This window comes from Pteropus vampyrus, unplaced genomic scaffold, assembly GCF_000151845.1.
Source record: "Pteropus vampyrus isolate Shadow unplaced genomic scaffold, Pvam_2.0 Scaffold97, whole genome shotgun sequence".
NCBI lineage: Eukaryota > Metazoa > Chordata > Mammalia > Chiroptera > Pteropodidae > Pteropus > Pteropus vampyrus.
The window spans coordinates 6064046-6136134 of NW_011888878.1; the positions used below are offsets into that span (position 1 = coordinate 6064046).

The following is a 72089-nucleotide window of genomic DNA, read 5'->3' on the forward strand; positions in this document are numbered from 1 at the left end:
TATAGTGAGGTGCTTATTCTTTTCAATCTCAGTTTTAGCTATTTAATGTTTTTAATTGAAATTTTGGTTTTGTTCTTCCAAATTCATATCTGTGCAGGTTTTAGAACTCCAAAGAGATTTACAAATATCCTGAGGACATTACTAGAAAGCCATTATTTCTGAGTAGAATATAAAGTGTAATTTCCTTTTCAAATTCTATATAGTTTCAGCTCTCCATTCTAAAAGTAGTTTTAGGGTACAGTTCTCATTTCTGCATAATCTGGAAATACAAACTATAACGTTCAAATACACACAAAATACAAGAATTCAATTACACTCACATTAACCCTCTTTTTAGTCTTCTCTCAGGATACTGTTCTCTGTCCATTCATTTTGTGAAAAATTGCACATTGCTGCTCAGCTCTGATAATTTGTATAGATTTTTCTTTTTTACTTTGAACTTGGGACAAAATATCCAGTGCTTCATCATATTTCATACTACTCTCCAGGCTCTTTCCACATATATCCTATTTAAGCTGTTTACATTTAGATTTTCCTTTATGGGCTTCCTTTCAGGAACTTTGGTTAAGAGAATTCTACAATAATAAATGACAAGCAATAAAACGTATTTTTTAAAATCCACTTAATAAAACTTTTTCTCAAAGGAAATTAAGAATTAAATGTCATCTAGAAGACTGGGACAGATTATGAAGTGATATTCATTGTGCAATAAATCAACAATGTCTCCAAGTGTAAGTCTGTAAAATCTGTTAACCAACTACAAATCAAGGACAAGAAAATATCTTTTAAAGGTACCAGTGTTAAGGAATTGTAGTCACTCTTTGATTTAGTTAAAAGATGTTCCCATCAGTAGTTTTCAGGAATACTGAATGTCTGATTTTAAATACCACTGTATGACAACTATGTACCAGTGATTTACATGATTTCTTCCTTACAATAAACACATAAGGTTATTCACCCATTTTATAGGCAAGAAAATAAGGTTCCAAAAGATCACACACAATGAGAAAGAGCTGGTATTCAGGTCCAAATATGACTCCACAGCAAAATGAATATTTAACCCAAACACTAAGTGTGCTAAATGCCAAAATTTTTATCAGGCAATAAAGCTAAAAAAGCAATTAGTCATTAATAGTAATATACAATTTAAAATCACACAGCTTGCCTTGAAAGTATATTTTGTACCCCACGTTATGAAGTGTTGAGATTAACTTGCATCATACGTAAACATTAAAGAGAATACAGCACAAAAAGTGATAACAATGGTAAAGTTATGTGGAGTAGTTGGGATATACATTTGGTATTTTGTTTTGAAGTTTTCACTCAAAAAATACGAATGTGCCATTCAGGGTAAATTGTTCTCATATTCTTTAAAGAAATATAGAAACTTTAAAGAAAAAGTAGGATTTAAAAAAGAACCAATGCACACGTTCCCACATGGATGAATCTTGAGAGCATTATGCTAAGTGAAATAAATCAGTCATAAAAAGACAAATACTATGTGATTCTACTTATTTGAGGTATCTGGAGTAGTTAAACTCACAGATAGTAAAATGGAGGTTGCCATGGGTAGAGGGAAAGGGGGAAAAGGGGATTTAATACAGTGGTCTCCAACCTTTTTGGCACCAGGAACCGGTGCTTCTGTGAGAATCTAATGACTGATGATCTGAGGTGGAGCTGAGGTGGTGATGCTAGCGCTGGGAAGCGTCTGCAAATATGAAGCTAAGCTTTGCTCGCTCACCGGCCACTCACTTCCTATGTGGCCTGGTTCCTAACAGGTACCAATCCATGACCCGGGGGTTGGGGAACCCTGGTTTAACAAAGTTTCAATTTTTTAAGGTGAAAAGTTGTGGACATTGGTTGCACAACAATGTGAATACACCTAACACCTAAAAATGGTTAAGATAGCAAATTGTTATATTTTTATCACAATTAAAAATAAAAATGTTTAAAGGAACCAATTAATTACTTTTAATGTGATAATGATACTGTTGTTATGCTTTAAAACAAAACATTTAGAGATACATACTAATAGGTTGATATTTGCAGGCTGGTATTAAATAAATGTTCATTCTACAATTCTATGTTTGAAAATTTCCTCTAAGAAATAAAACAGAAAAAATTACTCTTCAAAAAGGAGGAAACCATTAAGAAAATAAAATTTCCTAATCAAGAGAATCTATCATGAAAGTATTTTATTGTAGTTTAAACATGTAAAATGTAGTAATATTTTAGCTATAACTAATAAAGTGACATCACTTATTTCACTTAAGAGAAAGCTTCCAAAAACTAGATATGGTTTATCAGGCTTGCATTAGAAAAACTATATGGAGAAAATTACATGAACAGTCTAAAGTTTGCTATAAAAACAACATATTTTTATTAAAGTAATTAAAAGTCAAAGAACAACAACAAAAGGGAAATTCCACAACTTTTGTTTGTAACTATATAATCTTTATGTAGAAAAACTATAAAGTGACAGTCTGGAAAGCAGTTCCACAATAAACTTAATCCTTACATCAAGGATGTAACTAAATTATGGACTCAGTTCACCCAAAAGAAATTGTCTTGCTGGAGAATATTTCAACTGAGCTGGTTTCAACTATATTATTCTCATTTCTGAAAAGTGTCTTTCCTGATATTTCAAATCACCAGAGATAAAATGTACAAGAGCCTGTTGAAGTAAAAAGATAAATCACAAATACTCCAAGCACAATTACATGTGAAAATGGATGAGTACATTTTATCTGTAGATCTACAAAACTATATAAATAACCAATTATACATATAACCCATTTACACCAAAGCTCCATGAGGTGGTACTGAATAAACACTGAGGGATTGAATTTTCAATAACGGAACATGGCTCACTCTGAACAGCAGCACATTCCCACCTTTTAGTCTATCATCACAGCACTTCCCCTAGGATTTATATTTGTGTATTACCTAAGTCCTGGGAAGCTGATTAACAAAAATAAAGAAAAAACCCAAAAGGGTAATGAATTAAACACTCCCAAAACTCTATTCTACAAGATGCATGTGAAATATGAAGAAACCAAGTTCTCTGTGAGTTTTTACAGTCACTAGGTGCCTTCATTAGTATCTGCACTGAATTTTCCATAATCAGCTTTTCCATTAAAATATGAGTAAAACAACAAAGAAAAAAAGCTTTTACTTCTTAAATGTACAGTCTTAGAAAAGTGGTACATTTTTTAAACAACTTTCTCTGCTAAAGAAATCACACTGTTGTGGTCATCTGAATAGGTTAAGTCACCTTAGCAATACAGATTAATTTGCTCTCATTTATAATAATCAAAACAATTAACTATTATCATGGCCATATAAGTTTTCAGAACTTACACCACCGTGGAGGCAAATGTGTACAGAATATTTCTAATAAACCTAAATTAACCATGATTGGAATTTCTTAAAAATATTCTCAAGTGCTCAAGAATATTAAAGTTGGGGGGGGGGGAATACAGAAGTCATAAGCAAGTATCTCCTCCAAGACTCTTTAATTAGGATTGAAAGTCTCAGAGTAGGCCCACAAAAATGGTCTGCAATAAAGAAAAATTAGTTCAGTATATAATAATTTCTGCAAACTTTAGCAGAAAAGAACATTCTGAGCCAAATAAGAGCATTCTTTTAGGTCAGGGCTTTTTGTTTAGTTCTTTAACCTCTAACTTCTCGACACGTTATAGTTCAGAAATACCCATACGTTTACTAACAGTAAATAAGAAAATAGTGTCAAAAAAAATTAACAAACATGATTCTTTCAATCACAGGTCTCTCTGTAAGAAACAGACCACCACTTATTTACTTTCTCTCACCTGTAGAAGAGGGAGATTAGATGGTATTAACCTGGTAAGGAATCTCTGTTTATAAATGTTAGGTTAGAGGGTAGGGTTCGCACCACGCCCTTTATAAAAAGAGTTGATAACAGAGAATTTCCTCTTATATGTAGCTATGGCAGAGGATAGTAATCGTCTATCACAGAGCTGTAAAAGGGCATTTCCTGTAACTACAAGGTCCTGCCTTTGAGCTTTGTAGTCAACCTGTAGAAATTCTGCTATCCAATTAAGTGTTCTTTAGATAGGAAACGGATGAATAATATGCTATTATTAAACTATGGTAAAATATCTACCCCCTGACTATTCACCAATTTCTGATCCTGTTAAACCTTTATAGAATCCATGGAGAATTAAACAGGCTTACTCTAGATATTTTCTCATTACGTAAAACTGGAAATAACCTATCTAACCATATCATTTGCAATTCCAGAAAGAAAAAAAAAATCCAATACAATCTAATACACACATTGACAAACTTCACAGAACATATTCATCAAACCTAAGCAATCCCCACCCATCCACCCAAAATAAAGCCAGTCTTACTTACTCCACTGTAAGATAAACAATGTTTGCTGTATCTAAATCCAGAATTAAAGATGTGCTAAATTCCATTGCAGTGGAAAATATACTACAAATAAGCACCCAGAACTGATGTTAACAATTTCTATTCACTCCTGCTTCTCTGGGATATTTTTTTAAAAGAGAAATAAGTATTCCTTGCAACTTGACTGGCAAAATCATTACCTGACTAATTACTTCTAAGGCTAGATAAGAAAGAATGATGGAATACCCAAATCACCAGCAACTCAATGTTATTATTTTTGCAAAGAAAAGTAATTATATAAAATTCCATTCTCCCAGGCAATGAATTAGGGAGAAAAATATGTAACTTCAAAAATGGCTCTATTTGTAGGTTTTTCAAAAACAGCACCAAATGTTCCATGTTTAATTATTTTGAGCAACTTTTAGAAATTAACATTTTCTAACAATATGGACAAACACAAGAGTGAACAAAAAAGGATAACTTTTAAGCAATATTACAGGTTGATAAGAACCACTAAAGAAAATAATCTAATTGGCTCATAGCTAAAGCTATTGTAGGTATAGCCAGTTTAAAAGTAGCATGCCTCAAAGCTCAGCTAATATACCTAACTTCTCAAAATCAAGGTACAGATGATTTTATTTTGTGACTAGGAAAGATCAAGTAAAACAATTTGAAAAGATATTTTCATATAGCAAAGATTATCTTCAAAAAGCACACTAACTCAAAACCTATTACTAGAATAGTTTTCTACTCTATTAAGGCGGGGGGGCGGGGAGGGGGACATCAAACCACAGTATAGTGTCTAAATGAAAAAATGAAAGCTAGATTCGCAAATAGTAGTAGTGTCAATTCAAATCCACATAACCCTTTATTACATCATATGTATAGCAATATTATGATCAACATTATACAAAGTTTCTTATTTCTTCCTCATACTGCAGCAATTTTTATTCCTATTATGTAACAGATCTCAACTCTGCAAATAGTTTAAATCAAATTTCTGCACCTTGAATTTACAAACCATTGGATGTTAGGTTTCCTGAAAACTATTTTATCTTTAAATTTTAAAGTTAAAGCTAAAACTAAATTCTTTTTAAAACAAAACAAAAAACTAAGGTGCTTTAAACAGAACCTTGCAGAAATATACTAATAGCAGTGTTTGAAAGACAGCCTACAGTGGACGATAAAAGGACAACTATCAAACAAAAAATTCTATGGTCAACTCTTGTTAGAAAACTTCTTTTATAAATAAACTTCTTTCATGATAGAAGATGAAATCAAAAGATGGAGATTTAATTTTTCCCTAATAATAAATAGTTGATTAGGACATAGGTTGAGCGTATTGAAATCATATTGTTCCTTTCAAAAAAGAAAAAATATTTTAGCCAGGCATTCCATTAACAAAACACTGTGCCACATTCACCTAGTCTTTTGATCTCCGGGTATTAGTATTACCCAAGAGAACCTCGTCGAAGAAACTCGTTGGCAATCCGACCAAACAGGAGTCTAAGGTCCCTTAATTTTTATAGTCATATTAGTAAATATAAAACTTTAGCTACTTGAACAATGGAGCTTGTAAAGTGCATTAGGTATAGAAACACAACAGAAGTGCTAAACTCAGTAGGATTTTAAGGGACTTGTCACCAACAGGGCAAAAAAACAACATTATAGTTTTCTGTTCAGATTTTATTTGAAATCTAATTCAAATTGTCAAAGCTACAAAAAGGGGGAAGACATCTGTATTATTTTTGCTAAGTCACAACATCCTAAAACAAAATACTACTACTGCCAGCAGATCCATTATACACATTTCTGATGAAATTCATTAGCACAATAAAAATTTCATCTTGAGAAACAGCCACAACGAAAAGTAATTTATACAATATAAAACAATGACAGGTCTACAGATGCAGTTACTCATGAGTTTACACATGCATTCACAACAAATAAACAAAAACCCCAGGAATGCTCTTTCATTTGACTTTTTGTTTTGTTTTTTTTTGTGTTTTTTAAAAAAAACAGACCGTTCAGGCACAAAACAAAATTGCATTTCCAATAAGTGACAGCATCTTAAAAATTTATGTCAGTGTTTGTTTTTCTTTGACTTTTTATGAGACCTGTGTGGAGATCGGGACTGGGATCTGGATTTCTTCCCTGATTTTTTAGGGGATCTAGACCGTGATCGCCTAGACCTTTTAGGTGTCCTTGAACCAGATGGTGATCTGAGGAAACAAACAAAAACAGTTTATCAAAGTACTCATGTGACCAAAAACTGACTATCCTTAAATTATCTAAAATGAGTTTTAATGGAGCACAACGAAAGTCACTGAAATAAAAAAGGTTGTTAACTTCCAAAATTTATACTTTGCCTACGATATGTGTACACACACACACACACACACACACACACACACACACGAATTTTGAACTTCCTATTCATTGAATTAGTGATCAATGATGGTGCATTTGCTTAAAAAGACAGATTCTTGAGCGTTACCACACTATTCCATTGAAAAAAAACCTTAAGAGGTAAGGACTGTGAATTTGTATTTTTAACAAGTTCCCCAAATTGTTGACAGACTCCAAAAGTTGAACCTCTAAATATACAAGATGAAGTTCAAAATGGCACCTAATATCATTTACAAAATTTTGAAAACATGGCAGCTTTGTAGCCTATCTTCTTGTGGGGAAAAGCATCAACTACTGCATATCATTCAAGGGAATCGTTTAAGACAGCATAATTGTCTAAGTGCTATTCATGAAGATTATTAAAACAAATAAATGCATGCACACACACATATGCACACACACACATGCAAGTGCCATTTAGAAAAGGAGAAAGTTATCTATTTTATAAAGATTTTACTAAAAAGTTACAATAATAAAGTTTTAGGATATAAAGCAGTTTTAGCTCTCAGGAAAATTCTTCTATGAGACCAGATAAATAAAACATTGTCTGAACCACTTTTCTGGAACTACAAGGAAAAAAGTAAACCACACACAAAATTACACACTGAAGCAATGTTATTTATTTCCACAAGTCTCTACCTAAGATCTTGCTATTAAGATTGCTGGGGGGTGGTGGAAGGGATGTATTTTTCTTTCAGCCTTGACAAAAATCAAAGAATATTCTATCGAAACTAAAGAACAGAATGAAAAGTAAAGCAGCTACACCTATTCCATAGGAAACACTGGATATAATGTTTAAAATTCTTGGCTCGTCTTTACTTATTGGAAGCTGCCTTATGTTTCAGTCATAAGGAGACTGGCATAGGGAGGTGGGAAGGCATAATCTAAAATGAAAGTATGTCTCTCTGGTTTTCTAAAATCTTTTAAAAAATGGCTACCAACCAAATTATTTTCAAAAGCTGGTGGAATGACAAAGAAATTGGTATTTGAAATATTGCAAAAAATGGCTTGCATTTACCTTTTGGCCTTTTTGCTAACATCTCTAGGAGAATCTTTGTGAGATGACCTGGACCGTGAGCTCTCTTTATGAGATCTTTCTGAACGCTCTGATCGCTCCGATTTTGGTGATGGGGATTTCACTCGTCTACCACTGCTACTGCGAGATGGGCTAGGGGATGTACTGTGTCGCCTTTTCCTATGGAACAAAGCCCCAAAAACATTCCATAAGTGAATAAAGGATCCTTCTACTAAATTAGCTATTATAAGTCCTACCAGTTTAGACTTTATCTTCGCTAATCTTATTAATATTATTTTTCCAACATTCAAAGCCCTTTATACCAAGAACAATTAAATCTTAAACACAAGTGGATCAAGACAAAAACTGAATTCAACTAAGTTGGATTTTCTTTTGCTATAAGAGAGATCGCTGGGACAATGGACAAAATTTCATTAAAGTCTCTGATTAGGTAAATTTTTTAAATGTCAATTTCCCAATCTTGAAATTTTTATTGTTAAATGTAAGAAAAAGGGACATCATGTTGGCAAGTTACTCTTAAATGGTTGGGGGATAGGGGAAATGAGAAAAAGAAAATAAGGCAAAAGTCGAAATATTTTAACATCTGAGGAACATGGGTCAAGGATATCTGGATATTCTTTATACTATACTTGCAACTTTTCTGTAAATCTGAAATTACATCAAAATAATAATAATAAAGCAAAAAACCAACAGATTTATTATTTAACCAACTAGTATAACTATGTTATTTGTAACTATCTGTAGAGTAACTAAACCAGAACTTTTTTATTTGCATTCACTTGGTTTTTATTAGGAAAACCTGTTCTACTGATTGAAGTGATTTTGTCTACTAAATCAGAGATTTGGGACTATAAAAGTAGGAAATAACTAAGAGAAAAATGATTTTTATCAGAATAAAGACAAAGTGAGAACCAAGTCCTTACAGTCTATGTACACAATCTCCTTTCGAGATAGGACTAGAAGACTCAAGTTTACCGGTACGAGTTCAGCAAAGAAGAAATGCTTCTGCTGTTGGAGGCAACAAGAAAGGTCTAACGAGCTGTTGAGTTATTTAAGCCTTAGGTCTGATATCTAATATGGTAACTGAATTCTTGCACTGAACTAAGGCTAAGTAAGGTACCATATGAACCATATTAAAGGGATAATGTTCCAGTTAACTAAGCCAAATGCCAACTCACTGTCCCAGCTAATTGCCTCCTGTAGACAGGAGCTGAATGTTTACCATGAAAAGAATACTTTTCTACTTTGTTGGAATTGGTGATGAAAATATAAAACACTACATCATTCTAAGTCCTGAAACCAGAACACGTATTAAATAAAAAATGTTATACCTTTCTTTTCTTGTTGGAGTACACTCATCTTTTTCCTTCTTGTCTTTGGAACGAGATTCCAATTTTTCTTTATCCTTCTTATCTCTTTCTCGTTCTCTTTCTAATTCTTTCTCTTTCTCCTGTTGTTTTTTTTTAAAGAAAGAATATTTAGTCATTAAAAATACCAATCTGGGTTAATCTCATTTATGTAAAATTATTTTCTCTTCTAGTTAACTGTTTTTGTAAATCACTACTAAAGGTATAATGCCATTTTTTAAAAAATACCAGCTCTTTCAGGAAAACTAGTCATTTCGTCTACTTAATCCTGAATAGTAATACCAGCGACAGCAGCTATACATTCACTGAGTGCTTACCACAGACCAAGTAATTACTAAACAACTTTTCATATCAGGTAATCCTTTAAAACACCCATAGGAATAGTACTATTATCTTCATTCTAGAGATAAAAAATAAAACTCAGAAAGGGTCATAGGTCAGGATTTAATAAGTTCAAGCCCTAGAGCCAAGGCTCATAACAACTACCTAGATTGCTGTTGCTCCACCACAAAAACTGGGAAACGCTAACAATATACTGACTATGCCATCTCAGACTACAATAAAAGTCAGTAGTGATTCTAATTGTACAGCAAAGTGACAATCAAAAGAGAGCTATTACCAAAGCAAGAGGCTAAAAAGGAGAAATAGTTATTCACAATAATCATCAATCAGAAAATCTTATTAGTGAGAAACAAGTACCAATTGTATTGGAAATTTTAAATCCCAATGTACGAAAGTACAAACTGACTATGTGACTATACAATTATATAAACCAGAAAAATAACTTATTTGCTTATCTCCAGCTGCTACAATTGCTACTTCTCACTTGAAATTAGGATTTCTGTTGATTATATAATTAAAGGAGTAGTTATAGACAATGAACTCACAAAGCCAACTTAGCTCTTCATTAACAAGAATTTAATTTCTCTATGATTTGTATGAATTGAGAAAGCTACCTGATAACTGATAAAAAGCCTATACCAGATGTTGGCTAACATTTTCGATATAGAGCCTGATGGTAAATATTTTCTGCTTTGTGGGCCATACAGTCTCTGTCAAACGTATTCAATTCTGCCACTTTAGTCCAAAAGTCACCATAGATAATATATAAGTGAAGGGGCATGGCTGTGTTCCATAAGTTTATTTACAAATATGAGGTGATGGCCACAGTATGGTGATCCCTGGTATACACCTTCAAGAAACATGCCCTCTTCTCCAACTGCAATCATGGAATGCAAGGAGAGTAAGACGGTAATACTTGTTTTACTACCATCAGGACCAATAAGCATCTCAAAATATAGTTTTCCATGAAGATCAAACATCTGTCACCACCTCCAAAGGGATTCAAAGGGTATATATACATAGCATCTTTTTAAAAAATCTCATTTACCATTTTCTAAAAATTAAAAATTAAAAATGATGCTGAGGAAACTGCCTTACTCCGGTGATCTACATAGGGTGTATTTTCCTGACTGATTGTCTTACAAGAATCAAACTAGTACTTTAACTTAACTATTTTAAACATTTTAATTCAATAATAAAGTGTAACAGTAGCTATTAACTCACAATCCTGCAAAATTGGGACTAACAACCCAGTTTCATAAAGAAAAAAGCAGGCTTTAGTGACTTGCCTAGAAGGGTACAGTATAGAGTGATACCAGGAATCCACAGGTCTGTGCAACATCAAAGTTGCTTTATCATACTGTTGCTCCCATCACCATTAATAGCTTCGCAGTGACTGTAATATCCCTTCTAGCTTTTTCTTATTTCTCTTTCTAGATGCTCTTTTTTATAATGAGTAAAGATACAGCAGTCCCAATAAAATTCCTGAGTTCTTTCAACAATTATCATGTGGGCCTCCTTGTCCAAAATTCTCTATATATACCTACATTTTTTTTATGTACAAAAATATCAGGTCCCTCAAAAGCTGAGAATTCACCAATGAGGTATTCCATCACTTTCAGTTCCTCCTTGAAAACAGAGTCCTAAATGAACTTCCTAAACCCTAATTCTAACTTTTTGTCTCTGTGCCATTTCTTATGGTTGCTAGTGTCTCATTGTCACAAATACTCTTTCTATAGTGTCTTCCAATCTGAAAGCATACTCTTAGCAGGATTTTCTAGGCCATAGGTAGTATCCAGAATAAAACAGTACATTGTGGCCCTAACCCTTTTCCTAGTTGAAATAATTATAAAACATCAAATTTCAAATATTCCTAATTGTCTACAAGTATCCAGCATTTACACATAAAAGGATATAATTTGAAATATACTTTTCCTTCATATACCAATATACCAGAATTCCAGGTAGTCAAACAAATAACTTTGGAAAATGAATATTATTGCATATACTTATTCCTTACTCGTTGAAGAAGTTTATCTCTGTAGTGTTCTACTTGCTCCTGAAAGCTCTGGCCTGGTTTCTTAGGTCTTTTTCCAGATTCCAATTCATCCTGAAACTTCATAACTTTGAGCTGTGAAATAAGATATTTTTATAATAAGTTTTTCTCATCACTATAGCTTCTCAAGCACTTCTTTGTTCTTCTTTTTAAAAATTCTTTTCTTTGAAAAGTGTGTAAAAAAGAAAAATACAGCAAAGTAGTAACTGATACTCAGTCAAAATATAACATCAACATAAAACTCCTTTCTCTAAAGGTCACTTATCAAACAAATTCAACTATGCAAAATTTTCAAGTAAACAAGCATGAATATCCACGTTCTCTGCACAGCCATATATGATGACTCAAAAACCATGAACTACGGTTCGTGCCCTTAATAACTTATTATCTCAACACAATAACAATGAACTTAGCATCTGATTCCCCAAAGATCTACATTTTAAAACTAGAATTTGGTTCATAGTCTAAGCCCAAAAGGATTAAGCTGTTGAGAGGTAGGCACCACAAAAGCAAGAGAAACAATCGCTGAGCATCTCGCAAAGAAAGGGGAGGTCAGATTATCAAAGAGCACATATAGTATGAAAATGCATGTATATAAGGTGTGTGTACATACATGTATGTCACATATATACAAATACAGTATAAAAATAATAATGTTCATAAAAACCATTCAAATTAACAAAAAGTTAAATTACAGTTTTCTTCTCTTTTAAGCCAATAAGGAAATAGAACATTTAAGAATGATCAGTCTGTTTTGGCATTTTAACCAGATAACTTCAGTTATCAAGAAAATATATTTTTATTGAACTCAATCTTAATGTTTCTACTCCAATAGTCCCATCAGGTCAGTAAGGCAGAGTTCAATAAGGTTGGCAGGAGTTTGAGTTAAGAAGGGGAATGGGCAGCTTGAAAAGGGTCAGCACGTATGTTTACTGACATACATCACCTTATTTCCTAAAAATTTTATAAACAATATAATAATATATCCCAGGAAAAATGAATCAACTCTCCATGTACAATTAACACCATACTGATTCTGCATAAGGTTAAAAGAAAATGTTTTCTCTGTTAACTTTTTGGCCTGGTGATATCTGAGAAAAGGTGTACCAGAACTGGTACCAGTGCAACAGTGAGAAGGTGGAGAAGTGGAAATAAGATAACTAATGTGGTAGATATTATCAGTTAATAAGAGGAATAGTGCTGACACATAGTAGGCATTCAAACTGTTAAATGAACAGAGTATTAAAATTAACTCTCATGTACACTTTTAGATTCTGGGCTGATTGCTACACTATTGCTAACATTTAAAGGGAATGTTTCATCACCTTGGGGCAAGGAACTGAAAAGTTTCCATTATAAAACTCTTCCCTCTATGACATGTCTGAATACCTTTGGTAATAGAGGCATTAAAAGAGAAGGGATAGAGGGAGGAAAAAGTGTGCTTGAGATAGTATGTACTCTCCCATAAGTTTTTTCTCTTCTTATTGTTAAGCCCCACTTAATGTCTACTCTCTCCCTATTACTAAAGGGTACAGGAACTTAAAATTAGGCTCCTAAAATAAAATGTACACATACTTGAACATGTGAGAATGTTAAATTTTTTTGTTAAATAACTAAGAACACTCAAAATGTAATGGATTTCATAATGCCAGATAGAATCTATTCATTAGAATCAGTATCTTCAGAGGATCTCCTATGTGCCAGGCACTGGAGAATAATAAACAAAAAATAGACACAGTCCTCTCCCCTAGTGGAAATCACAGCCTAGTGAGGAATACAGACATTAAACAAACAGCAAGCAAGGAAAAAAAAAAAACAAAAAAACATAATACACATATGACAATACGTGTAAAATCACAATAGAGATAAATAGGGAGAAGTAAGCAAATCCAAAAGAGTTAAGAAAAGGATACCAGGAAAGAAGAGATGCTTAGACTAAAAGGGCTGAAGGAAGTCAACTGGTATAATGATTTGTAAGCAGAGAGGAAACAGGATATACCAAGGTATGATGCCAAGAGGGAGCCTAGTTCAGAGGAAAAAGTGAAAGGCCAGTGTGGTGTAGTTTAAACTTCACTGCAATACTAACCTCGATTTCACGAAGTTTAGCTCGTTTTTCTTCACTCATTTCAGAGTACTTAGAAAACTTGGACTCGGTCATTTCTTCTTTGATTGGATTAGAGTACAAATGATGTTCTTCGGATTTGGAACTTTGAGTATCTTCTTCATCTTCACTTTCTTCTTCTTGACTTTGGAAATAAGCAAAATATATTGTATGTCAAGGCAGCAAAAAGAAAGTTACATTTTATAGTCTGGCTCAACTGTCTTATAGCTTAAATAAGGTTAGCAAAACATAAGAGGGCAATTCATCACTAAAACATTTTTTACAAAATATTTGATCAAATAATATAGATAACTTTATAAAACTCTTATGTTTCCTCCATAGAAAAAGTTTGCGTTTCACCATAATCATAATTTTTAAAATTCTGCTTATGTTAATATTATGCGTGCCTTTCATTTTGCAACAAACCTTCCTTGTAGCAGTTAAATAAAATAATTGATGAGTTTTACATATTTCACAGTTCAGAGTGATTTCATAAAGCTTAATGTTTAAAAAGCCAAATGTTTACCCTTCCTTCAGAACCTAAAAACTAGAAAATACATGAGTATGAGACACAGAGTTGCTATGAAACAATCAATGCAGCACTGATTAGCAGTTAACCCTAGGAATAAAGCAATGTATAAGTTTTAAATATCAGCACATACTAGTAGTCATGTCATTGATTCTGAAAGTTGTACTGGTTCTATGTAAGAGAAAAATGAAAAACTAAGTGACTATCATGAGTAGGGATACAAAAAAGAAAAAGTCTCCTTTTCTTCCAGACATGATCTAATGGAAACAGAAAGGCAGGCAACTGTGTAAAGTTGGTCATCATGCTGCTATAAGTTTAACAACATGTCTTTGAAGCGCAAAGAATGAAGGGGCTTAAAAAAACATTGTGTGTTCTGGGACTGGGCTCTGTTGTGTGTATATGTTATATCTAGGCAAAACAAGTCATCTGTGTACAAACTCAGAATGTTTATATATATAAATAAAATTCCTTATAAACAATATTGACTGTGATACTAATATTACTGGCATAGCCTAGAAAATATGCCATTTCTCTTTAATATTTGAGCCTGACAAGCCCTTATATGCTGGTATTTGGGTACTAAATACATTCTACTATAAATAGGAGTCCTTAGTATATATGTGTAAAACTATTCATAATAATGTAAAAACAGTTATAACCAAAATCTTTCCAAATAAAAATTTAATTATTTTGGAGTCTGATAATAATACACACAAAATGAGAAAATTTTAAGCAAGGCAGATTAAAAATAAAGTGCTGGCAATTCAGAATCGGAAATGACATGATACTAAAATAAGATCATGCTACTTTTTAATTTCTCATCCAAAAGTCCTTTCCAGAACATTACTCAAATGTTTCATAAGCTTTATACTCTGAATCCATAAATCATTAGTACCACCTAAAGATACAACTCAACATAACACTTAGGTAGGGAGAACAGTCAAAATCATCTTTAAAAAATTATATTCTTTTTGGAAATAAACCAAATTTTCATTTCTCATTTTTGTCAGAAACTTCCAAAATGCAGTTTTTAGTTAATTTTTTAAAACACAAGAATTTCTTGTTTTATGGTGCATAAAATTTTTACAAGTGTTTCAGATGCTTTTAAATAAACTATCTGTGTATGTGTGTATGTATAAATGCAGATGTTTACTGAAGGACTATTCTGAAAAGGGTCAATCGATAAGGATGTGACACAGTTAATTAAATTGTAATAGCTATATCATGGAAATCGCTTAACCAATTCCAGTCTATTATTTACTTTTTTTTTTTTTTGCAATTTCAAATATTACTTGGTAAACATCCTTGTGCACTTATCTAAATGCTTGTTTTCAATCACAGATTAATACAGAGTAGATATATATGTAGAGACTGACATGGAATAACACCCGTGACACACAAGATTGAAAACTGTGGATCACAGATTAGTATGTACAGTGTTATATAGTTTAAATAGATATGCATGCTATTACATATACAGAGAATATATTTAGATAGCTAGACACTAAATATTAACCACATTATTAATATTTTTTAAATGAACTACACTACACTTCAATAATTTAAAATCTATAAATACTTTACAATTGCTATTTTAATTTTTCAAGGCCTGAGCAGTATGTTCTAATTGGTTTCGACTTCAGCACTAAGTTACCAATTCTAGGTTCAGATCTCATCACGGCTTCATTTTGCTCTTCTTTTAAAGAGACGGAAATTCAAGACTCTAAATTCATATAGAATTCATTACAAATTTAGTTAAATTACTATTTAGAACTTTTCTCCAAAGCATTCGTAGTGCTATTTATTTTTTAAATCACATTTCTGTCACAAATGTAATAATTACTAGTTTCAAAAAGCAGCTCCTTAGTAAAAAGGCATTTTGGATTCAGCCACCAGAGAGCAGTAGTGAGACACAGGAGAATTTCAAGGATTAGAAAGTTATATGTGAAAGTATTTTCCTTGCTTTGTACTTTCAGAAAAATTTTATGTTATTATTTATTTAGAGCTCCTAGGAAAAAAATCAAAAATATAAATTATATTTTCAGTGACCCATGCTTTAGTGTAAGAATGCATGATTTATTGTCAACACTAAAACGCATTCACGTTTCAAACGTTAACACAAATATCAAATTTATGCAAAAAAATTAATACAAAACCATCTGAACAGTATTTGAGTACTGCAATGGCTTTTCTACCCTATCTTTCCTCTAAATTAATTATTTTATAAGTACACATACTCATTTTTAAGCAGTGATTCTATAATGGTGAGCTACACTTATTAAATGTTATTAAATGATGACATTATAGACATAAAAATGGTTAAGAAAACCATTGTTTTAAAGTAAATGGAAATGTTCACAATTCCTGTACTTCTAAACAGCCTCAGATAGTTATTTCTATCAGCAAACCTATTTTGTAAACATTCTGTCATAACCATTGCTTACTTGTTCCAATCACACCAATGTTTCTGGAAAGACATCATCACTGTGGCCATCTTTCCCTCATCAACTTTTCCTCAAATTGTTTTCACAAATGCTGATCAATCTCATTTCCTTAACAATCTAAATGCTACTAACACCTATTTATTAAATCCATACAAATGCCCAAATTGTGTTGGGACGCAAAGGTCCCTTTGTTTACTCTCCCATTTGAGAATAAAAGAACAAAGATTAAAAAACAAGCAAACAAAAAGACCCGTTTTGTGTTCTTGACACCATCTCTTCATCTATTTAAAAAAATTAACTTCCTTTGCAATTATTTAGAAAGGTGTCAAGTGCTCCAATACTAACTTGCAGGAGAATTTGGGAGCAGGGGTTCCTAAAATTATATTCATTATTAAATGCAAAAACAATTTTGGGGTGATTATCAAAGAGCAAAAAATTCAAAACTATAATCTCTATATAAATTTTTTTTCTTTTTAATCTTAGTTATTCTGAGGTTTTTACATTTATATAACATCATGGAATGGTCATAATGCAGTATGTTATTTTTTAGCAATGTATAATCTAAGTATAACTTTCCCATTCACATTTTAATAATCACTTAGTGAAGCCAAAACAATATTTGATGACAAAGATCTGAAATAAATGCAGGTGACCACTTAGTAACTATAACCTAGTATACAAAAATAAACTCAAAAGCAAAGTGAAACCAAATGCAGCAAGACCAGAAACCAAAAGCTCTTTATTCATTGGAAAAACAATGGAGAACTAAAAATGATCCTTGTGACAATTTTTTTAACAGTGAAATTTTCCTCTTCCCTATTATTTCAAGAATACCTCTTAATGAAAAAAAGGAGCATATATGCAATGAGAGACTGAGTGTATTCAAAACTTAGATTCTTACTTTTGATTTTCTTCTTCTTCTGATTCTTCATGCTGGTCAAATAACTCCCATTTAGAAGTTGTCACAGCTGAATGGAAGGGGGGAGTAGGGGGTGGGAGAAAGATGTAATTCCATAAGGTAAATTAGCATTTCACAGTAGTAAAGTAGAAGTGCAGCTTTAGAATTGAAATTTTATATTACAGAAGTTATCTGTGTTTATTCTTTAAATAGTCATTTCTACGTGCTAAATCTATTTCCTTCCTTACACCTACACTATAATTTTATTAAAATTCATGAAGTAACAAATAATGTTATCCTTATTTCTGTGCTAGATGGTTTAGATTTCATTAGAACCTAAAAATTTAACTATTATAAGTACTAGGATACAGGAACAAGTATTAAAAGTAGATCTCAACTCCATCTAATAAGTCAAGCAGTGTCAGAGGGTCAAAGTTTGGCATCTCTGAAACTGATCTCTAAGTAAGATTTTCAAATAGGTACAGCTTTCCCATCTATCTTTTTTTACTGAAATGCCTTAACCTGAAAGGTTTTTAGTGATTTCTCTAATTACTCTCAAAGCATCCAAACTGAAAAATCTAAGAAAATTATAACAGCAATCACCATGAAAACTTAGCCACCAGACCTAATTATGGTAACACTGAGTCTTAAGGTTGAAACATTCTAAAACATAAAAGGAAAACATACACATAAACACACACCAACAATTAATTTTAAGTACTCAATTTTTTAAAGCTCAGTATTTATTGTGCTTTTTACTCACCCTGTGCTTCCAATTCAGATTCATCTACCGCTTCCCATTTTGATGGGGCGACTTTAAATATAGGCTCATTTTTCTTTGAGTCTTCAGTTGCATCCACTATAGAGGAAAGATAAGCCATTACCCCTGACTTTTAGAGGATGATCTAAAGAGTTCATGGGAATCACTATATTATTAAAAAGTAAAATAAAGCCACACATGTACTAATAATTCTAGTGTCAAGAACAAAGATTATGACTGATCCAATTCTCTGCATCTGAGGTCCAATTTTTAAATAGTATGTAAATCAACTCAGAACATACAGGTTATTATTATTTCAAGCAAATGGAGAAGTAAAAAAGTCTTTAATACTTTTACCTAATTATTTTTAAACTACGGAATTCACATATTGTTCAATATTTTAACATATAACTTAAACGTACTTAAGATTGTGTATAATTCCTATTTCCAAAAATGATTTTAGGCAGCTATGAAAACTGAAACTATTAGATAGGAAAACTAATAATAAAAACAGAACTGATAAAACCAGGCACCTGGGATTATGAATACAACTGAACACAAAATTTGCCTGACAATTAAGATAAAAAAAGAAACTTATTAATATTATAAATGGTTGACCATCCTTACAAAGAAATATGACCCCCCCCCCAAAAAAAAAACCCTTTTTATTGGCACAGTTAAATGTGCTACTGGGTATCTGAATTTAAAAAGCCAGAAATAAAAAAACAGAATAACGTTAATGACTGACACCTTAATCAGAAATTATGACCTTTTCCATATAAACTTGTGTGAAAATCAAATTGTTCTGAATCAAACTTACTAGCTAGATTTAATCAGTTTGAAATTTGTACTTACAAGGCACTCCATCAAGATCATCATCAAAACTCTTTATAGGGACCCCATCGAGATCATCAATGGGAGTAGCATCAATAGGAATTCCATCCACATCTTCTAGAGGTGCACCATCCAGCTCTTCCTCAATGGGGGCACCATCGAGGTCATCTGGTACATCCTATAGAAACAAACATTCTATAGTAATATTTTCTTTTATTTGCTGAAGTCACATTGCTACAGATTAATTTGCAATCCATACAAATTAACCGGCTAGATACCCACATTCCGAGGCACAATTTCGAGACATGATAATATAATATTTTATCATCCATTCTGACAAATAAGTAGTCATAAGTAAATTATTTATCAAATATTTACCAAGTGCTTATTGATGCCAGGTACCATGTGAGGCACTGAGGATACAATGATAAGCAAAAAAACAAGCCTGGTGCCTTGGTCCCTCCTGTCAGAGTTTAGTATAATTTTTTTTGTGTGTATTTAGGGGTGGGAGGGGGTGGGGGAATCAGATAATCACAACAATATACATATAACTGCAACTAAGATGACTGCTACAAGTAGGTACATCATACTATTAGGGTATATAATAAATAGATATATATAATAAATAGGTTTCACCTAAAGAGATCAGAGTAGTCTCTCTGAAGCTATGTTTAAACTGAAGTCTGCAAAATCTCAGGTAAAAGCAGAGACATTCCAGAAAGAGGGAAAAATATGTACAAAGGTCTATGGTAGAAGGAAATACTACACATTTAAGAAACTGAAACAAGGACTATGTGGTTGGAACAGAAAGGCCAATTAGGAGGATCTTGTAAGAGTGAAAGTTAAAATATGATAGTTGGATTAGGATTACAGAAACAAAGATAAAGGATTTAAAAAACTATTGAGATAAAAAGCAACTATCATTGTGGTACATCTTTTCACGTACATATTTACTTATATAGTTATCTTTAATGAAATGAAATCATACTATATAAATTGCTCTATTACTTGCTTTTTTCTACTAATATAAATCTTCTCATGTCATCAAATAAAAAAAAGTCGCCAATTTTCACAAAAGTATACAAAAGAGAATTTCTCTTACACATAATTTCAAACTCCTAGGCTCCAGTAATTCCAGCAACAAAAATCCACTATTTAGTGGTAAAGAATTTTAAGTATTTTTCACAAGGAAATGTTACTTGCATCTATAACACATTACACCTCCAGTGTATCCCCGGAAATAAATTTTAAAATAATCAGAGGAATAAACTGAGTGCCTACCTCTGTCTCCTTTTCTTCAATAATATTTACAAGCCCTAAGAATATATTTTGTAATTTGATCAAAAATGGTTCTGGATAAATTGCCCAATCTTCCCATGCTCTGAAGCAGGTCATTACTCGTTGCTAAATAAAAAGGAAAAAGACAACAAATTACTAGCTAGGACAATATATCTCCAACTTCATCTAATGAGAATGACTATCACAATTTGCTTAATTTTCTTTAAACCAACATAACTTTTTAAAAGTTAAAGAATAACTATCATTACCATGTTTTCAAAAAATCGATGTTACTTTTCAGTTAAAAGGAAAAACTCAAATATAATGAAAAAGACAGTAACTGTTTGCCCTTGACCACCTAAGATCAATGTCCCATATACCACTATTGGTGCACAAGAGGCCACGTTCTGGGAAACAGTGATAAAAGCTTGGTATCAGGGTAGCCAAGTTTTGACCTAAATTCCTTATGGTGCAATGAAGTACTTCCTAATTCTGGCTAATACTTTTCTCCGTCCCATCCCTAAACTTTTCTATATAAATTCTGACTTGTGGTCAAAACTTAAGGTCAAAAAATTTTTGAGTGGAGTTGTTTGTTTGAACCTCCTAAATGGTGAGGGTCACTGAGCATCTTCCCGAACTAAAAAATTTCCATAACAAAAAAATCTTCTCATAAAAGTATATCTATTTATTTAATTATAAGGTATTTTGTTTGGCTGTCCTCAACATTGGTTTACAACTGAAGAAGTTATAAAAATTAATAACTGCATATACTTTATAAACATGAATAAAATGTATGTTCCTAATCTAGCTAAATTATAAGTCATGTGCTGCCTAACTGGGATACATTCTGAGAAATGCATCATTAAGGGACTTAATCATTATACAAACATTATGAAGTCACTTACACAAATCTAGAATAGGCTATATGAAATAGCCTATTGCTCCTAGGCTACAGGTCTTTACAGCATGTTACTGTACAAAGTAATGTGAGATTAAATCATGCACAAGAGAAATGCAATCAGGAGATTTACGAGGCTGCTGGATAACAAAACATACTATTTTACGGCAAAAGTGTTTTTAGTAGTAAGTAGAAAGAAAACACTTTAAAATAACGACAAAAGTATAGTACAATAAATACATAAACCAGTAATAGTCATTGATTATCATTATCAAGTATTATGAACTATACATAATTGTACATGCTATACTTTTATACAACTGACAGCATAGTAGGTTTGTTTATACCAGCATCACCACAAACTTATGAGAATGTGTTGTGCTATACAATATTATGATGGCTATCAATCACTAGGTGATAGAATTTTCCAGCTCCATTATAATCTTACAGGACCATGCCACATATGTGGGCCATCATTTACCAAAACATCATTATACAGTGCATGACTGAATACCACTACAAAACAAGTGATATTCTGAACATATTTTGTGAAGAGAATATTTAAAACATTTAAATAAAACACTTAAAACTAAAACAAACACTTGACAAAATAACACTGGGTAACATATTTTAAATTTGGGGGCATTTTTTGATACTGAAAGTAAAATTGCAGTAAATTTTAGAAAAATAATTTATGAAACTTGAAAGTTATAACTTGCACTTGTCTTAAGTAGTTTTCTAGCCCTCCAATGTGCTTCCCAGGCCCTAGCTCTCATAAATAACACTAAGGCAAACATAATAAAACAATAAACATACCTTAAAGTTTTCGGACTGTAAATGGCCTTGAATTGTACGATAGGTAGCATTGAGGTCTGAAAATATCTGACATAACTTTGTTTCAAAACTGAAATTCAAATAATATATTTTTTACAATATGTTTAAAAATCACTATCCATTTCAGCATGCTAGCCAATGAAGCCCATCCCAGACTTAAAAACTTATAAACTAATCAAGTAATTCTTTAAAATTCAAGAACTAAGTATTTAAACTCAAACTATAACTGAGCTGCTTTACCTACGATTCTGAATTTTTTTCCTGCAAAATCCCCACGAGTCTTAAGTAATAGATCCCTTGATTAAACAGGAACTTTACATCTAGGATACTTTGAGCCATCTACTCTGATCTCTTTGGTTTATAAGATAGCAAGTGGAAAAGTTAAGTGACTTGCCAAAGGCAAAAAAAAAAAAAAAAAAGCTAACAGCAGAGTTCAGATTAGGACTCTCATCTCCAAATTTTCCCTACTAGAGAAAAGGAACTCCAGAGAACTAAGGAAGAGTTACATATTAATTACAGTAGAGCAACACAATTTACTACTGCATACAAAAACATAAGCAATGAACTACAACCAATACAATGATGATCAGAAGAGAACATAGAGATTCCAGTTAATGCTCTGCCTCTGGTTCCTTCATGTTTGCCATTATTTCTATTGTTTCAGCTTATTTATTATACGAATAACTAAATTTGCATTAAAAGTAAAGTTTTTTAACTTTCTATATGTCCTCTTATCAAGTTAATCAAGAAACTTAAAAACTTTTAAAAACCTGGTAATTTATCTTAAAGTGGTTTACTTCAATAAATGCAATCTGACTTTTTAAGAAAGCTTGGACTATGAAGAAATTAAAACTATTTCTTATTCCTGGAGGGTGTTAATTAACAAAACAATCCTCTTTTCTGAACTCCTTACCCTTAAATATTTTATTTCAGGAATATCAATTTACATCATTATACTTACAATTTTCTATAATATGAAGCATTGGCAACTTTGGCAGAAGAGTTGTACAAAACATCAGAAACCAAATATAATCTGGCAATCTAAAATACCAAAAGATAACATAAAACCAATTAAAAATAAAACTATCAGCAAACAATGTATCTAGAAAAATATTCTATACTGAATATTTTTGGAATCAGCATTAGGCTACTATTTAGCTCTAATTTAATCATCACAACTAATTAGAATAGTTGTAAGAAATTCAACATCACGACAACCATGACTTTGGCAGTGATATAATTTGTAACTCATTTCCATTTCAACCTGTTAGTAACTTGTGTCAAGTAACATAATAATACTACATGGGAAAGATTTCTTCAGTCAAGATCTTGAGGCAAAAAAGAAACCAATTTCAATCCAAAAAGAAGTCAACTATTATCTCCCTTTTACATTTACATTTACATTAAATGTTCCATAAGGAAAAATCATTCCAATACCTTTTTGGGAAGAGGTGTCTTTAAGATGGACAATGACTCAGTAATGCAATCCACTATTTCTTCAGCAGCTTCAGCATTATTAAGACAGAAAACCATTGCATCTCCAATATCATTTTTCCTTGGAGTTAACCCCCGCAGAATTTCCTCTAATTTATCCCTCTGTCTGAACACAAATTTTGTAATCTTATAAATATAGACAGAAATTTCAAATGCTATTATAGATGCTGCTCATAATTTCTTTAAAACCCACTCAGAAAAAACAATACTGAAGACTAAATTGTGTTAAGTCTGATTTGTAATAAGCTCCCCAAATAAGTCATATTTTTTTCTGAAGAATTTGTATGAAGAAGAATAATTTTCCTGGCCTGGAACTAATAAATGATTCCAGTGATTTTTAGTTTACAAATTAAGTAAATTTAAAATCATGGGCATTTTTTTTCAAGTCTTTGAGAGTATCCCAGTCATATTAACCCATTACAATGAAAAAGAACCTTCATGTTCTTTACTCTCCTTTAAAGGAAGTCTGTCTGATATTTTAGCACATCTCCAAAACATTAACACAGGCAAAAGCAGGGGTTGACAAACTTTTTCTGTAAAGGATCAGACAGTAAATATTGTAGGATTTGCGGGCCATACAGTCTGTCGCAGTTACTCGACTCTGATACTTTAATGCCACAGCAGCCATAGACAGCATGTAAAGGAATGGGCATGATTATGTTCCAGTAAGACTTTATTAACAAAAAGAGAAGGTAGCCAGATTTAGCCTGTGGGCTGAGTCTGTGAATCCACTGACATAAGAAATGAAGAACATACATATTCAAAAGCAAATATATTCTCAAATACTATAATTCTCCATTACCAAATACTCTCACACACGATGCATCGATGCAACTAGTATTAAGTGAAGTATATAATTCTATATGCTAAAAATTCTTTAATTTTTTCCATGAAGTATACAGAACTTACTCTGAACATTTAATAGTTAAATTTGTTTATCCTTATTAAACCAGTCTAACTGCACTGTAGCAGTGCTCACTGAGCACTAATAACATGCTGCCATGGTGGCCACACACTGCAAGCTCTGTGGAGAGGCTTTGCATAGTCAATCATCTGACCTCACTAAGCCATACAATCAATAATTTTTCCTCTTTTGTTGCATTTAGAGAGGCAAGAATTCTAAGGGACACAAGATAATTTCTGTAAGAATCTTAAGTATCCCACTGTTAGAGAATCACTGCTTAGATCATCACTAATTTTATCAAGAGGAAGAGGTCAAGGTCAATAGGACACACACTTATACTTACTAAGATGCTTAAAATTACAAAACATGTGACAAGGTATGTTACTATCTTAAACGTTCACAAGTAAAAAAAACATTTTATGTTAAGGTTAACATCATAAGACCATTAATTAAAGTAACTTCTCTGAATATTTAACAGAAAGGGGAAAAAATCTTACTCTTCTTTAAGTGCTCCCTTTTTACTAGGCTCCTCTACAAAAGCTTCTGTTTCTTGTTCTTCTGACATCCCATGCAAGTATGGATTTAATGGTGGTGGCCTCCAAAAAGATCCATTTTTGAACATACGAAAATCTTCCGTCCGCCACTTAGTTGGAGAATCTCCCTAATAAACATCCAGAATGTTATTAGAAAGCTCTAATACCTCAGTCAAAATTAACAAAATAACTAATTCTACTTGCCTGCAGAATAGAATAAAGTTTCCATCTATAGTAAACATGGGCTGGTGTCTGGTTTTCAAATAAGAACCTAAAATAAACATAAAAAAACCATTAAACACCATTCTTTAAGAACAGTATTCCAGTAAATATAAAAAAAAATAAAAAATATTATTTACCTATTATTTAGTTCTAAATAAAACCAAAAGCAAAGATCCCAGAAAAGAAATCCTCACCCACTGTAATGTGCCATCTATCCCCTTCCTCATCCCAGCTCAGACTGCCTTCAGGACTGACATTAATACTCAAAGGTATGTACACATTTTGCTGAGTCTTACAATCAATTTTATTGAACACTTTGTGTCAGACACTGTATCTGGCAATGAAGAGATTTTCTCAAGTATAATTTCTAAAGTAATAGTTTTTAAACTACTTAAGAGTGTTATATCAATGTCTTAAATATCATTGCTATTCAGAAGATAAGCAATTTCCTATAAACCTCATTTGTTCTAATATATCTGACTTACAAAAGCCTTTCATCGAAAATCATAATGAAAAGTATTTTCTTCCTAGAGAATGCTAAAAACAATGTTATTTAATTAACTAAATCAAAATCAGAGAGAAAACTGACCCAAGCACATTCTAGTCCAATTTCTAAGGCTGCTTTCTCCTCTCATTTCCAAAATAACCTCATACTTTTAGAACTTTATTCTTGGAAATATTTTTAATTCAAAAAATGAAGTGAAAAATTCCATGCTACAACATGGATAAACTTTGAAGACATTATATACTAAGTGAAATAAGCCAGTCTCAAAAGTATAAATACCACATGATTCCACTTATATGAGGTATCCTAAAGTAACCGAATTCAAAGAGACAAAGTAGAACCGTGGTGCCAGGGGCTGGGGGACCAAGGAAGTTGTTGTTTAAGTGGTAAAGAGTTTCAGTTATGGAATATGAGAAAAGTTCTGCAGATAGATAGGATGATGGTTCATAACAATGTGAATGTGATTAATGCCAACAAACTTTACACATAAAAATGATAAATTTTGTTATATGTATATTGTATCACAATAAAAAAAAAAAAATACACACCTGAACATGGGGTTGTTGATTTCTCTGTTCATAATCATAGCTTCAAACATTGGCCCTTCACGTACAACAAACTCTATCATTCGATGTATCAGGGCGAGCAAATTCCTACAACAACAACACAGTTAAAGAAAATGGATTCAGACCTACTACTATATAAAACTACACTTGACCTAAGTTACTAAAATTGTGCAGAAAAAAATTGTTCTGCTAACATAGAATTTTATACCAAAACAGTAACCTGGAGCATATGTTATTGCCTTTAGAAGGAGTGGGACAGTGGGGATAGGGGAGTGGGAGGGGAAGGAAAGGTAAAGGAGGGTGGGAAACCACAACATAGCTTCATAGTAATAAAGATTAAATTTTCTAAATGCCATTTAATTTTATTTCCCAAATGCAAAACATTAAATTGTGAATCACGACTAACTGGAAAGCTGTAAATATATAAATATCAGTAACTTAGAGCTTACATGTTATATCATATCCATCTAAAAACTTACACACTATCTCAGTTTTAAAATATTCCTAAACCAAGCACTTTTGTGGTGGTACTGCAATGTTATATACATGACTATAATTTATAAAAATGGAAACTATTTAACAAATTTAAGGCCTGGTTTAATAAAAAATCCATCCAACTCCTGTGCTTTTCTAGTACACATACAGCAGACAGAGTTTTTATTGAATCTGACCTTTAATGAGGCAATATCCCTTTGGACCACACTTCAAATTAGGTCACACAATTCATGACATGTATAATTCTGCCTGTGTATTATGAATCAATGAAGTAATTATAATGTCAAAGCTTTAAATTAAGTCCTCGTTCCAAAATATTCCAAAATAAGGGACATGGTGAGATGCCCTTCCCATTTTTCCTAAAAATTACCTTCTAATACTTAAGCCAAAAATAAACATATGTAACTTTTTAATATTTATTTTATTGGTTAGGTTTATAGAAAGTCTTTATTTTTAAAATATGAATCTGGGTCCTAATATCATATTAGACTCCAAACAGAATTTTGAGACATTGATTATGGTGTCAGGCAAAAAAAACTCAGTTTATTACAAGCTTCTTTTGATTTCTCATTTCACCAGTCCCCCAGCATATAAAGCTGGCAAATAACAATTGGGAAAAGCAAAAGGATATTGGCTCTTGGTACAAGGCACACATTAAATTACACCTTTGGCATTCCCAGCTCAAATTAAGTTGATATAACTGCTAGAATATAAATATGTAGTTATAGAATTAAGACATCTTTTTTTTTTTTTTTTTTTTGGTTCTATAATGCCTGCTTCAGAGTTCATGAACAGCAATTAATCTCATGGTGATTATAACTATTGCTCACAGTTTTCAAACAAACCTACTTAAGTGGACACTAAAATCTCTCTAGAGTAGAAAAATAAAATTTTTTGACCTCCTAAAGGATCCTGAAAGAGGTCAAAAAAGTTATATAAAGTTTTATATCTTTACAAAGGGAAATTATATATTTAAAACTACTAATTCAACTTGAAATTGTTAAAAACAAAGTTAAAATCATTACTTAATTTTAAATCTAAAAACTATTTTTCTTTTACAGAAGTATTAATTGCTCTGCAAATTTGCAGTTGATATGCAAATGAGAATGAATTATTCTCAAATCCATAGTTAATAACATTATTTTGAAGGGAAATAACATGAAATTATGATTCAGTTCCAAAACTCCCACTGGTATGTGACATATTAAAGTGAAGAGAAATTTTATATATAATATATAAAATCAATCATTAGGTGGACAAATACTATATACCCAGAAATTTGTATGAATTAAGTCAAAAGCAACTTGACTTAAGTATTAGAGATAGATGAAAAAAATGGTTTAGCAAATTTAAAACAAAGGATTCATTATGAGTCAAGACTTTTTAGCAAAATGTATACTCAAAATTTTATTTAGAAAGAAGCTGAGCCACATGTAAAGCTACTACTTGATATATGTTTTTTGAATGGTACAAAAAACTTTCCTGTGAATGCTCTATCAGTGGAAGAAAAAAACCCACTATAGTTTTAAACAGGCTTGTAACTGATAAAATCTGTTTTTAGAAATTTAAAGTTTAAAAGAAGCTTTAAAATGTTGCATATGATTATTTAAAATCAAAATCTGACAATCAGTTATTGCTAGCCTGAATTCAAGACTATTGAAGAATTATAATCACACTTGCTCCTTAAGGATTGTGTGCTTCCTATCTCAAAAACGATGACTTTTCTAATAGAATAAAATAGTGTAGTACAAAAAGATGATATATTTTAAGTGCATTATTTTATTTTAAAATGGTAATTATCTTATTCTGGGCAACAACAACAACAAAAAAAAAAACAAAAAATGTTTCTCAGTTATAATAAAACCACATTTATTGGAGTCGATCGTACCAATGTCTGGTCAAAAACTGTATACTTTCCCAATCCATCCCATGATGTTTTCCTGGTCCCCCGCTGCCGCAGACAGTTCAGCTGGTGTTGCTCACCAAGGCCAATGTCAAAGAGAATTTGGTATTCTTTTGTGTTTATTTATTATTCAACCAGTGTTGTGTTCCTGTGTTTGGGAAAAGGCTTAGCTTGACTGAGCAAGAGCATACCTAGAGCATGAACTCTTCTGCTTTAACATTATATTGAAAAAGAAAAGAAAGGAAAATAAAAGAATTCCAAACATCTTTGTTTATCATGAAAAAACAGTTTCTAGTATGTTCAGTGTTCATGGAAATAACAGAAATTCCTTCTAAAATCAATCAGAAAATAAAAACAAAACTATGCCTTCAATAAGGTGAAATCCAACTAAGATTGCATATTAAACACAGATAATTCAGAAACAAAAAAATAACAAATTGTATCAAATTGTAACATTATCTAAATTTTAAGATACATTTAAAACACCTATTTTCTCATCACAACAGTCTAATATTAGACTAAATATTAAATCTATTAAATACATTCTAATTATTAAAGCTATAAAATTCCTTACATTGATAACAATAAAAGCAAAAAAAGATAATGATACAAAATTGCAAAGTATACTGAAGTTGGTTAAATTTCACATATCCCCCCAAAAAGTACTGGGAAGGAACCATTGCTCAGTCAAGATATTACCTTTTCCTCAACACCATTTTTCTTTAATTCAGAAGGGGATATTGTCTATATTTAGATCAGTAATAATAAAGAAAAACATGTACCTTTCTGTTGGGATAACCACTTTGACTATGGCTTGCGACAGAGTCTGTATATGAAGTCACATCAGATAATAAACATAGAATATGTGAGTATTGTTAACAAGTAACAAGCAAAAATATACATATGCATTGAAAATACTACACATCTAATCACAAGTTTTGCAGGCAATCACTGCATTTGAAGTAATTATACACTAAGCAATTACACAAAAACAAATGGATGTGTTCAGTGAACAATAAATGTTCACCAAATGCAAAGAATCAGAACATTCCTGCCAGAATGCACATCAATGCACTGAAATAGGTACTACACTGAGAATTATCAGATAAAGATTTTAATTTGTGAAATAATTAACTGTTTGCCTCTGACCATAATACAGTTTGCTACTTTGTTCCCAAGCCTTTAAAACCAGCCCTGTCATTTTAAGTGGAATTAATTCATAACAGAACCAACAAATTCTTATAACTTGAAATTAAGTTGGTTTTATGTTTAATAAAAAGGAAATACTCACCCTTTGCTTTTACTAGAGTAGTTAACATTAAAAAAAAAAAAAAACATATATGCTCTCAAATAATCTAATAGCTAAAATCTTGAAAACTGCTGCCATCCAAACAGTTTAACTATTTAGAAGGTTTTTCTAATTGAAAAGTCACTTAACCAAATACAAAGTATCACTTTCTCAGAACAAAGTAAATTTAGGATATGTACTTAAGCACACTGGATACAACAGTGGACAAAGGGAAAAAAAAGACTTAATAGTGGTCAAAAAGGAATGGTAGCCACAAATAAAAATATGACCTACTTTTTCAAATAGGGTTTCCATGGGCTAAGGCAGGGAACACATCTACTTATTTAAGAGTTGCCAAACAGAATTACACACACATTTTCTATAAAATTGTTGAAAAGAAACACTACCACAGATTTAGTATTTACAAATAGATGCGGCCCTATGTACATTTTTTAAATTACCTTCTCAAAATCCTCTTTGTTTTTAGGTGGCGGTAACATGGGAGCATTGGGGTTTTTTAACCGCTCTCTAGGTTGTGCGTTAAAAGGCAGTCCAGATGGAGGTGGGGGAAGCGTATGTTCCATCATGGAAGGTGGAATGTATATTGGATGTGGAGGAATAGGTACAGCTTTACCCCAACCTAACTTCATTTCAAAAGACATAATCATCTTTCCTACAAGAAAGAAAAGAAAGGTCACATTGGTAATAACTCTCAAAATAAATAAAAGATTTCAGTGATTTGAATTTTTATTTTTAACCTTTCCATTTCTGGTCCAGTTTTCCCCTTAAGTTTTTATAAACACTTCTCAGAACCAAAAAAAAAAAAAGTCTGAATTCTATATATGGACAATAAAAATTCACTTACCATTTAAATTTTTTAAAGCTCTTTCAGCATCTCTTCTGTTCATAAAGGCCACAAAGCCACAATTTCTCTCTCTTGCTCTTTCTTCATCAGTTCTAGGCCACATAATTTTCACACTGGCTAACGGTCCAAACCTTCCAAATTCTTGGCACAACATTTCTTCATTCATCTGTTAAAAGATGTGTTTTTTGGTATGCAAAAAAGGAAAGAAAGAATTCTATGCAACCGAAAGCAAAGAAGTTTTTGCAAAATGAAAAAAGATATATTAATGCTACATTTTTCCATTCAAGTACTAGGACTTCAACACAAATAAAATCCTGCCTTCATGGGGTATTCACAAATCTTTTCATATCAGAAACACACTGTTTTATGTAAAAAAGTGGCCAGGGTGATAGAGGCTAGGTGGCTGGAGAAATCTAAAGCACACCTTTACTTCCGCTCTTCCTCCTTTGGAGATCCTGCCATCTAAAATAAGCTATTCTACGGTTATAGTTTGGGCATTTAGCAACATTTTTCAGGCAGTGGCAATTACTGTATTTAAGTTAGGGAAGAAATATTTGTTGGCAATGCAAGAAAAAAAGGATCTGATTACTTTTTCTTTTTCCAACACAATGCTACCAGTGTAATCATGTATAGAGAAAACAAAAAATGGTAAATATGCGATGAGGTCAACTATACAATTTTTTTTAAAAAGCATATTATAGAACAACCACTACATTTCCCATAACACAATTAACACTGACATGTGGAAAAGAATTACAATATAAAAGACAAAAAGTACAAATGCTAGTTTGCTGTTAAGGAAAAAAAGAAAAAGGAAATCCATAAGGAAGCAGGCTATGCATTAAAAGGGTATAGTTTCAAAAGAATACTCTCCACCACTGGTCATATCCTGATGTGATAAATAATAAAAATCATCACCTAGTAAAACAATTCAATGTATAGTCCAGTTACAGAAAGAGAAGACAAGCCCTTAAGAATTATAGCAAAGCAATTCAGCCTATACCAGCAAGATATTGTGAGCGACAATCTAGTTCCATCAAATTTGCTTACTTCAGATTCTTGGCTATTTTTTTTTTTACTGCTGACAAAGTAGTTTTCTTCCAAAGTAGTTTCCTTCCAAAAGTATAAACCAACATTCATCTTACTTTTTCTACTATTACCTGTGGATTAATGTTTCCAAGGTATAAATTAGTAGTGCTTGGATCGCCTACATCATGTGACCCAGGTGCATAATCATCAAGAACTAAGGCAAAAAGAAAAAAAAATTATAACCTGAAAAATACAAAGTCTGGACAATTTTTATTAATTAAAAAAGCAAAAAACTGTATTACCACCAGATGATCTATTTCTTCTTGAGGGCGCATCCACTTTAAAAAGGGAGAAAAGAAAACAATTCTTAGTTTTTAGAGTAGTTAACCACAAATATAAACATTAAAATAAATGTCACTTACTGGAACGACGCTGACCATCAGAATCCGACTGAGGAGGCTCAAATCGACTTAACCTGCCTTTTGTTTTATGTCTCTCATCACGTTCTTCCTGAATCCTGTTGAAAACATTTATAATCACTAATAATATGTTTGTTCACGTTTAATAATAGAACTTACCAGGTATCATCTTCAAATAACTTGAAATATGTGTAATTAAATGCCAGTACTGACAATCAAGATTAGAGAGTCGCTCAGCTTTAAGAGTCATGAAAAAATTTCTGATATATCATATACGCAATAAAATACAAAGCCCATGTTTAAGGTAAGGAAGAAATTCAACATTAAAACCAAGAATCTGTTCTTTCTTGGCTAAGTTTGACCATTCTTCACCCATTACACCTCAGTAACTATATTGTTTTCACTACAAATAGGACTCCGAACATTAACCAACTGAATTGCATCCATATAATGCAAGCAGTCCAGATGGTGGATAAAATGCTAATTCATTTTCAAACATACCCCATATACAGCACTAAAATATCTAAAACAACCTCATGGTAAGCCAGTTAGTACTAACTAAATGGTACACCACATTCTTCACACCTTCACACCTGTAAGCATCAGCTCACTATACCTATGATAGCTACTCTTAGCACTAGAAAACTTACTGTTTCAATTCTTCTTTGAAGAGTTCCAAATTGCTTTTTTTCTTTTCTTTCTCCCCTTTCTTCAGTGGCTATGAAGGATATGACAAATTATACTTCAAACAAAAGAAGGTTCAACAAAACCAATGGCTCAATAATCATTTTAAATAATTTTTATTTTAGTGCCAATTATGTTCTAATTTAAATTAAAAAGAATGAATGCTTCTCTTATCACTGAACTTCCTTTCCTGTTCTCTCAAACTAAAAAATTAACAATTATTAAAACAAACAAAATGACAATAAGCAATCTTATAGTAAAGGAGCCACTATATCACCCAAAAGCGTGCAATACTTAGGCTTGAATATTGTTAGAGGGGAACAGGTGGCAAAATTAATGAATACAGAGTAACTGAACTACCATGTAAAGTAACTGCCAAGAACAACTACCAAAAATATGCACCCTCAAAACAATAAACATAGGAGGATATGAATTACTTAAACAATCAGTAACATCATTGGATTTCCTTTTAAAATTACTTCCAAAACTGCTTTTGGAATAACCTCTTTTAAAAGTGCCAAAATAATTCAATGGAAAAAGAATAGTCTTTTTAACAAATAGTATTAGGACAACTGAATATCCACATGCAATAAAGAATGAAGCTGGACCTCTACTGCACACCATATACAAAAACAAACTCAAATGGTTCACAAACCTAAATGGAAAAGCTGAAACTATATAACTCTAAGAGAAAAACATAGGAATGAAATCTTTATGATTTTGAATGAGGCAATAACTTCTTAGACATGACACAAAAGGCATGTAACAAAAAAAACTGAAAAACTGACCTTCATCAAAATTAAACATTCATGCTTCAAAGGACACTTAAGAAAGTGCAAAGATAAACCAAAGAATGAAGAAAACATCTGCAAATCATATAGCTGATAAGAAACTCAACTCTAGAAATTGTAAAATATTCTTACAACTCGACATTAAAAAAGAAATAAGCAAATTAAAAAATGGGCCAAGAATCTGAAAAGTTATTTCTACAGAAGACAACAAACGGACAATAAACACATAAATGCTCAACATCATTAAGGAAGTGCAAATCAAAACCACGATTAGGTACAACTTTGCATCCAGCAAGATGACTAAAATAAATATGAAAAAACAGACAAGTGCTGACAAAGACATGGAAAAACTGTAACCCTCATACATTGCTGATGGGACTGTAACATGGTACAGCTGCTTTGAAAAACAGTTTGGTTGTTTCTCAAAAAGTTAAACAGTTGCCACATGACATAGCAATTCCACTTCTAGGTATATACAAAAGAATTGAAAACGTAGGTCCACACAAAAGCTTATACACGAATGTTTATAGCTGCATTATTCTTTTATGATAGCTAAAAAGCGAAAACAACCCAAATGTCCATCAAGTGATAAATGGATAAACAATATGTGGTATATCCATAATACAGAATATTATCCACCATAAAAGGAATGAAGTACTGATCTATGCCACAACATAGATGAAACCTTGAAACATGATGTTAAGCAAAGAAGCCAGACACAAAAGGCCTCATGTTATATGATTCCATCTGCATGAAATGTCCAGAATTGGTAAATCCAAAGAGACAGAAAGTAGATTAGTGGTTGCCAGGAATTGGCGATGACTAAAATAGGTAGATAGTTCCTTTCTGGAATAATAACAATGTTCTGAAATTAGAAATCAGTGATTACTGCACAACTCTAAGTATACTTAAAAAAACCAACAACACTTAATTGTATACTTTATAAGGATAAATTTTATGGTATGTGAATTATATCTCAATGAAGCTGTTACTTTTTTAAATTGCTTTCATAGCTATTTTAAAAGTCACAAAAAAATCAGTCTCACTATTCAGTGCAATCGTATTTCTTCATCAGATCTGATTCTAGATGACATAACCCACATCTACCTACCTCCCCCCACAAAAACCCCTCAAAAAATAAAAATTTTTCTAACATTGAGAATATTTAAAAGAAACTGTTGCTAATTCTGACAGTAATTCCAAATATCACAAAAATGTTCTAAGTAACAGACACATTGTTGGAGTATATATAGTCTTCCAAAGTTAACTGATACTACATATGCTGATACAATTTAAATATCTCAGAGTTCAGAATTGTTTAAAAATACAACCCCATTCATTATTTTACATTAATACCTAAAAATAATCAACTTTTTACTTGCAATTAATATAGTAACAGCAAATGTTCACTGTTCAAAGAACATAAAATATATTAACTACATGTCCTAATTTATTTTCTCTTATACAGGAAGATTAAGCATCAAAACTCAACATCTACTCTCAAAATTAAAAACAAGAAACCAAAGTCCTGCTTACAGTGAAAGTACTGAAAGTACCATTGGCAATGTCATCTCTAAATATACATGGCCACTTATTTAAGTATGACTTACAGGTTTTTTGGTTTCTATCACAAGAAGAGATGGTGGTCTTTCATTCGATGACTGATTTGGAGGATTTTTTTGATCTGCAAATCTTGAAGATGGCTTATAGATTTTGCCTCTTTTTTCATCAGTTTCATGTTCTTCTGAAATTTAAAATACTAAGTTTCAATACTATTTTCATATTATTTGGATTTTATTTACTCGTTATTTTATTTAAAAATAAACAAAAATAAAATACTTTTAGTACTAACATACATCACTATTGACAATACATGAAGTTAAATTCAAATATTACTGCCTTACTCTCAAAAATACCAATTTAATCATTTTATAGTAAAACTATGAAATACATTAAAGTTTTTGCAAAGTTCTCTGCTGTCTTAAACCTTGGAAGGTAGTAAGTATTTTTAAAACTTATCTGACTCTAATTTCTCAGTAATCCATATTTCGTCATTTATTTTGCTAATTAAGATCACCACAAGAGAGTGCTAATAGAAAAAGCAACCAAACTTCTCTCATAATTACCTGCAGTCATTCATCATTTTTGGATTTACTCAAGGATTATAATACTTACACTTACCTTTAGCTGCATTAACAACACCTCCACGCACAAATGTTTTCACTTTATTACCATCGCTTCCTTCAAAAGCAGCAAGAAATTCCTCATATATCTCAGCAGCAGCCTTTTCATCCTCCTAAATACACATAAATACATTAATAGCACTTAATATAAAAATTATTATTGTATATGGGGTGAAACTCATCAAGGAAAAATGTAAATGAAACCTTTCCTTCACTGAGGAAAGTAGGTTAAACAGTCTTAGTCGGTAATATCTAATCCTTACAAAATATTAGATATTAGTTAACAATGAAACTAAGAGAAGCTTTGATCTTCTACTGGCAATTTGTGGAACCAGAAAAGATCTCACTAAATAAATTTGTTTAGAGACAATTCAAGTGTCAAATTGTATGACAACTGACTGTATAAAATATATTATCTCATTAATGTTTATAATTTCTAAGGCACGATGACTTAATTCAAAGTGAATACAAAGATTTCCTTTATAAACTACCAAAAACATGTTTATTAGAAATTAAAGCAATATCTCCAGAGAGCCAGAGTTGGCATTTAAAAAAAAACTCAGAACCTTGACAGTTTCCATTAAAACTATTCTAAATGTCCCCCGAAATGTATGAATAAAAAGGACAATAGAACGGAATAGAAAACACAGAAATAAATCCAATAACATGGCAATTTAGTATTCAATAAAAGGAGCATCAAATCAGTGAAAAATAGATGGATTTTTCAATGAATAATGTTGGGATAACTATTTGAAAAAAGGTAAAAATGAACCAATTATTCACATTATATACAAGTATAAGTTGCAAATTAATCAGATTTAATTTTTTTTAGAAATGAAACCATGTTAAGTATTAGAGGGAAAAAATGAGAAATTCCTTTATACGCTGAGAATGGGAAAATCTTGACTGAAAACCCAGAAACCATAAAGAAGGACTGATAAATCTGATTATATAACAACATAGTTTCTGCAAGGAAAAACACCAGAAGCAAAATGAAAGGACAATCGATAAACTAGGACAAAACACTGCACCTTGTATCATAGATCAAGTGTTAATATACTTAATATACAGAGTTTCTAAAAATAGAGCTTACAGAAAGATTGGTTTAGATAAGAGCAGACAGTTTACAAAATAAATACAAGAAAATCTGTTTAATCTTACTTTTAAGAGAAATGCAAATTTAAATCTACACTGAGATACTTTTGTTCACCTAGGAGACTGGCAAAACTCCTCTGATAACATCCGTTGTTGGCAAGGCTATAGAGAAACCAGCTCTTATACATTGTTGATAGGAATGCAAAATGGCCCTACCCTTACAGAGAGCAAAGTGACAATATTAGCAGAGTTATTTATGCATTTACCATTCAACCCAGTAATCTCAATAATAGGAATATATCCCAAAGATACACTAGCAAACAAAAAAAAAAAGCCATATGTATAATACTATCCATAACAGCACCCTTCAAAATGTCAAAAGATCAAAACAAAAATGCCCTCAACAGAATTTTAGTTGAATAAACTATTGCTTATCTACACAGCTACTTAAAAAAAAAAAAAAGGCAAGGACTAATTCAATATACTTGGAGTAATCTCTGAGATATTTTATGAAAAAAGTGAAATGGAGAAAAGTGAACTAACTATACAAGAGTGGGTACAATATATATGTACACACACGCTTATAAAAAAGAATAGATCAAAAAATAACCAAAATTGTTACATAGTAGAAAAGGGATAGAAGCTGGACTCCTTTGAATATACCCTATATTACAGACTTGACATGGGAGTGGCAGCTGAGAATACCCCGGAGGTCCAAAGTCTCTGAAAAACTTCTCTCTTCTGCCCATACACCGCTGCCCCTTCAGATAGTTTCCAAGGATAACTCAAAATACATTTTAAACATTACCTTTTTCTTTAATTCTTCTTGCTCTTTCTTACTTAAAGTTCGCTTAGCTGTACTCATTTTTCCAATACTGAATGCTTTAAGTTTGTTTTCTAGAAGAGGCTGGATAAAGAAATAAAAAGCATACCTTTACATACAAATTATTAATGCTATCTATAACTCAAATGATACAGCTCAAATGATAACCAAATTTTCAGATTAGATGACTTTAAAAAAATAACTCATTGTAAAAAAAAGCTGATGGCACTGTAAGCATCAGGTGGCTTGCCTACCTTAAGCTTAATTCTGAAGTAAATATTCATTAAAGAATATCATTCGCTAGCTGAAGGTCAATAACATACAAAAGCCATTTAAAAAATTTAAAAAAAAAAAAAAAAAGGTAAAAATGAAACAGAGATATGCCCAGGCTTAGAACTCATTCAACACCTGCTCGTTGGCAGCAAGAATAAAAACACTTAAAAAGGGAGAGCACAGATGTTTCTGGGCAAAAGAAGCAATAGAAAAAACAGACGAACAAATAGAGAGGAGGCATACACTTCCATGGTTCAGTAGCAGAAATCTAAATATCATCTATAATCCCCATTTCAGGTAGTACAAATCACATCATTTTCTTTTATAATTCTGCAAATCACCTCATGCTTCATTAATAATACTGATGTTTGTGAACATAATCATTTCATTTACTTTGCTAGGAATATATCACATACAGTATTTTAGGTTTCCACACAAATTAACATTCACTGATTAATTATGAATATGAAAAAATAGTATTTTAATAAAGTTTCCATTTACGTAAAAGTAATTTCCTTCTGAAATATAGCTTCAATAAATTATCTGTAGACCTTTAATTGTTCAGTTATTCATATGAATGTTAAATTTTGATTTATAAATTTTAAGAGGAAAATGTTTATTAAATATAACCTAAAATATTAATCTGCTATTGAAATCTAAAGATTTCTCTAGCACCTACCAAAATAAGAAGTTAATCAATTATAAAATTAGACCTTATCAATTCTGTTATTAAAAAGCCTAGCCCTTGAGATATGCAGCATCAAAGAGTAATATTGCTGCAAACTATTTTAAAGTTACATCAAAATCATTTGAAAAACTAAAGCAGTTTATAACTCAAAAGTCTATACTGGGTTTAAGGAACAGATTCAAAATAAAATTCCCACCCCCCCACCTCACCCCTCAAATAGAAAGAAAGATGTTTTGCCATCATTCAGCATCTTTGGTTTCAACTTCAAAAGTTTAAACAAATTGTAAAATCATATATAAATTCAATGAAAAACAATTTTACAAAATAAAATGTTAGAGATCAAATTTTATTTATAACCTAAGAGCTATGCCCAAGAGAAAAATGGTTAAGAAAATTAAGAAATGTTTACTAAAAGAAAGACAATCATCCATTAAGTTTATTTACAGAATTTTTGCTAAAATTTAAAAACTTAGAACTGAAAATAATATTTTTAAACGTGCCCCTGTAAAATGGATCTCAGCAAAGTAAAAATACATTTGTGCTGAGAAATATTAAACAAGAAAAATAAAGTGTTAGCAATGTTAATACTGGCTGGTGGTGATTGTCTTCTTTATCATAATTTCCAAATTTAATCACAAGAAAACATTACTTAAAATAGAAAAAAAGATGAAAAGAACATGAGAGCACTTTGTAGATACATGCAGTAAAGAAGCTCCTTCTTTGGGTTCTTGGATTGCCCTAGACATTGCACTAACCAGAGTGAATAGCATCTGCTCTGTTTGCTTCCCAGGGCAAGACTTTAAGCTCTCTGAGCAAGAGCTGTGTTTTAATCATCTGTGTATTTCCAGTGAGTAGTTTTGGCACTTGGTTCCATATATGTTTGGTATGGGAGGAGAGAGGGGATAACAAATCTGACCATTAACCATTTTACACCCAAAATGTTTTGTTTTTCTTTAAATTTTAAAATTTAAATAAAATATCTCACATACGAGCTAAAAAACGTTTCCTTAGCTGAACTTTAGTTTCTCATTAACCCGAATACAATGAAGAATACTATTTTCAAATAGTACAAGATAAAAGAACAACTACAAAACCAAGATATCCAACCACCAAATTCAATCAAGGACAGATTAAAATCATTATACTTTCTTATCTTTATCAATACTTACTCTTGAAAGATTCTGATGAGGAGAATCACAAAGGCTTTCACGAGTACTTTCATTCCTATAATTATGTTTCCTTGGGCTCTTAGGTCGTGTTCGACTTGGCATATCACTATCTGAAGGTCCAGATGTATCCATCTTCAGGAAAAGTAAAACAAGTTTTTAAAAATTCCACGGGTAACAGTAGAAACTAGAAATAACCCAAATGTCCAAATATTGAAAAATTTAATTATACACTAGCAAAACCCTTTTTAACATCACCACGATTTCATCAAAAAAGTCCTTAAGTACAAAGAAAGTTTTCAATAATTCTAACAAGCTCAAATTTTATATCAGTAACAAATACTTGTTTTCCTTGAAGCAACAGGTTCATTTCCTTCATTTTCAAGAAAATATCTGTCAAACCCCAAGCCTGATAAATCAGTCTGTCTGTCAGATGCTCCTTCAAATAAAAATGGTAATCCATGAAAAAAAGAAGCCAATTTCATTTCTCAATTTAAACAATTCCACAAGTACTTTTCCTCAAGACAAACATCACACTTTGGTAAGCAGAAATGCCTTGTATGTGCTTCCCATTTCATCCTACACAACATTAAAAGACCCACAAAATATAGTAATAATAATTTTTACTGCTTCATCAAGAACAATATTAAGTGAAACTAGCATATTTTTACTGTGCCTGTGGGGAAGAATACAATGACTACTAGTACATTTTGGCAACACTGCCTTGATTCCTAAGGTGCCAGTAGTTTACCTATCAACTGCTTTTTCACCATAAGTGCAAATGTCAACACAGTGAAAAAAGCACATAATATCTTAGTATTATTACAAAATAGTTTTGAACTCACAGACCCCCCCTCCGCCCCGAAAGATTCTTCGTGACCTTCAAAGGTCTGAAGACCACACTTTTGAGTACTGCTATAATAACACACGTAAAGAAATGTTTATCGCAGTACTGTTCAACATGTCAAAAAGCTTTAAACAGAAAATATATGCCCATCAGAGAAACAGCTTACTAAATAATTGAACCTGCCCCTGTGAACATTATGATGCCATTAAGAAGACTAGATTACAGTTATGCCTGTTGACTTGCAGAGATTTCCAGTAAGTATATTATGCCATAAAAAAAGAATGACAAGTACACACATTTATGTATGTACAGAATTTTATAAGCATGACAAAAAAATGAAGGAAATACACACACTAGGTTTCTAACGGTTTGAAGAGCCCAACTTATACAAGAACACCAAAAAAAGGAGGGCACCTAACAAAAAAGATGAAATAAAATAGGCACTTACAAAAAAGGTGAATGAAAATAGTCACTTACAATATAATTATATTTATTTATCAAGTGAAATCGTTAAGTATAGGGATATAAACAAAGAGAAATTAAATTTTAAAGAAAAAAGAAAAATTGCCTTTTATACTCACATGCGCATCTGAAGATCCAGATGAATGAACATCTGATGATCTGGTCTGCAAGTATTAAAAATAAAAGTCAATATTTAAATGATCAGAAAATCTTACAATGCTAACGAGTGTTTCACGGACTCAATTTTTCCAAACTTGTAGCAATTCTTCCTCAGCTAATAAAACCAAACTTACAAAAAGGTTGTGATCCAAAATAAATGTGCAAGTCAATTCTTTAAAATTCGGAATGCCTATTTCCGAAAATATGATGCAAATGATAGTAGGATAATTACAGTGGAAAACTAACCATAATTTTTACAACAGAATTTTTGTGCAAAAGCTCTTCTCAAGCCATAAAACAGTGTTCACTGCTTCAACACTAATATAGCAGCAACTTCTTACTACACAGCAAAAAGAAACCTCCCCTTCTTTCTTTCTCTAACCACCCAAAGTCATATAAGCAGCAGATTCTAATGCCATGAAAACCCACTTGATGTCTAGCAAATGACACAAATTCTACTACTGCAGAAATAGTTCAAGAAAAACAAAATCCTATTATCAAATCCTTGTTAGGCCTCCATTTTGAACTTGTTCTAAGGGAGCTGCTGCTTCTTCAGCATACCACTACTGCTATTACACAAGGAAGAAGTCAGTCTTCAAATAATGGCACCTTCCAACAATGTCAACTCTTAAAATTTCATCTTACTTTTTCTTAATTGATCTACATTTCAAATTTCATACAGCATACAATAACTTATTGGTTTTTCACTATGCATCTAAGAACAAAGAAGCCAAGTTGCAAGGCTATTTAAATACGATTCATATAGGCCCACACAGTATTGCTTTATTTATCTTGTCTAAACATAAGGCTAAGAACAGCCTATTGGATTTTCATACTGAATCAATTTACTCCTCTGAACTCCACTGTACTGGCCCCTAGACAAAATCAGCCCCAAACTATCAAGCACTGAGATACTTCTCACCTCTATTCTTTCTATCCATTTTTCTGTCGCCAACCTTATTGTATCCCCCCTTACTCACTTTCTCCTCCCCCTAATCTTCCTTAAAAAGCAAGATAGCATGGAAGAAATTTTTTGATATTTAAATAACTATCAAACAAACTTTGAAACACAGTTTGAAATGCACCTATTTGCATACACATAAATGAGAAAATCTGAGAATAACTAACTTTTCTTAGAAAAAAGTTCAGTCAAAAGGCTGAAAGGTTTGAAAAAAATAATAAATTGCCTTCCAATACTGTAGTATTATCCTGCTATGAAACAAAAATATCCCAATCATAACAGTAACAAAAAATATAAAACACTTAGAAAGCAACCTGTTTGAAGAAAACACAAATTTCACAGAAAGATTCAAAGTTATTCAAGTCACCTTTTGAAAAGACTCATCATATTCCTGAATGAAAAAGCTCATTATTAAGACAATATCAGCTATAACCAAATTTATTTTCATATAATACAATTTCATTCAACAGCTCAAAGTACCAAAGGGAAATATTTGCAAATGGGATTGCCAAAAAAAATTCTAAAGTTCACCCTGAAGAAGCATGAGTAGCTAAGAATGTGTTAGCCTTTCTTTAACCTTCTATGCCACCACATTCAAATAATCATTTCTAGGACTTAAAAGTAACAACACAGCTTAGGAAGATGCATCAGCTGATTTCAATTAACCTAAGATGACACTGGTCATATCTACTGCAAACCATTTTTCACTGACACGCAGCTATAGCTACAAAGCATTCATAATGGAACTTTTAAATAATTTTATTTTTCAATTACAGTTGACATACAATATTATATTAGTTTCAGGTGTGTAACATAATGATTAGACATTTATATAACTTACAAAGTGATCGCCTCGATAACTCTGGCACACATCTGACATCATACATAGTTATTATAGTATTACTATATTCCTTTTGCTATACGTTATAGTCTCATGACTATTTTTTAACTGCCAATTTGTAATTCTTAATCCCTTTCTCTTTTTGACTCATCTCCCAAACCCCCTGCCACCTGGCAACCATGAAAATGTTCTCTGTATTTATTTGTTTCTATTTTGTTTGCTCATTTATTTTGTTTTATAGAGTCCATATGTAAATGAAATCATACGGTATTTGTCTTTCTCTGACTTATTTCACTTAGCATAATACCATCCATGTTGCTGCAGATGGCAAATTTTCATTCTTTTTTATGGCTGAGTAATATTCCATTGTATATATGACCACTTCTTCATTCATCTTTTTTAAGTTTATTGGGGTTATATTGGTTAATACAATTATACAATTTTCAGGTGTATATTATAATTTGACATCTATATATTCTATTGTGTGATTACCCACCCCCGAGTCCAGTTTCCTTCAACTACCATATATTTGATCACCTTTATCCACTTCATCCTCCCCCAACTCACCCTATATTTAACCCCCTTTACCCCATCTACCTCCCCACTCCTCCCCTAGTCCCTACCCTCTGGTAACCACTAGTCCATTGTCCATGTCCCTGAATTTGTTTATCCTGCTCATTTGTTGCTCTTAGGTTTATATCCCACATATAAGTGATATCATGTGATTTTCAACTTTTTCTGTCTGGCTTATTTAGCTTCGCATGATTAACTTGAGGTCCATCCATGTTGTCGCAAATGATAGTATTTCATCTCTTCTTAACTAATACTCCATTGTATATGTACCACATATACAATATGTACCACAGCTTCTTTAGCCAATCATCTATCGTAGGACACTTCGGTTGCTTCCATGTCCTGGTCACTGTGAATAGTGCTGCTATGAACATCAGTGTGCAAATATCTTTTCGGATATGGGTTTTCAAGTCTTTGGGGTAAATACCCAGTAGAGGGATCGCTGGATCATATGGTAGATCAATTCTTAGTGTTTTGAGGAACCTCCATACTGTTTTCCATAGTGGCTGTACCAATCTGTAGTCCCACCAGCAGTATATGAGGGTTCCTTTTTCTCTGCATCCTCTCCAACATTTGTTATATTACTTGTCCTGTTGATTATAGCCATTCTAATAGGTTTGAGATGGTATCTCATTGTGGTTTTGATATGCATTTCCCTAATAGCTAGCGATGTTGGGCATCTTTTCAAATATTTGTTGGCCATGTGTATGTCCTCTAGGGAGAAGTGTCTGTTCAGGTCCTCTGCCCATTTTTTGATTGGATCATTTGTTGTTGTTGTTGTTGTTTTTGTCATTATTGAGCCATATTAGGCTTAAGAACAGTTAGAGATTTAAAAAGTAGTTACCAAAATTTTAAAAGAATAACCAACTTCTAAGGTTAGTGGTCCACGTAAACAGTAAATATAATGCTACTTCAGAAATTGAGCCCCTCCCTCTAAACCTGGAACTGAACTGTATTATTTATCTTGGGCTTGGGATTTTTCTTTTTTCCTTTTAAACTTAAGAACAACAAATTAATGATGCTTAAAGATCTTCTGAAGTCCACAGCCCTAATTCCTCAGCCTAATGAAAAGACTCAAAAATAAGTGATGAAAGAGAAGAATAAGGGAGGTTTGAGGCAATAAAGAAGCAGATATGAGAGGAATTTATCCCAGGGTAGAGAAAAATAGTACAGATGTAGAGAAAGACAGTAAGAAAATCCAAAAGGAAAAATGATCATTTGATGGCTACTGAAGAGATAAAGGTGAAGCCAACTACACTTATGCCATATGACCCTGTATCTTAGCGACAGAAAATAAAAACTATTTTTCTGGCTGCTCCTACTTTAAGGCCTCCACACCCGAATTTTCAAATTAGCCAGCTATCCACAGTAATATTCCTCCAACACTGCTCTTCTATCTAGTCAGCTCTCCATTCCCATTTGTCTCCTAAATGGGCTTCTTTCTTCTCTTATTCTCTAAAGCATCAACTTACATCTCCACAAGTTTAACAACTTCTCTCATAGGAAGCAAATTGACACCATTTTTCATACTGCAATGACTCTCAATTTTTGATCTTCAATCTTGCTCCCTTTCATAGGTTCCAATCTGTTCTCAAACTACCTCCTGGACATCTTCACCTGAATGTCTGTCTACAAGCTACTCAAATCCAATATATCTAAAATTCCTCATAAACTAGCTTATCCCCTTGACTTTCTTACTTCTGACACTGGGTCCTAACTCTCAAATACACATAATCTGGAAGTACTAAAATGTTAAGAGCACAGATTCTGGAATTAGACTTCCTGGTTTTAGCACTTACCAGATTTGTAACCTTCGGCCTAGTTCTTTCATTTGTAAAGCTGAATAGCATATGCCTCGGAATGTTGTGAAGGACAAATACAGGTGAAGCACTCAGAACAGTGTTTGGTACATAATAATTAGTAAGTGTTAGCAGCAGCATTATAACAGGGCCATCCTGCATGACCCTTTCCTTATTCCCTGTAATCAGTTGAGTCATATTCTGTTCATCCTACTCCTAATACAGCTATTCTACAGCAAGGGTCCCCAACCCTTGGGCAGTGGACTGGTACAGGTCTGTGGCCTGTTAGGAACCAGGCCTCACAGCAGGAGGTGAGCCGCTCTCCCAGCACTAGCATCACAGTAGTCTCAGCTCCACCTCAGATCAGGTATTAAACCCTCATAGGAGCACTGGTCTCTGGTGTCAAAAAGGTTGGGGATTGCTGTTCTACAGGGACTCCTTTTCCTTTCTAAAGACACCACTGTGGTTCAGCTCTTCCCTTTAGTCAACCATTTACTGGTACTATGTCTTGCATTAGAGATATAAAGTAAAATAAAAAATAGCTTCTATTATGAGGAGCTAATAAAAGAGTCAAGTCAAAATGTGGCTATGCCACAAGAGCACAGAGGGCAGGGAATATTAATGGAACTGGGGAAGATGTTAGGGAAAGTTTCCCAGAAAGGATCTGAAGTGAGATTTTTTTTGAAGCAATCTTCAGTATCAGTAATACTGCAAAAACCTTTAAACGAGTCCTCACATCCAAATCCTTCCTAAACTATGCCCCAGAATAACTTCCCTAAAGGATTTCCTGCCTCGAACTTTCCATGACTCTCTAATTTTATTCTGTAGCATTCAAACCACTCCACAATCTAGCTAAAACTTACCTTTCTATCTCAGCTCTTTTGTCATATGCAAGTGCCTCATGCACTTGCTAAGCCACATCACTTATCAATCCATTTCCCAGCGATTTTTTTTCTTTGCCTTACCCATCTCTTTTTTATACTATCTCTATCCTTCCAAGCTCTGCTTAACTGTTCAAAAAGACTCAACCACATTCCTCTATGCTCTTGAAGCTTCTCCTTCCCCACCCTCCATTTAACCAGCTGTCACTTATTTCTCTAAACTTTTAGATCTTCTGATAGCTCTGCCTTGTACTATTATTATGTGGTGATGCTCTTCTTCCACTAGCCGGCATGCTGCCCCATGGATATGGTGTTATTTAACGTCTTCTTCCTCAAAATCGAACACAAGATCTTGCAAAAGTGACAGATTCTCAATATACATGTTGACTTAACTTGTTGGAACAAGTTCCTACACAAAATTAAACTCCACACTCTTAACATACTAGCTGTCTACTCACTAACATGTAGCAGTTACCTAGCTTCATAACTCTCCAAGCCAAACCAAGATCTACCTCTCAAAAAACTTTGTATCACTGAGACATGCACTATGTATAATAAAGTTAAATACCTAACCTGAAATGATCCTTAAAATTACATCCAAAACTACCAATACACGAAAATTTGTAACTACATTTTGAATATCCTATAGTTTATCTAGACTGAAAAAAAAGTTCTAGGGAAAACAATTTAACTCCAAAAAAATTATTTCAGCAAAATCTCTAGCACATGGCTGCTATACAATAAAATGTTAAAGCTACTTAACAATAGTATAAGAGGCAAATTACTTGTAATATTGTTCTTGAGTTTAATGTCCTGTAGCAAGTTTTTATTTCTATTTCAAAATTGATGCTCTTTGTAAAAAGGGGTAGAGAGGCAGGAGTCTTCAACTTGCGTATCAAATGAGACCTCCTCTCATTTGCCAGTAAAGCAAATGGGTATTGGGGCGGGGGGGGGGGGTTCAGGAATAAAAAGAAAATTAAAACGACTTTTAAAAAACCAGTGCTCCTATGAGGATCAATTCAATACAATAAGATAGGAATTTTTTTTACTCATGTCAACAGTCATATTCAAGTACCAGTGCCACAAATACTCAAGTTTCTAAAAAGCACTAATCAAGAAAATGGAAGTTCATAATTCCACTCTCCACCCAAAAACACAACCTTCCACACATAAAACTAACTACCTTATACTTTAAGATAAGGTTACAACCATATCATAATATTCAGTTTAAACCAAAACTGGCAAACTATGAAGAGCCTATTTCAAGGTTTGTGTTTTGTTTGGAGTTTTTCATATTTACATCTTACGTATCTTCAGGTATCCCCCTCAAAACACACACACACACACACACACACACACAGAGAGAGAGAGAGAGAGAGAGAGAACATGTACATAGGCAGTAATAAATTCCTAAGGATCACAAGCCTTAAATGGATCCTCATTTTACCTACTTCTTACAAGTGAAATACTCGGTTTATCAGCAGTCAAAATAGCTCCTAAACCAATTTAGCACTGGATATTAAGGAACCGAGCAGTATTTTCCACTTTATTTACCTATATAACCCAATTTTTAACAATATGGCAAAAAATAAGCACTGTCAGAGTGAAATAACACGGCACACAATTCAATATTAGTACTATTACCAGCACAGGAGATACAGAAGAAAATACCACATTCTCTTCATATCCTCATTTTATTGAACAAGCAACCAAGACAACTCATAAAATAAAAATAATTAATTTTATAACATAAATTCTTAGTAACTATGCCTAACGATTTTCTAAGCAAATATATAGGTTATCTCTGTTTCTCCTCTCAAAATGAAAGGTACAACATAGCACCAACACCCCTTTCCCCCAAAGTAATATTTTGGTCTAGTGATAAACAAATAATGCATAGGAAAATTTAGCTCATTCCTAAAACACTGAACTTCTACATTTGCCAGGCTTTAAAACTAAATTACAGCAAAATTGCACAGAAAATAAAACACAAGATCTCTTCACTGGGGACGACGATACATAAAGGTAAGTCATTTGACTATTCATACATAAAATGTAATTTTTAAAGCTAAAAGAAACTGTAGAGGTTATCTAACTTAATCTCTTTATTTTATAATTAAAAAACCAAATAATTTTGCATTATCAATGGCAAAAATCCTGTATATTGTACATTTTCCTCAATGCCTAGAAATATGATTAACCAGCATTCCTACCCATATCAATGAGAATTTAACTGCCAAAAAAGAATGAGCATGGAACAGAGCATGTTCACTCCATTTGTATTGTAGAATGTCACTCATCTGCTGTCCCTAGAGGAAGGAAAATCAAAACACAGGGATCAAAGGCTAGAAATTCCAAATACTGTAGTATTAGCCAAAATGATCTGATACTCTCTCCAATAATTTCTGGACTTGTGTTAGAAATAAAAAGCAACAATCTGGGCAGTCATTATTACAGTTGATGACTTAGATTCTAAATCTCAGGATTAGAATTTATCCTAACATTTTGAAAAGTGCTTTTTATTTCCTCTATGAACAAAAAGGAGAGGGAAAAGGAACTAATATTTATTAGGTACTTTACAGATGTTAACTCATTTAATCCTTACATCAACCCTGTAAAGAAAGAATTACATCTATATTACAAAAGAAGAAATTGAGGCTCAAGAGTTTAAGCAGTCTGCCTTAGTATTACAACTATAAATAATTATCAAGTTAGGATTTGAATCCTAATCTAGTTTGTTATCAAAATCCAAGATCTTTCCACTACACCAAGCAGCCTCCATATTAATAAAGAAAACCATGTCGATACCATTTGAATTCTGAGATACTGATTCAATTTACAGTGAATGAAAACCTAATGCCATATAAACTAAAAAGGTATGTTACTGGAAGATCCAACAAGTTACTTATACTTAAAAGTCACACACAACCATGAGAAGTACTATTATATAATACTGAACAGAGACATTAAAATGTTTTCAATGTATCCAAGGCCTCAAAATAGGAGATACTTAAAATATTACTTTGAGAAGAAACAAAAATGACGCTTATGAGTGAATTATTATAGATTTAGCTAGCTTTAGTGATCGTTCCCAAATAGTAAGCAAAGCTGTTTTTGTCATGAGTCTGTTGAGGGGAAGTGGGTAAAGTGTGTCCAACTATTCCTCTGCTCCTCAAGGGGAAATGTACCAGGGAGGAAGGAAGAAAATAATAACGAGTAAATGCAGAATGCAAAGTAGCCAAAACTGGCCCTCTACCATAGTTTCTACATAACTGAAGGATGTCTGGTAAAGCCATTACTAATTATGAACATCATTCACCAAATCAAAAAGATTATGATTTATTAGAAACTGAGAAAGCAAGTACAAAACGAGTTACTATGTTTGTCAGAACAAACTGTAAACGCAAGGGTCAACAGTAAACTTGACTTCCTAATAATCGACTTATAATTATACACACTCTTTAAGATGTAACGTCCCTAGAACCTTTAAGTGTTTCACAATTTACATCACCAACAAAAAGCTTAACAACCACTTCGAGCAGTACCTATTACTTTTAATATCGTGTTGAGAATTCAAAGCAAAAAAGATTAAATGACCCGCCCAAGATGGCAACTAAGGCCTTACGCTAACCACAACCTAACTAATGCTAAACTAAACTACAGCTCAATGGTTTCACAATACGCACACATGGTTCCCTGTAAACTCAAGGCAATTTACTAATCTTAGGAGGCTTCCAAGTCTCCGAAGTTTCCCTTTCAGTGGAACATACACACAAAGATGCAAGAGACCCGGAGTCCTCGAAAATGAGCTCTCGAGTGAAGTGCTCATTTTATACTTCCTCTTAAATGAAATAAGACCACGTGTAGAGTAGCACTAACCTTGGCGATGCAGCGCTGCAAAGGAGAGCTGCTCCCGCCTCTGCACTTCCTACCCCGCGTCCCTCCAGTACTGGTCCCCTCACAACTTGAGGCCCCAGAGATTATTTATTTCCAGGAGGGCATAAGGGAAATTGCGGGAGGCCGGAAGCGTTAAGATTGAAAAACAAATAACCAGAGAAAGAAGCAGACCCTAAGCACGGGGAAACGATTCCCGCCTCTCCCAGGCACTGCCCGGCGCCCTCAGAGCGCAACAAGGTGAGATACAGGGGCGCTTTTTCAACGCTTCAGACTTCAATCTAAATCCCCGATTTCACTCCATTGCAAAGCTTGGGCCGAACTACTCACGGCACCCCACCCCATCCCTGAGCCCGCCCGCTCGAGCCAAATCCAGGCTGGGACTAAGGGGAGATACCAGGCCTCTCAACCTGCGCACCACGGTGCGTCGGCACCCCGGCCTACCCTCGCGACCAGAACGCGGACTCCCACCCCGATCTACTCCTGCTGGCCAGAATGGTCTGTAGGTCCCAGATGACAGTGAGAGACTCACTGACTTACGAAGTCCTCTAAGAAATTACCTTTGAACTGGCCTTCTGAGACCCGCCTGGCGTTTTGTCCGCCATCTTGAGCTTTGCTCCTCCTTCAGCGGCCGCAGCAGCACGGGCGAGTGGAGCGCCGAAAGAGTGGATCACAGAGGAGCCCGCCAGAGAGTCTGCAAGGCCGAATACTCGATTGCCGAGATAGAGAATTCCGGCGTAGCTGCGCCACGTGACTTCCGGTGTTATTAATGCACCGGCCCCGCCCACTACGCCGGTATTTCTGTTTAGGTCGGCTGCTTGTTGTGTTATTGGAGCCCGTAATTTAGAAAACCTCCTTGTACTGGTTTTCAGGGCTGGTTGATATATAGCTCTTTTTCTAGCGCCAGCCCTTGATAGGTGCGAACCAGTTGTATTTCCTGGACGAGGAGGGGACGGCTTCTTAAAGAAGAAATGCACTGGTCACCTGGGAGTGGAGAGGGGCGCTTTTACTTTAAGAAAATAAGTCTAGAGCGGACTAGGGGTCCCGCATTCCGCGGACAAAGATGTTCGCGCCACCTCGAGAGCTCACACCCTACTGTGAAACTTGCAATATGCTCAAGGTACCTTAATATAGAGTTGCGCCCAGAAAGCGGAGAAGAGGAGCATTTGACCCACCGAACCTGAGATTCCGGCAATAGGGGTGTGCGGTAGACGCTATTAGGATGTCTACAAAATGGGTGCCCACAAAGGCAGGATGAATGAGAAAGTCATAGTTTTCTAAATCTACCGTAAATGTATGTTATTTAAGAATTACATTCTACAACTTAGTATTTTTATTTTTAATCACAAAGTGCAAGAGAACACAAATTTTTCTGTACTTAGTTTTTTAAAGTTAATAGGGTCTATATTCAAAGAAGGAAAGCTTACTTGAGAATATCATACCCGAACCTAGCCAGTTAAGGAAAATGGAAAGAACATTCTCAGCAGAGGGAGTAGAATTAAAAGCCTGGTGGCATAAACCAGTACAGGCTTCTGTGCAGTCACCATAAGCAGTCAAGTTTTATTAGACTAGTTGTAGAGGGATATGACTAGAGAGGTGGATGGGAGCCAGTTCACACAGGGCTCTGAGGCAACCAATGTGCTTAAGAGTTAGAATTGTATTCTGAGGATGAAGAGTGGCCTTTGACAGTTAGAGTTGTGACGTCAGATTCTAAGTTTTAAAAGATGGCTCTGAAGACTGGTGGAAGGGAGGAAGAAAAAAGTTCATGATCTTTGCTCCCTAATTCAATTATGCAAAATATTTTGAGCCACGTTTTGTGTTGAGAGGCTTACAGAGACAAAAATACATTGTCTTTATGATTTAAAATTTAATGAAGAATGGGGAAGAGAAACAAGGGAACAGCAAACGGCAGAGTTAAATTGATGTTGCAAGGAAGGATTGATAGCTGTAGGAACTCTGAAGGAAGTAATTCAGAGGATAGGGGTAGGGTAAAGAAATGGAAGAGGTTTCACAAAGAAGAATTTGAACCAATTCTGAAGAAGTAGAATTTTTGTCTGTTGAATGGCGTTGGTAGAAGAGGGTGGGGAGCTGGGGTAGTGGTGAGGGAAGCACTTAGAGAAGTATCTGACATTTGGCAGACTCTCAGGAAAGGTTAACAGTCACGTGTCAGGCACCGAGGAATCAACAGGCTAAGGCTCATGTTCTGTGTGAGGGGATACGGGTAGAAGAACAGACAATAAACAAATAAGCAAACAAGACATGATTAGAAAGTGACAAGTGCTATACATTAAAATGGAATGATGCTTTGCAACCTCTAGTCCAAGTGAATTTATTCTCAGCCTCATTTTTTCAATTCTGTGCTTCTCCTCCACCACCACCCCCAACCCTACCCCAGCCCCTCATCCTGGCCTCTAATTAAGGGCTAATCAATTTTCTACTTTAATGGAAGATGTCATTTCCTCCCGGATCCTTTATAGATCTCTCTCCCTGCACCAAGCCTAAGTTAGAGACCCTACTTCTGATCCACAGTAACCTATACTTTCCTACTCAATGTGCTTATCACACTAGTTCTTAATTATGTTTACAATCTAAGATTAGAAAGTGAAATTATCTTCACTTGAGATGAAAGGAAAGGGAGTGGGATTGGCTATGCCTAATTAAGTTCTGATTAGGTTCTGGCAATGCTGCAGGCTGACTTTGTCTCTATAAAGTGAATGTATGCATGCATTGAAATCCCTAAAGTCCTACATTTTTACTAAATGTTAATGCCAAAGGAGTTAAAAATAGCATTAATGCAGACTTCTTTCTTCTTTTTCATACAATAAAGCCCCAAGGCAGCCAAGGAACTCAGACAAATGTGACTTGACTAGAAGTGATAGATCTTTATTAAGGCCTGATTAAGCACACTTCTAAAAACTCACAATCATGGTTATGAGCAGAGTTCTCCTGAATATATATAGGTCATGAAATCTTGGCCCTATTACTCAAACCACAAATTAAGGAGGATGAGATAGCATGAATATAATACAAATGTGATTTTACAGAATCTGAAATTTTTAGATGTACAATTACTACTACACATTAATAAGGAAATCATACAATTTACTGCAATTAGTATTGCTTTTTCACAATCATACTAAAACCAGGCCGTTTTTCTCTTCCTCATGTACTGGTTTTCTAGTCTCACACCTGTCATCTGTTGTTAAGGGCTCTCCGTGCAGCTGTGTTGAACAGCAATCACAAAGTAGTGCCAGATGCAGTCCAAGGAGGTGTTTTCCTTGGCTCAAGCAGAGAGTTTTTTTTTTCTTTCAAATTTGAGCTCACATTTTTAAATTGGGAGATTTTACATTTTTATACTCAGAATTTCCAGCTTTTCTTGAAAAATGGAGTGTCTAGCAACAATCCAGTGGACCTCTTGAGAAGGGTGCTAGAGTGCTATGCACTCCATCCAGTTCACCAGGTTTTCACCACACGTGAGGTGGGCAAATGCTCCACACTGGACTACTTGAAGGCATTTGAGTTTTCTACATCTCATGTACAATTTGTTTTTCCACGGGCAGTGATCAAAGCATTTAACGATCAGTCCCCCAGGCACCAAGGAGAACTGACATCCATTAGGCACAGAAGGCTCAGAGCCTACGGCCTACAGATATTTTTAAGGGCCTCCCAAAATGTTTGAATTTCTTTTATAATAAGCAAGAAAAGGTTGCATGGGAAAGACTTAAACAAAAGCAGCATTTAACAATATGCACAATGAAAGAGACCTTAAAAATGCCCCCAAACTAAAATCTGTATTGTGCCAATGGACTACTCCTACTTGGTGGCACTTTTATTCTAGAGAATGTTTAAGCAGCTTCTCTCTGCTATCTAGGCTTCAAGATATAGGTTGGTGAAAGCACAATACCATCCATTTGTTCCTTTGGCAGTTATTGAATTTCTAGCATGTGCCAGGCTCTAAAGAAAGAAGATAAAAAAGGAGGGAGGGACAGCTAAAAATCAGACTTAGCTCTTCTGCTAAGGGAGCTTCCCTGCTTCTTTTATTTGTATAATTTTTTCTCTTGAGCTTTCAGGTATACAGTCATATCATTTGCAGATAACTACAAGTTTACCTCCTCTTGTCCCAATTTTTTTCTATCTGTTGTTTTTCTCTTGTGTAATAACATTAGCCAGTACTTCCAGAGTAACATTAAAAGTGATGATAATGGATATCTTTGTCTTGTTCCTGACTTTAATGAGAATGCTTTTTGTGTTCTTGTGAGGATTAGCTGACTTCTGGGTTTTAAGTTGAATTATATACTAATTTTTTAGCTAATCATAGAACTGAATATACAGAATTTTAAATTCTCATAGAAAATTCAGGGACCGTGAGGATACGCCAAAGAATGCTGATGGTTAGACAGCCCTGTTAGAGAAACACAGTTACAGGCTTATGTAAACAAAATTAGGACAACTCCATGAGTTGAGAAAATAAGGGAACAAAATAGAAATGTCCTGCTCTGTGCACCAGGGAGACTGGGCAGTGGGGAGGGCAGATTAGGGGAAGGAGAGGTAACAAATTACTACAAAATTAGTGGCTTATAGCACAATATATCGTGTCATATATAACATTTACACACATACATAAATTTATGTATTACAAATTGATGATTTTATAGTTCTGGAGATCAGAAGTCTAAAATGTGCCTCAGGCCTATTCGTTTTGGGGGTTCTAGAGGAGAATCCATTTCCTTGCCTTTTCCAGTTCACCTACATTCCCTGGCTCATGGCCTCCTTCTTCATCTTCAACACCAGCAGCATAGCATCTTCTCTCCTCTCTGACCTCTGCTTCTACTTTTACTTCTGCTCTCTAATTCTGTTTCCTCCCTCTTATAAGAATCCTCTGATTACATTGGGCTCACCACAATGATCCAGGATAATCTCCTCATCTCAAGAGCCTTAACTTAATCACGTCCACAAAGTCCCTTTGTGATATAAATTAACTTGTTTGAAAGGTTCTGGGGATTAGGATGTTGACATCTTTAGAGGGCTATCTATTATTTACCTACCACAGGATCTAAAATGAACTTTCTGCTTCTTTATTTTGTCCCTGGCTAACAGGCATAGCTTTGATCCCATCAGAAAACTGACATGAAAATGGTCCTAATAAATAGTCACCTAGAATCAGTCAAGTTCAGAAATCATTACTGGGGAATTCAGTGAGTAGAAAGCGTGGTTCCAGCAAAGATGGTAAGACAGGTCCCTGTTGTCAGAGGACTTACGGGGCCTAAAGGAGGCAGACATGTTATAATAAGAGTGTAATCAGTGAAGACAGAAATTTTAATTGAATTTGTTTACTGATATATCTGCAGAGTCTAGAACAGAGTAAGTAAGCACCATGAGCACCATGCGGGCACTCAATAAATATTTGTTAGTGAATAAAACCTACATCAGAGGCGGGTTTGGGGAAGCACAGAAGATGGGCACTGCATAAGAGGAGTCAGAGAGGACCTCATGAAGGATTCTATAGAACTTTTGGGGAGGTGTGTCCTGCTCACAAGAGTTCACTACTGGGCTAACTCCTAGGAGTTACAAAAGGCTGCTCAGAGAACTGGATGGAGACCTTAGCACAATGTTGTCTCATTTTACGAAAATGCAAATCTTGCTAATTTTAAACAGGTTTAAAAGTCTCCCTTCAGGTACAAATTTTGAAATAATATGAATCATCCCCCATTTAAAAAAAAATTTGTCATGAATTGTGTAATTTTGGGAGCGCCCTCTAGTTGCTAGATGGGATACTGCCCAATTCATGAATCACTTAAGAAAGCCAATTAGATCTTCAACTTTTATTCAAAAAAAGAATTGTGTGATTTCTACCCAGGCAGGCCAGAGGAACCGCAAATGTCATTTATTATTTTGCCACGTGGCAGCACTGCTGCTGCTGGTAAACAAAAAGGCCTGCCATCCTTTGTAGGTGTCCAGTAAACACACATAGAACTTCTGTGAGTGATCTTATTGGTCTTGTCACATTTGTTGTTACAATTAGTGAGAATTCGGAATGAACGCTTATGGCTGAATGTCTAGAACATAGTCAAAACAAAACAAAACAAAAAACAATGTTGTAATAGCACAAGAACGGACAGATTTTCTAATGTAATAGAAGAGAGATCTCTCACATAGTGCCATTTGCACAAGGGATCCTAATACACAACAAAGGTGTCGCTTCACAAACACTAACCACAAAGTAAAAAGTTAATGCCTGTGATTACATAAAAAATTAAATTTTATTCAACGAAGTCCATCATGGATAAAAAGAATAGATTATAAAATAAAGGTATTTGTAGTATCTAAAAATGGAAAGATATTAACATCTAGAATATACAAGGACTAAAAATCATCAAAAAAGACCCCAACTTTGTAAGAAAAGTGGGCAAAATATATGAACAAGCAATTTAAGAAGAGGAAGTTCAAAGTCCACCAAGCATATGAAGATATACTCAATTTCATGAGTAATCCTAAAGAAATCCAAATTAAACAATATCTCATTTATATCCATATACCTATAAGATGACCAAAAATTAGAAAGCTTGATAGATGCCAAGAAGTGTTGGTGGGGATGTGAGATATACCTATCACGCCTTCCGATGGGGAGTTATAACATTCTATTGCTGCATAACAAAACACCCGAAACTTAGTGGCTTAATACAACAACCATTTTACTTAGCCCATAAATTTGTGTCATCACAATTTGGACTGGGCTCTACCAGGCAGCCCAGTCTTCTGGTCCCACAACTCATCTCACTCATCTGAACTTCCAGGCCCGATGGGAAAAAAAGCACTCTCAGAAGACCACCTTCAAACTCTCCATAGGCTTCCAGACCTCTTTTACCCCGGTTTACCAAGACCAGGCCCGAGTACACTTTGCAAATGAAGGATTTTGACTATCATACTCTGTGACAGTTTTTGAAAATTTTCTATGAATTTTGTTCTTAGATCATTTACTAAAATCAGTCACTCTTTCATTAATCAATTTCAATGGCTATTTTCTTTATGATGAATCCTTTGTTTCCTTAATGGGCAAATTAAAATCAAAGTTTAGTTTTCCACTTCCAATTCAATTAAGTTATCCACGTAACTAAATCTAGACTTTGGAGAGTCACATATGATCTTTGTATTTGGCTTCAGAAAGATGGATGGTAGAGCAAATTAAAACATTTTTGATCATTTTCTTCCTTAGTTACTGATTTGTTTCTGATTTTTAAAATGTGCCTACTGTTATGGGCTGAATGCTTGTGTCTCTCCAAAATTCCTACATTGGCCTCAATGCCATGGTATTAGCAGGTGGGCCTGTGGGAGGCAGTTAGGTCATGAGGACGGCATCCTCCTGAATGGAATTAGTGCGCTTATGAAAGACATCTCAGAGAACTCTCTCACTCCTTCCACCATGCCAGGACCCAGCAAAAAGACAGTCATTTATGAACCAGGAGGTGGCTCTTCACCAGACAGCAAATCTGCTGAACTTGACCTTAGACTTCTCAGCCTCCAGAACTGTAAGAAATAAGCTTTTGTTGTTTAAGCCACCCAGTCCATGGTATTTTTATTATAGCAGCCTGAATGGACTAAGATATATACTATGTTTATGTTTCTCATAGATTTTTGTTGGTTTACTTTAGAACATAGAATTGTTACTCAGATTTTAAAAACACAGAAGTCCTCGATTTTTGACAATATGAGAAACCAGTTAAAGAATAGTTTGAAAGTATTTTCTTTAACCACTAGAGGGCACATTGCATTGGGTGTTTTGGGATTTTTTCCCAGTCCTGTATAATTTAAATGTATATTTCAAGAGAATGTCAAAGAAGAAGAAGAGAACTTTGACTTTTTTTCAATGTAAATGGTTTTTTTTAATTTTCATTAACTTTGTAAATGGTTTAGGTATGAAGAAAGCGACAAAATAGAGGGGGAAATCAAAACCCTAAAACCTAAATATTAGTAAATCCAGATACTGTCTTTGACAATCAAAAAAATACAAAAAAAAAATTCTGTTCAGTAACTAAGCAGAAAGATGGGAACTCTAACTCTTTGGGAAGCAAAAAGAGAGAGTTGCAGCACCAGGGAAGACTTATACTGTGAAGTGTTAGCAAAAGAAGCTCTATGAATTTGTGAAAAGAGGAAACTCCCTACTTAACTAGAAGTCATTAACGCATTTCCTGTTTGCCCCGAGAATACTTGCCCAGTGGCGCTTGTGGCTGCAGTGTTTACTCTGAGATAACTCATGGATTACAGTCCTAAATTTATTCCAAAGTTTGCCACAAAATGTCGCTTTTTTTAATAATAATAATAGCATCATAATAATGCTATTATTTCTATAATAATAGCATTGCTCTAGTATATAGATAGTCTTTGGAAACAAATGACATCATTCTATTTATAGCATTCTGTTTTTAATAGCGGTACTTCCATTTACAAAATATAGTCATTCTCTATCACTGAAAATGTCAAATCCTAGAAAAATGGCGTTCCTATGCATGATGTTAACGTCGTTCTCGAACAGTTGTTAGCCAAAGATTCATTTGATGAATCCAATTTTTCCAATATAGACGATTCTTATGATTTTTCGGATAATGTTTCAGAAGACAATATGGTCAGGCCTCCCTCCAAATCAGAATTTGATGGAAATAGCCCTATATCAGCTGACTCAGGTCACGCTCTGAAATGGTCTACTTGTGTTACGATTCCACGGCAAAGGTATGACTTTACCGGCACACCTAGCAGAAGAGTTGATGTCAGTCATATACCACTGACCCACTGCGGTATTTTGAGGAATTACTGAGGAATTAGTTTCAAAAATTACCAGAGAAATGAATGACCAAGCTGCCTTGTTGGTGCCCAAGCTGCCTTTTTGACTTCCAAGCTACCTGATCCAAAAGGATTTTCGTGAGTGGATAAATGGAAAGATACTGACAATGACGAACTGAAAGTCTTTTTTGCAGTAATGTTACTGCAAGGTATTGTGCAGAAACCTGAGCTGGAGATGTTTTGGTTGACAAGGACTCTTGGATACACCTTATCTCAGTCAAGTTACGACTGGTGAAAGATTTTTACTTTTACTTGGGTGCCTGTACTTTGTCAACAATTCTTCCATATCCACTGATGAATCAAGGCCCAGGTTTTATTGTAGAAGATCAAACCTGTGTTCGACTTTCTTGTAAATAAGTTTTCAACTGTATATACTCCAAACAAAAACATTGCAGTCGATGAGTCACTGATGCTGTTCAAGGGGCAGTTAGCTATGAAGCAGTACATCCTGATGAAACAAGCACCATTTGGTCTCAAGCTATATGTACGTTGTGAAAGTCAATCTGTTTACTTGTGGAATGTACTGGTTCACACAGGGCCAATTATGAATTTGAAAGATTCAGCTGATGGTCTGAAATTGTCACGCATTATTCTTACCTTGGTCAATGATCTTCTTGGCCAAGGATATTGTGTATTCCTTAATAACTTTTATACATCTCCCACACTTTCAGAGAATTACATCAAAACAGGACTGATGCAGTTGGGACAGCTTGTCTGAACAGAAAATAGATGCCAAATGAGCTGAAAAAATGGATTGCTAAGGGAACGACTATAGCCAGATTCTGTGGTGACCTCATGGCACTGAAATGTTCTGACAAGGAGGGGACAATGTTGTCAACACTTTGAAGTAGACAACACTTTGAAGTATACAACAAAAATGGAAAGAAACCTTAGAAGCCATGTGTATTATAATGAGAATATAGGAGCAGTGGACTGAGCTGATCAGATGCTCACTTCTTATCCAACTGAGTGCAAAAGGTACAAGTTTTGGTATAAGAAATTCTTTTGCTGACTTCTAAACATTATAGTACTGAACTCCTACACCTTGTTCAAGATAGACAATCCTGAGCACATGATCAGCCATGTAAACTTCAGACTGACGTTGATTGAAAGTATGCTGGAAAAGCATCACAAGCCAGGGCAGCAATGTCTTCGAGGTTGTCCGTGCTCTGATGATGTCACACCTCTTTGCATACCACCAGCATCAGGGAAACAGAATCCAACTGGTTGCTGCAAAGTTTACTGCTAACACAACAACAAGGATGGCAAGAAAGCCTGGAAAGAAATGTGATATCTTTGTGCGGAATGTGATATTCCACTTTGTGTTGTTCTGTACTTTGAAATTTACCACATGAAAAAAATTATTAAATACTGATCATCATATACATTTCTGTTACATTAGGATTAGAGACAAGTTCTGTTTAGAAATAATTCCAAGAACAATTTTTATATTTTATTTTCATATTGAAAACCAGTCAGATTTGCTTCAGCCTCAAAAAGCATGTTTATGTAAAATTAAATTAATGCTGGCAGCGAGCTGCACTTTTTTTCTGAATGAGAAATGGGTTCAATATTTTATTTAGTTTTATTGGATTGACAATATATGTGTATCATAAAAATCTTAAAGGTTCAAAATACTAGACATTGAAAGATAAAGTCTCCTTTCTCTCACAATATATAGTATCCCTCCTTGGAGGCAACTACTGTTACTAATTTCACATATATCCTTCAAAAAATCTATACACTTATAAACATATAACCAAGCAAATACATTGAGTCTCCCTCATCTATCCCACAGAAATGGCACTGCTCTCATTTTCTACTTTTTTTAAAAACTTAATGATATATCTTAGAGATCCTTCTCTGTATATATAGATCTGCCTTATTATTTTAGTGGCTGCCTGCTATTGAAGTTGTTATTATTTTATAATTCTTTTGAAATTATACCCATCATTTATTTAATTACTCTCTATCAATGGACATTTAAGTTACTTTCAATCTTCTTCTTTTATAAACATTAATGAATACTTTTACATATGGAATTTTGTACTGTGATTATCTGTAGGAAAAATACCAGGATTAAGCCAGAGAATATACACAATTAAAGTTTTGATGACACTGTCAATTTGTCTTCTATAAAGGTTATACTAAGTTTCCAGGCTGTACTAATAGTTTCCTGTTTTCCCAAACCATGCCCACACAGTTTCTACATAATTGTTCTTATCTTGACCAATCTGCTAGGTGAAAAATGGTATATCCTTGCATTTTGCTTTGTGTTTATCTTAATATAAGTGAGTTAAACATCTTTTCACATATTTAAGAGAAGGACTGGTCTTAATCAGGGTGAACTCTGTATAAGGAAGGAGTAGAATGTTGATGTATTATCAGCCAAGTTAAGACCAGAAGGGAGTACATTTTTATGGAGAAAAGAGAACCTGAGAAAGTCCTGAACTGTCCCCATAAACAAGGCCCTCAACATCACCCCTCTGCCCACTATGTTGAGCTCCCACCTAGGCAAATGTCATAGGAACCTTCCCTATCAAACAGAGGAAACACTACACATCGCCTGGGACCAAAATGTACCAAAGTGAGGGCATCATTTCCAAAACACCTTATTCCTTTAATCCTCAACCCTGCTTTGATCTGATCCTCCTTCTCAATCTTTTCCCCTGCACTTTTTAGATCAACTCTGTCCAATAGAAATATAATGTGAGCTACATATGTAATTTAAAATTTTCTAGGAGCTACATTGAAAAAAGTAGAAGCAACTATAAGTATTTTTAATAATGTTTATATATCTTAATATATTCAAAATATTTCAACAAGCAATCAATATTAAAAGTTATTAATATTTTACATTCTTCTTTTTGGACTGAGTCTTTGTAATCCATGTGTATTTACACTCACAGCACATCACAAGCCATATTTCAAGAGCTCAATAGTGGCATGTGGCTAGACCAGCATTGCCCAACAGAACTTTCTGCAATGATGGAAATGTTAGGTCCTTGTTCCCATAAATACCATCTCCCTCCTATATATTCAGTCTTTCCCCAGAGGACATTTTGCCTCTTCCTTCAGGAAGAAGAAATCCAGGCCCTCTTCTAAGGTCATTGCACCACTCTTAGGTATTTCTACTGGAGGCCACTTATTCTTCTACATACCAGAACTTCCATGTGTGGAAATATGTCTGTAGGATGAATTTCCAAACAGGAAATTGCACAGTCAAGTGGTATTTACAGTTCTAATTTTGATAGATATTGTCAAATTGCCTTCTACAGATGCTGCACCACTACATACTTCCATCAGTGCATATCAGTGTTTTCAACTACTACACAATATTCTGAAATGCGGAAGTTCTGCACCATAGTGTATAGGCCCCTCCTGAAGCAGGACATTAGGTTGTTTTCAATTGTATTACAAATAGTGCTGCAATAAACATTCTTGTATGTGCTTCCTTGTGTCTGTATTTCTCTAGAATAATTAAAGAAAACAAAGAGCAAAGGAAACAGCTGGGCAAAAGCTCCAAGGTGGAACAGAGCTGGAAATGGTGAGAAATGGGGAGAGAGCTAAAGCACAAGAAGAAGGCCGCAGACGTCAGGGCAGATGTAAGCAGAATCCCTTATAGGGCCATGGAGGCCATAGGTAAGGTTTTGATTTGATTAAGATCAAGTTTATCTGACCTGCGTTTTAAAAGATCACTGTCTGCCTCATGGAAAATGGCTTTGGGAAAAGACTGGAAGCAGGAGACCATGCAACGATGAATTTAAGTAAGGGCACCAGAGGCCTGGCTGAAGTGAAAGGAAAAAATCCTCAGCAGGTTTCATCAAATGGAAAATAAATGGAACAGGGAGTGCTCTACTCTCAGCAGAAGAATCTGTGGAGGGCAATGAGGGGTACATAGATCCACAAGACAGACACAGCCCGCAAGGCATTTATTCTCTAATGAGAGATACAAAGATTAAGCAAATAATTTCAGGTATAGACAACGGTTTCTCTCTCTCTCTCTCTCTCTCTCTCTCTCTCTCTCTCTCTCTCTCTCTCTCTCTCACACACACACACACACGCACGCACACACACACACAGAGTGTCATAGAGAATAGAGCACAGGCTTTGACATCAGATCACTCTACTTTCAAAACCCTGTTCTTCTGCTTACTCGCTGTGTTACATCGGTCAAATCAATCTCTCTCTCTGTGTGTGTGTGTCTCTCTCTCTTTCTCTGTCTCATCTGTAAGGGTTGGGTAGAAGATTAAATGAGATCATTTTTGCAAAGCCCCTAACACTGGTAAAAAGGAGATACTTAATTGTACTTGGTGAATGAATGGGGGAAATAAAAACATTCCCTTTCTCTGCCATCTGTTTTCTTCTGCCTCTACAGGCCTTTCCAGGCAATCGTTCTAAATTCCTGCCACCCCTTCCAACTACAGAAAGTGGTTACCTGTGGAGTCAACCCAGATCATTAACTCTTTGCATGTGGTTTTGCCAGAATCATGAGTTGCCAAGTAATGAAAATTAATAATAATTCTTATTCTCTGTTGGGTTTATTCTTTTTCCAATGTTATTCTTCTTAAAAATTAATAAAATATTTTCACCATTCTCCCCCTTTTACTATTAGGGAATTTTACTAGAAACAATAGATAGAGGATTTAATTTATTTGATTAATAGATACCAAATTATTACGATTTAGTTTTTTATTTTAGACAACAGCTTCATGGGGACACTAATAAATGTGATTACTTTTGCTAAAATATTCCTTAATCCTTTGGTTTAGTGCACTGATAATGGAAAGTGCTATTCCATTGACTTTTAATGAGTGTACGCCACTGACTAGTGGAAAACTCAAAGAAAATTTTACAAAAGTATACAAGTTAAGAATACTAAGGTAGTTTTAAAATCTCTTTATGCTCTAGCACAAAGGTGTTCTTCAGTATAATTTCCTTTTCCTATAAGTTTTCTCTATAGATCTTTCTGAAATTTAAGATGGAAATCTGAGGAATAGTGTTCTTAAATTCTGAAACAATAGTTATTCCTAGCTATTGAGATTTTAAAAGACTTTCTTTGAGTTGGAGGCCTTAATTTAGATCATTTGTTTTGGCAGTTATGAGATTTTGCTTTCTTTATGAGTAAATAATTCAAAATTGATAAAAGTAGTAGGATGATAATAGATAATAGATAACTGTTGATTCAGGTCATATCCACAGTTGCAAAGTGAAATAATGTTATTTACAAAATCACTGGAGCTTTCCACTCACAGACAATAGATTGCCTATGTGTTAAATCAAATGTTAACTCTACCATGTACCCTGTCATATCTTCTTCTGCCCTCACACAAATATATATATAAATCAATACATGCATATGTAGGGTAGTTTTCTCCCTATTTCTTGTTCAACAACATGAAATTAAAGGCTTCTGGTTTAAGAAAGTGGACCAAACATACATATTTGCCTTCTATTGCTCCAGAGACCATCATTATATAGATTTTTTTAAAGGAGTAGGGGGTGGATATAATTAAAACAACAAAGAGAACAGGCGAGGAAGTCACCAACATACAAGACATTTCTAGAAGAACCCTGGCAAGGACATTTATGAAGATATCATATTTAAATGGCTTAGTACATTGTAAGTGCTCAATAAATTTAGCTATTATGTCATGACTCAGGAACTTGCTTTTGTTATTTCAGGCCTTTATTCCTCTGTGGAAATGCATTATACTCAAAAACTTGTTCATCCATTTCCTTATTTAAGAAAACTTCAGATTATTTTCTGGTTTTGTTTCTGTTTGTTTGTTTGTTTGTTTGTTTGTTTGTTTGTTTGTTTGTTTGTTTTGAGGAACTAGACTACAAAAAGATGGTGCAACAAATTTCTTTATATACCTATTCTTTAATTATTGGCACTTTTATTTCTATAGGTTAGATTTTCAAAAGTAGGATTGCTGGGTCAAAAGGTATGTGCAAGCTTAAGTTTCATTGATGAGCCAACTGATTTTATTTTTTCAAGAATTGACAAACTCTGGTCAACAATGCTGAGGACTGCCTGCTTTTCCATCCTCCAGCCAGAGCTGGTTGTATCATCTAATAAGTTGATAAATTTACAAATTGATTTCAGTCTGGTGGATTAAAAAAACAGCTCACTACTATTGTAATTTGCATTTCCCTGGCCTAGTATAGTTGAGCATCTTTTTTTACATTTAGCAGGTACATGAAGTTCTTCATTTGTGAAATGATTATTTATATCTTTGCTCATTTTACTTCTTCTATTTTCTTACCAGATTGTAGGAGTTCTTCATATTTCAAAGATATTTTCTTGTCTGTCCTATACTGACTTTGCTACCACCGTTTCCTAGGCAGATTCTAATTTTTATGTTATCAAACTCCAGATTTTTCTTTTATAGCTGCTGGGTTTCCTGTCCTGCCATAGGCTAAATCTTTCTCAAACTGAGACTATGCAAATATTCTCCTATATTTCCTTCTGTTATTTTTATTTTTTATGTTTTAAATTTAGCTCTTTAATCCATCTGGCATTTTTTTTATAATGTAAAAAATTAATACTAAGAATAATAATAACAGCTAGCATTTACTGAGAAATTTCTGTATGCCAGGTGCTATGTAAGAAATTAGAGATAAAAAAATTAAGGATTAGAAAATTTAAGGAACTGCCCAAGTTTACACAGCTAAGACACCAACTGAGATCTGAACAAAAGCAATCTCACTTGGGACCTTATCCTTCTAAATATCCAGATGAACAGCTAATTATGGCAACCCCATTTAATAAACGTCCTTTCCCACTGTCAGCACTGAGCTGATCAAGAAGGAAAGGTTTCAGTGGTAAGACACTGAGTTGAAAGAATGCACGAGGAGCCAACATGAGAGTGGAACAGCAGGCACCAATTTTATTGCAAGGAGAGCACACTTCTGCACTAAGGGATCACATGGGCTTTATATATGCCAAAGAACAATAGCATTCTGCCACACATGAATGATAAACAATAAGCTGAATCACACTTACATAAGTTAGGTGCAGGCGCCCTACTACATTGATATAACATTTTAAATCCGGAGTCCTATCCCTAGCCGCAAGCCTGGATCACAGCCAGACCTGGGCTCCACACTCTACCCCTACGGGGTTGCGGTGTGGGATTTGGCCTGGAGGGCACTTCACCACCTTGGGCCCATAATCCACAACAACAATATAAAGAACAACAAAATACTACCAGGCTACAGGCTACAAGGGCTAGGATGGCTACTGTCCACCTCCAGGAAGACCCCAAGGAATTCCAAGTTGTCAGGGGGTCTTCTCCCAGGGCACAGATGGCTTGGACTTCAGCGTCCATTTCCTGGAGGGCTGCCTGTGCCTGCTCGGCATGATCAGGAATGTAGACACAGCGTTCTATATGGAGTAGGGCACAGGTGCCACCCTGGGCAGCAGTTAGGAGGTCAAGGGCCATGCGGTTCGGCAGAACTACTTTCCACATTTGTGTGGTTTTATCCATTAAAAGGGTTATAGCCTGATGCGTAGTGTTCAATGCATATGCAGTGTGCTAGACTAAAGCTTCTACCTGCAATTCTACATCTAAGGATCCCACCCCTGGAATGAATAATGCCAGGGAGTAGAACGACCATGCTGCCCATTTCTGCCACTGCCAGTGGAGATATACGAGGCAATTGGGGCAAGGTAGATAATATGTGTCCAGCTAAATATGGATGTCCCCGGGTACAATGGCCAGTCCAATCAGAGGGGAAAGTAGGGCCAGCTGTAGTGCCCATGGACCCAGAGATGCCCTGTAGGTAGCCAGTCATAGGCTCTGTACCGACATAACATTGCCCATTCCACCAGACCTTGGAAATATTAGCAAGGGTGGTGTTAGCACACAGCTCGGGGGGTAGCCACTCCATGATATAGTTGGACACAGATCTTACTTGCTCTATGCAGTGAGGGGCCTGCTCCCGCAATTCCACATGTTCTCCCGCCAGCCATCCCCACCCATTGGAAATGGCATAGCCTATGAGGGGCGGGGAGTAGCAATGGTCCTGGTGGAGCAGCGCTTCCACAGCTTGCCGTCTCTGGTTCCATTTGAGTGTGGTGTTCCAGGTGCATAGCCATGTCCATTTCTCAGCTGTAGCCAGAGTAATGTGGCACGGCAGTCCCTTGGCCGCTTCCACTGGTAGTTCAGTACACACCCAGTAGTGAGAAGCTTTGTGGACAGCAGCAAACACATGAGCCCAGGACATGACACTGTTCCCTGTTGTCAGCCTGGGTGATAGGATAGAGCAGACAAAGGATCATTAGGGGCAAGTCCCTTCCTTCTGGAAGGACACAGGCCACCAGCCCATCTTGAGATAGAAAGGTGGCTGGGAAAGGAGCTGCCCCTGGCCTGTGGTACCAGTTTCTCCAAGGGTAGCAGGTCAGGGAGTCTCCACTGGTGCTACAGTATAGAGAGGAATGGGCCAGAGGCTAAAAACAAAACTCCCTGTTAACAGTGAACCCTCTGCTGTGATCGGGAGTGACACTCACAAGGGTGTGGGCCAAATGCAAATCCAGGGCTCTACTAGCAACTCGTTGCATAAGTCCTGTCCCCAGGGCTCCACAAGGGCCACGTATGGTTCTTGTGTTACCTATATAGTCTAGGGCCATGACCAGGTGGCCTGTTTACCTGCTTCCAAAGGTTCTGGGGCCACAAGAGCAAAGCTCCCTGGTAGGTCTGGGGCAAGAACTGTTTAGCAGCGGTGCCCAGGAACACTTTGATAGCCCATGGCAAGCCTGCTACAACCCTCTCAAGAGGAGACAACCCCATTCGCCGGGGCTGCTCATTCAGAAGGTGTATAGCCTGTGGGAGGTTAGTGCACCAATGATGCCAGCGCCCACCCCCCACCATCCTCCCTGCCCCCGCCCCGCCCCGGCCCAAGGCATGCAGTTTGTCCTTCAGCAAGCCATTGAACTGCTCTACCATTCCAGCTGCCTGTGGGTGATAAGGAACATGTAATTACCACTGCACATTGTTGGTACGGGCCCAGGCCTGCACCTCTTGTCTAGTAAAATGAGTGCCTCTGTCACTGGAGATTAATAAGGGCCAGCCATAGGCGGCCATGAGGTGCTCTAAAGCGGTCACAGTATGGTATTGATCAGCAGCTGCCACCAGCCATGCAAACCTTAGACCGGTACCTGTGTCCACACCTATGAACACATAGCGGCGTTCCCGGTCTGCGGACAAAGGCCATATGTAGTCCACTTGCCATTTCTGGAGTGGCTTAGCCCTGTAGGGCACCACCCCCGGAGTACGCTTTACCTACCGTCTCTCTGGGTGCTGCTCAGCACACCAGGGGCATTGTGATATGGCAACTTGTGCTTGTGCCCGGGTCAATGATAACCCCCATCGCTTCGCTACCTGTTCCATGGTACGGGGCCCTACATGCTGCAATGTTTGGTGGAGCCAGGGGCCAATGTCCACTGGAACCGGTGGTACACGGGTGGAGCGGACTGATGCCCATGCATCGGCTGCGTCATTTCTCAGGGCCTGCAATGGCCGATGACTGGGGGAGACATGGTATATGATGGCCCCCTGCTGCAGACTCCGCTTCCAGAGGTCTTCCCACAATCCCGGGACCCACAGGGGGCGGTGCGCTATCATCCACTCCCGAACAGGCCATCAGGGCAGCCACAGAGTTAGACCTCTAAACACAGCCCAGCTGTCAGTGCAGATGTGCACTGGGCCAGTTTCATTCATAAGGACCAACCAAGCAGCGCAAAGCTCAGCCCATTGGCTGGATTGCCCAGCACCAGTCTCATACCAGGTTTCTGTGGATGGCTGTAATGCCATGGCAGCCCACATTGGGGGCTGCCCGTGGCATGAGCCAACTGTGTACCAGGCATCCTCAGGGATGGGAGTCTGACCCTCTACACAGGGACTTGGTATGTCTCCCATCTCAGTAGGCTTCACCAGGAGTTCTACTTGAAATTGTGCTGGTCCCAATAGGGAGTGCAGTTGTCCGAACAGGGGTCTCACAGAGAACTGCACCTGCTGCTCCGAGTATGCCCACCACTTAGTCAATGTAGGGGTCTCTGCAATTCCCTTACAGGGAGTCTTCACCCAAGACCATTGCCACTCCTCTGCGGGGTACGTGGACTGCACGGTTACAAGATTAGGGCCAGTGATGGCCAGTGATGGTCACTGGCCCTAATCCTGTAACCGTGCAGTCCACGTACCCCGCAGAGGAGTGGCAATGCCAGTTGTTTCTCTATCAGAGAATACCACATTTCCGCACCTTTCCATAACTGGGACCAGAAACCTATTGGTACCTTCTGGGAACTATGCTTTTGCCACAAGTCCCATCCAAACCCTGCATCATCCATCTGCACCGTAAGCAGAAATGGGAGGGCTAGATCTACTATGCGTAGAGTTTGGGCTTGTGCTACAGCTTGCTTTCTAGCCTTAAAGGCCTCTTTTATCTCGGGGGTCCAATCCCATTGGGCACCCTGTTGCGCTAGACGGTGCAGGGGTTGCATCAAAGAGACTAAATGAGGAATGGACACTCTCCAAAACCCCAGCAGTCCCAAATAGATTTGGAGCTGCTTCACGGTTTCAGGTTGGAGATATGCCTGTATCTTATTAATAACCACCTTTGGCATTACTTTTATCTTACCCGACCAAACACCTCCCAAGAATCTGACAGAGAACCCAGGTCCCTGGATGTTGTCCTCATTGATTGCCCAATCCCAGTTGGCAAGAGCTTCTCGCAGGCTGGTTGCCACTGCTTCTAGTTCTGTAAGAGAATCAGAGGTTAGCATTATATCATCAATATAATTATGCAAGTGTACTGCAGGTGGTCATTTCCACGTGGCTAAATCTTGAGCCACGAGACCATGGCACAATGTAGGGCTGTGCAGATAGCCCTAGGGAAGGAAGAGGAATGTCCACTGTCACCTTTCCCAGGTGAAGGCAAACTGTTCTTGACTTTCTGGGGCTATGGCAATAAAGGTGTTTGCCAGTTCTACCACATAATAATATCATTCAAGTTCATGTGACAACTGGTCTGTGATGTCCAGGTGTTCGGTCCGGCAGCATGCAGGGGCAGCCTAACCTTATTCAGCTCCCAATAGTCACTGGTCATGCACCAGGAACCATCGGGCTTCTTCACTGGCCACATGGGGGAGTTGTACGGGCTATGAGTAGGACAAATGACACCGGCTTCTTCCAGCTTCAGAATGGTGCGTCCTATTTCCTCATGGCTGCCGGGTAGGCGATACTGTTTTCTGTTCACTGCCTGGGTAGCCTGGGGCAGCACCAACGAGGCATAGTGTGGATGTCCCTGGAGAATAGTTTTCACCACCTGAATACGAAGGCAAAACTCACCAGCAATGGTATTTACAGTCAAGTCTCGCAAAACATCAATCCCCAAAATGTACTCCTGTATGGGGGATATGTTCCCCATACTTGGTATGTCCAAGGAAGCAATCTGCCAATACCCAATGTCATAGGCACCTGCCACAAGCAAATGACTCGATCCCTATAGCCTTCTATGGTTGCAGTGGGCCTGGGAAACTTGTGCAGATTCTCATAAAGCAGGGTGCTATCAGCACCCGTGTCCATGAGGGCTAATACCCTCTGCACATTGCGGGGGGACCAATATATAGTCAGTTCCACACATGGCCTCAGGTCAACCGGCTCCCCCCGCCAACTGGGTATCCTGGATGAATCCCTAGTCAGGTTGATAATTGACCAGTCACATCTCACGGGTTGTGGCTTTCCCAGGAATAGGAGTGAATTGCTGGTCAGGGTGCAGCTGATTTCATAGTGCCAGCAGCGCTTCATTAGGTTGCTGCTTGATCTTTTCTGCAGCGACACCTGCCATGAGGATATCAAACCACATTTGCCAGTGGCTCACTTTCCCACCTGATTGGGCTGGACACTGCTCCACCTCCCCTTTTTGGCCATGCCTCCGTGGGTGCACTGGCGGGTTTGGGAGTGCAGGAGGTGGTACAGCACACACTTGGGTGGAACGCTCCTTGCATTTCACTTCCACATCCTCCAACCTAGCCATGGTGGACATTACCTTGTGGATTCTACTATCCACGTAAGGGTCCAGCAGTGCTGCCACAGTGCCAAAAGTACCGGCTGGGCCAGAGGTCAAGATCAAGTCCTTCAAAAGGGTTGTAAATACCTCCTCATCAGGGCTAGTGTACTGAGCGTGAAACATCATCTGTTACATGCCTATCTATTTCCAGAATTATCTGGACCAAATTAAGAACAGTCCATCTGCTCACTGTCTCTGGCAGCTCCCCAGGGTCAGCCCACACTGTCTTTGCAGTGGACATGAGCCGGTTAATGAGGGAGTAATTGCCTGCACCCCACGCCACATTCTAGAGGCGCTGCCTGAGGGATGGTATCACTGTTAAGGAGGCCAGCTGAGCTATCTCTTCTGGAGATAATTCGGTCCCTTCGGCTCCGTCATCCATAGCTGCAGCAGCCACACTGGAAACATCTCCTCGGCTCTGCCGTACCTGTTTCGTCAGGTCTCTGAGTTCTGTGGTGTACTGGATCAAGGAGGTATGCTTTTTTTTTTTTGGCCTTGGAGGCACCACCAGCTTGCCAACCTCCCGGGACCAATGGCTGTTCCACTTCAACCTGCTGCTGTATCACCAACCATGGCTGCTGCGGTATCACCAGCGAGCTCCCAGACCAGGACGATGGCAGCGACCCATCAGGGCCCTGCAGCATGTGTTCTGCTGCTG

General features: G+C 35.3%; 1 protein-coding gene and 1 pseudogene across 3 annotated transcripts; one reads left to right on the forward strand and one right to left on the reverse strand.

Moving 5' to 3' along the window:
- Window positions 1-5235: 5235 nt before the first annotated feature.
- U2SURP (U2 snRNP associated SURP domain containing) lies at window positions 5236-51239 on the reverse strand. Of its 3 annotated transcripts, none has more exons than XM_011364443.2 (28): window positions 51085-51239; window positions 41536-41580; window positions 40111-40242; window positions 37966-38064; window positions 36061-36175; window positions 35490-35623; window positions 33055-33122; window positions 32408-32502; window positions 32288-32323; window positions 32117-32199; window positions 30957-31122; window positions 30553-30764; window positions 29586-29629; window positions 26388-26492; window positions 25317-25383; window positions 25077-25240; window positions 23619-23781; window positions 23143-23222; window positions 22164-22251; window positions 20453-20575; window positions 19193-19349; window positions 18341-18436; window positions 17581-17647; window positions 13692-13851; window positions 11570-11680; window positions 9172-9290; window positions 7823-7999; window positions 5241-6617 (listed from the first exon to the last, which is right to left on the reverse strand). In XM_011364443.2, the coding sequence occupies exons 1-28, from the start codon at window positions 51127-51129 to the stop codon at window positions 6479-6481; spliced, it is 3090 nt and encodes a 1029-aa protein (XP_011362745.1). In that variant the 5' UTR covers window positions 51130-51239; the 3' UTR covers window positions 5241-6478. The 3 variants fall into 3 exon arrangements, with proteins under 3 accessions (XP_023388925.1, XP_011362745.1, XP_011362746.1); XM_011364444.2 differs by having other exon boundaries at window positions 32291-32323; window positions 51085-51221; XM_023533157.1 differs by lacking the exon at window positions 7823-7999 and having other exon boundaries at window positions 5236-6617.
- A 7756-nt stretch (window positions 51240-58995) lies between these two features.
- LOC105294968 lies at window positions 58996-60713 on the forward strand (annotated as a pseudogene).
- Window positions 60714-72089: the final 11376 nt, after the last annotated feature.

Bases quoted from the DNA above. Each gene is read 5' to 3' on its own strand.
- U2SURP (XM_011364443.2), bottom strand. From the start codon at position 51,129: ATGGCGGACAAAACGCCAGGCGGGTCTCAGAAGGCCAGTTCAAAG. The intron at 41,581-51,084 runs GTAATTTCTTAG...TAATACTTGCAG, and splicing joins CTCAGAAGGCCAGTTCAAAG to ACCAGATCATCAGATGTTCA. The intron at 23,782-25,076 runs GTAAGATTTTTT...ATTTGTGTTCAG, and splicing joins AAGGGAGCACTTAAAGAAGA to ACAGAGGGATAAATTAGAGG.